At 36.4% G+C, this 72,089-nt stretch overlaps 2 protein-coding genes across 3 annotated transcripts; one reads left to right on the plus strand and one right to left on the minus strand.

The window, feature by feature from the left end:
- The first annotated feature begins 11,962 nt into the window (after positions 1-11,962).
- On the plus strand, positions 11,963-45,256 carry LOC131148240 (uncharacterized). The gene is made up of 3 exons (XM_058097965.1): positions 11,963-12,036; positions 44,533-44,695; positions 44,858-45,256. Exons 1-3 carry the CDS (start codon positions 11,963-11,965, stop codon positions 45,254-45,256), a joined length of 636 nt encoding a protein of 211 aa, XP_057953948.1.
- Positions 45,257-55,072: 9,816 nt separating this feature from the next.
- On the minus strand, positions 55,073-58,272 carry LOC131149388 (uncharacterized). Of its 2 annotated transcripts, XR_009135209.1 has the most exons (5): positions 56,440-58,266; positions 56,035-56,298; positions 55,811-55,930; positions 55,380-55,724; positions 55,073-55,274 (listed from the first exon to the last, which is right to left on the minus strand). XR_009135209.1 is itself a non-coding variant. In XM_058099794.1 (4 exons), exons 1-4 carry the CDS (start codon positions 57,586-57,588, stop codon positions 55,659-55,661), a joined length of 1,599 nt encoding a protein of 532 aa, XP_057955777.1. In that variant the 5' UTR covers positions 57,589-58,272; the 3' UTR covers positions 55,350-55,658. The 2 variants fall into 2 exon arrangements, 1 of the variants encoding a protein (XP_057955777.1); XM_058099794.1 differs by lacking the exon at positions 55,073-55,274 and having other exon boundaries at positions 55,350-55,724; positions 56,440-58,272.
- Between the last annotated feature and the right edge of the window lie 13,817 nt (positions 58,273-72,089).

Raw genomic sequence — 72,089 nt, forward strand, 5'->3', positions numbered from 1 at the left:
ACAGGTCATTGTATATACTACCATAATAATAATCTACCACAATACTTAATGAACTACCATAATGGCACACTACTTTTCTACATAATATGGTATCCTAATGATAAATTACCATAATAAATAATAATAATAATAATATATTAATAAGGACTACTAAATATAAGCATAATAACAAAGTCATAATATTATATACACTAAAATACTAACAATACCATATAAAGCCAAATATAAGCAATACAATAATATAAGTACTTAATAATAATATAATAACAATATCTCATAAATATATACATTATAACAACATAAAAATAACAATAAATAAAAACATATACAACAGTTAATCTATATAACAACAATGATAACATATAGTAAATAAATAAATAATAATAATAAAATAAATAAATAAAATAAATAAAAAAAATCTGGAACTCTTAAATTTTAAACACAACCAATATATGTATATGTACGTAAATCGTGAGTGTGTGTGTGTGTGGGTGAGAGTAGGGACTTACAAGGGGGGTTGCTTGGCTGCTGTGCGTGGCCGGGAGTCTGGAGAAGAGGAGTGCTGTCTGCTGGTCGCTGTGTGACGAGGAGGAGTGGCCGGTGGCCGGAGTGTTGCAGCAGCGGCCGGAGATGACTGCGGAAGGGTCTGGTGTTGCAGGGATGGCAGGGAGCCAGGCTGGCTGGAACGGCTGGAGGAGGACTGCTGCAGAGCTCGCTGAGTTCGATGGTTCTGTGAAGAGTTGCAGAGGGCTGAGTGCTCGGGTTTGCTGGCGGCTGAGATAGAACCAGGTTGCTAGAGTTAGGATGAGGCTGTGGAGGCTCCGGGCGCTGTTGTGGAAGCTGGTGTTCGGGCCTGTTCTTGCGGCTATGGCGATCTGGTGTGACGGTGGAGATGAGGTGCTGGCAAGAAGAAGAAGAAGAAGAAGAAGATGAAGAAGAAGCCGGAGAAGCAGAATCAAAAGGAGGCCTCTTCTTCTTTTTTTTTTGGCTTTGGCCTCTGCTGCGCCCTCGTTTTTTTTTTTTTGCTGTGGCTGCCTTGTGCAGCGCCTTTTATAACAAAAACTCCCCAAAACCCTAGCTTAATAATAATAATAATAATAATAATAATAAGGTAAAAATAATAAAAATAATAATAATAGCAGAATAATAATAATAGTAATAACAATAATAAATAATAATAAAAATACTAAAAATGATAACAAAATAATATTAATAATAAAAATAATAATAATAATAATAATAATAAAAATACTAAAAATGATAACAAAATAATAATAATAATAATAATAATAATAGTAACAAAAATAAATATTAATATTAATAATAATGGAGATAACAATAATAGTAATAATAGTAAAATAAGAATAATAATAATAATAATACTAAAACAAAATAATAATAATAATAATAATAATAACAGAATAAATAATAATAATAGTACTAATAATAAATAAAAATAATATTAACATTAATGAAAATAATAAATAATAATAACAATAATAAATATTATAAATAGAAGTAAAAATAAATAAAAATAAAAGTGATAATAATGCACTAATAAAATAATAATAATAATAATAAATAAATAAAATAATAATAATAATGAGACTAATGAAAATTAATAATAATAATAAGAATAATAAAAATACTAATAATAATAAAATAATAATAATGATAATAAATATATTGGGCTTGGGTAAAAATGGGGTGTCTACAGCTGCCCCTCTTTGTAGGCTTAGTCGCTTCAAAGTAAAAGTAGGAATTCGCCTACGTTATTTGTAGCAACAAGTCTGCAAAGATAAAAGACGCTAATTTTGGACCGGGCCCAATGTAACAAAAGAGACCAAAATGATTTGTGAAAACCAATTTACATGAATGCTTGAGAGCACATGAGAATGACTTGCGTCGAGTGTAGGAACCCGAGCTATAGTTCATGAGAAATGACTCGCACTGGGTGTAGGAACCCGAGCTATAGTTCTTGAAGGATCAATAAGGTGGGACCGTGAATGGTCAATAAGGTGAGACTGCGAATGGTCAATAAGAGTGGGACTGCAAAGGGTCAATAAAGTGGGACTGCAAAGGGTCAATAAAGTGGGACTGTGAAGGGTCAATAAGAATGAGACCACGATAGGTCAATAAGGTGGGACCGCGAAGGGTCAATAAGGTGGGACCACGATAGGTCAATAAGGTGGCGACTGTGATAGGTCAATAAGAGTTGGACCACGAAGGGTCAATAAGGTGGGACCGCGAAGGGTCAATAAGAGTGGGACCGCAAAGGGTTAATAAGGTGGGACCGCGATGGGTCAATAAGGTGGGACCGCGATGGGTCAATAAGAATGGGACCGTGATAGGTCAATAAGGTAGGACCGCGATTGGTCAATAAGAATGGGACCGTGATAGGTCAATAAGGTGGGACCGTGAAGGGTCAATAAGATGAGACCGTGATAGGTCAATAAGGTGGGACCGCGAAGGGTCAATAAGATGAGACCACAATGGGTCAATAAAAATGGGACCATGATAGGTCAATAAGTTGGGACCGCGAAGGGTCAATAAGATGAGACCACGATGGGTCAATAAGAATGGGATCGTGATAGGTCAATAAGGTGGGACCGCGATGGGTCAATAAAATGGGACCGCGATGGGTCAATAAGAATGGGACCGTGATAGGTCAATAAGGTGGGACCACGAAAGGTCAATAAGGTGGGACCACGATGGGTCAATAAGGTGGGGCCACGATGGGTTAATAAGAATGGGACCACGACTGGTCAATAAGAATGGGACCGTGATAGGTCAATAAGGTGGGACCATGAAGGGTCAATAAGGTGGGACCGCGATGGGTCAATAAGAATGGGACTGCGATGGGTCAATAAGAATGAGATCGTGATAGGTCAATAAGGTGGGACCACGATGGGTCAATAAGAGAGGACCGCGAAGGGTCAATAAGAGTGGACCGCGATGGGTCAATAAAAGTGGGACCGCGAAGGGTCAATAAGAGTGGACCGCGATGGGTCAATAAAAGTGGGACCGCGAAGAGTCAATAAAGTGGGACCGTGAATGGTCAATAAAAGTGAATAAGATAATCAAAATAATTTGGATGAAATTGCTCGCATGAATGAGATAGTCAAGAAAGCTTTGAGGTGATCCAATATCTCGGTGTTATCATGAACAACACCATTTCTGGATATGAGGACTGATGCCTTAATTTCAATGTAGATGGCTCAATTAGGACCAAGGAAATGGTTACTCTGTATGGGGGATGATGAATCGAGTATGAAATCTTGAGAACTTTTTGGAATATATCCTCAGGTGTAGGGCTCAGAATTATTCCACTGGGGATCATCAATCGGGAATGAAAACCCGAGTTTCTTTGGCTGTCTTTAGATTACCCTCTTTGAGACTCAACAACTAAGGGGTCAACTGCCACAGTTTCAAAGTATGTTAATCTGTGCATTGGGGCCAGCTGCCCCAATTTCAAAATACGTCTAGATTAGAATGGCTCGGTCAAGGATGCAAACAGATTATTCTGAAGTTTATTCAACCGGGTAAGTATGAATGAATGGTGCTCTATTGCTGTATGTATGCATGTTGCTACCTAAGATGCAAAAATGCAGTGATATGTTGCTATGTGTGCATAATGATGCATGAATGCAAAGATGTATGCATGCTGAATGAGATGCCCTTTGTATTTTCTTTCTTATGCAATGCATGGAATGTGTGGTAATGCATGAAATATATGGTAACACATGAAATGTATGGTAATGCATGAATCTTTTTCTCCTTCCAACGTGCTTATAATCGACAACCCAATCTCTAATCTTGGGTGTGCCTGCTGATTCTAACCATGTCTTGAATTCCAAAAGGCAATCAAAATCTGCCCCTGTGTTTACATGCCACTGGTCATGACCCTGTTTTTGACTTTGATTTTGTCCTGAAAGCTCTTGAATTTGCTCCAATGAACTTAAAAATTGCCTAGTTTCGATCCTCATCCACTGATCTTGGCTATGTTTTCATCATGCACTCTGATATGACGGCATCAGAATTAGTCCAAACAAAACTCAACCCAAAATCTGCCCCAGTTACCATCGTTTGTTACTGATATTGGCTTCAAATTTGACTTTGTTACGAAGGCACCCCAAATCAACATCAGTAGAACTCAACACGGATTTTGCATCATTTTGGTGCATTTGTAGCCATTCTTGACCATTTTACCTGTCTTTCACAAGGATCCTCTTTTGGCGAATGTGTCAGTGATTAAGCTCTTTTGACCATCCATCCTCCTTTTGGAGATTTTGAAGAATGAAAAAATTTATTTATTTATTTTTTATTTTTTATTTTTTATTTTTTTTTTATGGAGGAATGAATGATGAATGATCATGCATTTAGGACATCAACTTGCTAGATCAAAAGGTCATATGCACAAAATAGATGTTTTACTGAGTTCACCTGCTATTTCAATGGAAAAAATTCATACCAGTATTCGAGAGCCCAAATGATGATGGTGCTAACTTTTCGAACTGAATAACTGATTTTCTTCTTTCACCAATTGCCCCAGTTTCATTGGGGGACTATTCTTCTACCTTGTTCTGCCGTGAAACCATTGAGAACCTCTTGTTTAATGGTTGCCCCTAGTTCAGCCAAGTCCGACCAATGTTTTGATCTCAAGATGGTCTTTAAGACTCGGGACGAAACGTAGGCTGAGGGATACAGGTTTTCAGAATAAAAGGGAAACTAAGGCTCAAAAATCCCATCCCATAATGATGTTTTATGCTCCCAGTTTGAATTGAGGTACTTGCAAGATATTGACCGAACTTGTCATTTGGACAAGTTGCCTACGTACCCTTTCAGGATCAGGTCATTACGTAGTTCAGACACAATATTGCGTCTGACAAATCATTTGATACAACAATGTATACCAATCTGGTCAGGACTTTCATTTGGACTATAATGCAGGCTAGGGTTTGGGTTAAAGAAGAAAAGAGTTAAATAAGGCTCAAAATCGTCGAGTTTATCAAGGGTAATTTGGTCAAAGATCACATGTGTAGTATGTCCCTTATTTTTCTTTCTTCTTCCTTTTCTTCTTCCTTCTCTTTTATCGCAACTTTTGCTTTTCCTTTTATGAAGGAATCTTAACTTCATTTTCATTTGAATTCCATTTGGGACTGATTTTTTTTTTAAACTGCCCCAGTGTGGGGTGTGATCCTTTGACGGGTTAATCAATAAATGAATTTTTCAAGCTCAACAGGGCTTGTAAGAGATTTCTTCTTTGAATTTCTTTTAGGTAGTAGAAAAAGGGCATGCCATCATTTCGATAGCCCATTGTTGTCTCATATGACTTGCCAAACACTAGGAGACCCAACCCAGGTTAACTTTTTGGTGAACTGGCTTTTAAGAAAAGACTAGTTTATCAATCGAGCTCAAGTGGGTTAACAAATGGTAAATCAATATTGGGTTCTTTTTAGGGATAACTGATCGGGCCAAAGATGGCCATCTATCATTCGATCAAACTTGATTAGCGGACTGACATGAGATTCATGAAACCAACACATATTTTACTGAGGCTTTCAGAACTTATTCGCAATATTTGAACTCATGGAGTGACGAACATTGTTTCATCTTGCTTTATTTTCATCTCGTAGCTTGAATTTTTCATAACTAACACCTGCTTTTGGTTCATGAATACTGGTATTTTATTTTCCTTATCTTAGCAAAGAAACATGAGTAAACAAAATTTTGGACATTGAACTCCCGATGCAAGTGAGATACGAAAATGCATAATTTCATTTCTTTGATAGAAAAGGAAACTTCGGAGACAAAACCGTTAATAAATTGCAACAAAAGAAAGAGGAAAACAAAAGAAAACAAAAGCATCCCTGTAGGGGGCGAACAATCAAAAGCTTGCCACTTGTATTTCTCTGTTTCCATGGTCAAAAAGTAAACCCGTTTATTCCGACTATATGCGGAATATCTCTGGTTCAAAACTTGTTGTACTTCTCTGACTGTTCTGATCTTCGAAACATTCCTTCAATGTTGCACAACAGGCTCCTCCATGTCAATTGCCAATAGACCCAAATCTCTTAAGGTTTGTACTTTATGCTTGAAATGCCAACATTTCTCGATTAAATGACCTATTGCCCCAGAATGATACTCGCATCGAGCATGTGGGTCCTTGGGAAAGGGGATTGTAGCAACAATCCTGGTATTGGCGCAACCATTTTAATTTCCACTAATTGCGGGAACAATTCTGCATATGTCATCGGAATAGGTTGAACTTCTTTTCTCTTTCTTTCCATTAGGGAGCTCCCTCCCGTGTCCTGAACATTCAGCTGCCTTGAAAAAGGTTTAGGTCCGAAGGAAACTGCTTGGGGTTGCGCACCTGAATACGCTATCTGATGGACTATGGGCTTGTAGGCAAAATTCTTATTTGTCCACCGGGTTTTACCCTCTTGGTAATGATGCCCCTGAATCATCTGTGCTTCTTCGTCTTTCTTCCTCTTACTCGGGTCAGTTTCTGCATTACCACTTTTGGTTCTTCCGACTTTGATGGCCGTTTCAATTCTCTCTCCAGTAGCAACAATATCCATAAAGTCATGTGGGGTTGCCCCTAGGAGATGTCCGAAGTAGGGATCTTTCAATATATTCACGAATAGGGAGATAGCCTCCCTATCTTCCACTGGAGGGCTTACTTGGATGGACATGTCCCTCCATCTATATGCATATTCTCTGAATGTTTCATTAGGTTTCATTTGCATGCTTTGTAAGGTCATGCGATCAGGTGCCATTTCTATCACGTGGCGGTACTGAGCTATGAAGGAATTTGCCAGATCTTTCCAAGTACGAATTCGAGCTTGATCCTGCTGAATGTACCATCTGATAGCTGCTCCAGTCAAACTATCTTGAAAGCAATGCATCATCAACCTTTCATCATCAGTATGTGCAGCCATTTTTTGGCAATACAGGCGCAGGTGGGTCCGAGGACAGTGGGTCCCATCGAATTTTTCAAAATCCGGCAACTTGAATTTTGGCGGCAGAGTGACCTTTGGTACTAGGCAAAGGTCATTAGGGTCAACGGAGTGAAATGTATTATACCCTTCAATTGCTTTCAAGCGTTCCTCCAATACATCACAACGACGCTCAGACTCAGATCTATTTATCCCCATATCAAGAGTTGCTAAAGGGGAAGTCCCTACCACTGGAAACCCTTGTGCTGGCACAGTTGGGATAAATGGAGGCATATTTGTCATTGGATCCCCCATGACGCCCGGTGGTGGAGCTGATGTTTGTCCATGATTTAGGGTGAACCCTGGAGGATGAGTAGGGTCTATATCTGTTTTAGAATCATTTTGTACCGCTTTTCCTTTGTTCATCAATAATTCCATAATTTTACTCATTTTTTCAATCAATTCTTCCTGTCCTTGTTCTATGCCTAGGACTCTACCTTCCAATTGTTCACTCATTTCTTTTACCCTTCTCCTGGTATTGTATTGATGCGTGACAGTCTCAATGTTGCTTGCTCAGACGAATTCTGTGGCTAGGCACTGCAAACCAAAACCTTCCCTTTTTAGAATCGTGAATGCATGATTATGTAAGGCATGAATGTGTGAGTATCTAATGCATGACCATAAGATGTAATAAATGTTGGTGCATGGATGTAACTAGTGCAATCACACATACAAATAGAGATATGAACATGCATGTGACCTATCGTGCATGATTATGTGTGAAATTACGCATGAATGCATGGATGCAATGAATGTTTGTGCATGGATGTAACTAGTGCAATTACTCATACAAATAGAGATATGAACATGCATGTGACCTATCGGGCATGATTATGTGTGGAATTATGCATGAATGCATTAATGCAATGAATGTTTGTGCATGGATGCAACTAGTGCAATTACACAAACAAATAGAGATATGACCATGCATGTGACCTATCGTGCATGATTGTGCGTGAAATTATGCATGAATGCATGGATGCAATGAATGTTTGTGCATGGATGTAACTAGTGCAATTACTCATACAAATAGAGATATGAACATGCATGTGACCTATCGGGCATGATTATGTGTGGAATTATGCATGAATGCATTAATCCAATGAATGTTTGTGCATGGATGCAACTAGTGCAATTACACAAACAAATAGAGATATGACCATGCATGTGACCTATCGTGCATGATTGTGCGTGAAATTATGCATGAATGCATGGATGCAATGAATGTTTGTGCATGGATGTAACTAGTGCAATTACTCATACAAATAGAGATATGAACATGCATGTGACCTATCGGGCATGATTATGTGTGGAATTATGCATGAATGCATTAATGCAATGAATGTTTGTGCATGGATGCAACTAGTGCAATTACACAAACAAATAGAGATATGACCATGCATGTGACCTATCGTGCATGATTGTGCGTGAAATTATGCATGAATGCATGGATGCAATGAATGTTTGTGCATGGATGTAACTAGTGCAATTACTCATACAAATAGAGATATGAACATGCATGTGACCTATCGGGCATGATTATGTGTGGAATTATGCATGAATGCATTAATGCAATGAATGTTTGTGCATGGATGCAACTAGTGCAATTACACATACAAATAGAGATATGACCATGCATGTGACCTATCATGCATGATTATGTGTGAAATTATGCATGAATGCATGGATGCAATGTAACCTAACTAACTACTTTGTCAGCATTCTAGGAAAAGTCCCACTAATGAGAGATTTCAAGATTAAGACAATCACAATTTCAATTCAATTCTTCCCTCAATCATTCTTCTCCTTGATGACGGTCAATGTTCCTCAGATTTTATGAATGGTCAAATTATGATCTGAGGTTGGGGTTGACCCAGGTTGGTCAACCCATGGGATTTGTTCAATACGGGCTTGTGGACTTTAATGTGCACTTGGGCCTCAAGTATATTAAAATATGAGCTTCAATATATTTCGTGATGGGATCAAGCCCTAGTTTTAAAAGGATTTGGGCTTGGATTGTTTAGAAAATATTGGCCCAGATTTTTAGGGTAATAGGGCCAAAGACCATTTTTGAAAATTAGGTTTGACCCATTTTGGAAAATTAGGTCTGGGCCGAATTTTTACTTAGGAAATGGTTGGGCCTATACTTGTTATTTCTAAAAAAATTGGGCCCGAGTTATTTGAAAAGGGTTGGGCCGACCCATATTTTAAAATAGTTGGGCCAAGTGCTTCATTTTGAAAGGATGGGCCTTTGTCTCATTACTGGGCTTTTTCTGAATACTGGCTAAGTAGTATGTATGTCTAAATGTATGTCAAATGTATGATATAATACAAAGTATTCCACAACATATATACAACACACTATTCATGGAGAAGGATGTGGCTCCTGTCCCAACCTAGGGTAGGTACGTATATATAGCGTTCTTCATGGCTCTATCCTAGTTAGGGAAGACTATAGACAAGTATGTGTGGGTAAGCTCTAATCCCTATATACAAAGGTTCCCAATCTAACCTCCATCCTCACCCAAAAGGGGTTTGGACAAAGTTAAAACTGAGTGGAGTGGTTCGCGGGTCCCCACAAGCCCTGCCACGTGGGGACAAACGCTATTACACTCCTATCTAATCCTAGTAAGGAAAGCTCGGGTATAGAGCGTGAGAGTGTGTGAATTTAAATTTAACCTAATCCCGCTATCCCCACATTTATTCATATGCTATAAACAATATGGAAACAAGATATCTACTATCTACAAATAATGAAACACAATATATGCAATTAATATGTTTATTCAAAAAAAAAAAAGAAATTTGGAAACAAAATATTGTTAGTTAATATACTTACTTAAAAAAATTATGGAAGCAAAATATTTACGATTTGTATACAAAATATCTACTTATTCAAAATATCTTACAATTAATATGCTCAATTTAGAATATTTAGAAACAAAATATCTACAATTAATATTCACACAATTAGGAAACAAAATATTTTTAATTAAGTAGAGTTATTTGTAAATTATGGAAGCAAAATATTTACAATTAAGTAAAGTTATTTACAAATTACAATATTTACAAAATATGGAGTAATTAACAGATTTATCAAATTAGAACTTGGGATAATTTCTAATTAATTAATGGCTCGACTCTCTAGGTCCCCAGCGGAGTCGCCAAGCTGTCGCGGCGTCCCGGGAGCGCGTGTGCCCCGGGTGGCGAAATTAAAATTAATTTAATATTTTCAAGAAAAACATGGTGTAGGAGTCGCCACTAACCTTTAGTGCGGTTAGAACACATGATTACCACCCCGTTAGGGGTAGAATCGGTCTACATTACCAGAGTTGGGGTCGGGAGTTCGGTTACGCGAGGGGAAGGTATGAGCACCCCCTACGCGCCCGTTCTTACAAACGGTACCTAATTAATTTGAAATTATCCCTAAGTTAATCTAATAATTCTTTAAATTACTCCTTTTTATGAATTTATAAATACACGTAAAAGAAATAAATAAATAAAATAATAAATAAATAAAGATAATATATACATATATATATTCCCTCAGAGCTTAGGGTACGTGATGCCCGAAGGCTCATACCCCCGCAATAAAATCATAGGGATTAAAATCGAAAATAGTTTACAAAATATCCTCCCAAATTTTGAAAATTTTCTAGAGTCTTTCTAAGTATTAAAATACTAGTTGGGAGGTTTTTGGAATTTTTAAAAAAATAAAAAATAAAATGGTTTTTAAGTTTCAAAGTATTTTTCTTGCCTCTTTTATTTTTTTATTTTTTTATACATATATATATTTATATTTTTACTGTATATTGAAATAATCAATAAATTAAAAAAATAAAAATAAAATTTTTTCTTAATTTTCTATTTTTATAATTTTTCATATTTTTCTGAAATTTCAAATAACTAAATAAAAAAGGAAAAATGTACTTCTAATACTATAAACCATAACACGTAAAAATTATATATCATAATAATCGAAATCTCAATGCTAAATCCTAAATGTTAATAATCAACCTAACTTTAATACTGTAATCTAGTATGGAAATAATCAATCCCTAGAAATTATGCACTTTTATTGACACGTAAGGAGAAAGAACGTGATTATGGGAACTACTCAAATAATAAATCTGCCGTAGAATATGCACATAAATAATAAATACACAGGTCATTGTATATACTACCATAATAATAATCTACCACAATACTTAATGAACTACCATAATGGCACACTACTTTTCTACATAATATGGTATCCTAATGATAAATTACCATAATAAATAATAATAATAATATATTAATAAGGACTACTAAATATAAGCATAATAACAAAGTCATAATATTATATACACTAAAATACTAACAATACCATATAAAGCCAAATATAAGCAATACAATAATATAAGTACTTAATAATAATATAATAACAATATCTCATAAATATATACATTATAACAACATAAAAATAACAATAAATAAAAACATATACAACAGTTAATCTATATAACAACAATGATAACATATAGTAAATAAATAAATAATAATAATAAAATAAATAAATAAAATAAATAAAAAAAATCTGGAACTCTTAAATTTTAAACACAACCAATATATGTATATGTACGTAAATCGTGAGTGTGTGTGTGTGTGGGTGAGAGTAGGGACTTACAGGGCGGGTTGCTTGGCTGCTGTGCGTGGCCGGGAGTCTGGAGAAGAGGAGTGCTGTCTGCGGGTCGCTGTGTGACGAGGAGGAGTGGCCGGTGGCCGGAGTGTTGCAGCAGCGGCCGGAGATGATTGCGGAAGGGTCTGGTGTTGCAGGGATGGCAGGGAGCCAGGCTGGCTGGAACGGCTGGAGGAGGACTGCTGCAGAGCTCGCTGAGTTCGGTGGTTCTGTGAAGAGTTGCAGAGGGCTGAGTGCTCGGGTTTGCTGGCGGCTGAGATAGAACCAGGTTGCTAGAGTTAGGATGACGCTGTGGAGGCTCCGGACGCTGTTGTGGAAGCTGGTGTTCGGGCCTGTTCTTGCGGCTATGGCGATCTGGTGTGACGGTGGAGATGAGGTGCTGGCAAGAAGAAGAAGAAGAAGAAGATGAAGAAGAAGCCGGAGAAGCAAAATCAAAAGGAGGCCTCTTCTTCTTTTTTTTTTGGCTTTGGCCTCTGCTGCGCCCCCGTTTTTTTTTTTTTGCTGTGGCTGCCTTGTGCAGCGCCTTTTATAACAAAAACTCTCCAAAACCCTAGCTTAATAATAATAATAATAATAATAAGGTAAAAATAATAAAAATAATAATAATAGCAGAATAATAATAATAGTAATAACAATAATAAATAATAATAAAAATACTAAAAATGATAACAAAATAATATTAATAATAAAAATAATAATAATAATAATAAAAATACTAAAAATGATAACAAAATAATAATAATAATAATAATAATAATAATAGTAACAAAAATAAATATTAATATTAATAATAATGGAGATAACAATAATAGTAATAATAGTAAAATAAGAATAATAATAATAATAATACTAAAAAAAATAATAATAATAATAATAATAACAGAAATAAATAATAATAATAATAGTACTAATAATAAATAAAAATAATATTAACATTAATGAAAATAATAAATAATAATAACAATAATAAATATTATAAATAGAAGTAAAAATAAATAAAAATAAAAGTGATAATAATGCACTAATAAAATAATAATAATAATAATAATAAATAAATAAAATAATAATAATAATGAGACTAATGAAAATTAATAATAATAATAAGAATAATAAAAATACTAATAATAATAAAATAATAATAATGATAATAAATATATTGGGCTTGGGTAAAAATGGGGTGTCTACACATTGTTGGCCAAAATCATAGTATAATTCATACAAACCTTAAATTAGAAAGTATTAAGGTATACGAAGCTTGGGAACTCATATGAAATCAAAGAAAATCTGAGCTTATTGCATAAGTTTTTTATTAAGAAAAGATATTTGAGAATGAGAAACAATTTGAGCGATATTGTAGTACAATGCACATGATAATGATATGCTTCCTGCTTACATAGTATGTTGATATGCTATATATGATATACATGCTTACATGCTAAAATGCTGACTTGTAATGTATCTTGATAATGTCAAAGACATGATAATGACTTGACTCATATTGGTGATTTATGGCTCACTATATATTGAAAATTTGAGCATGATTTTGAAGCATAAATTTTTAAATGATATTGATATATGAATAATGAATTAATTCTTGACTATACATGCTAATGATGGTTCACATTATATATCTCTTGCATAATTGACTCATGGATAAACTTAAGCATGTTATGACATAAATAATATTTGATATGATATTAGTATTATTCTTAATATCGGTATCCATGAGCACTTGCGTGAAATAAATTAATATTTGAAGAATGGAATGATAATTTTAAAAAACCAATTGGTAATCTTGACACTTTCATGAATACATATAATTCACGATTGGTATCTGAATTTATTGAAGATAAGATACATTTAATTCAGGAGGAGTTAAATTTGATAAATAATCATGATCTATGTTTATTAGAAATCATTGAAAATTATAATATTCAATCCTTTGTATCTTCTCATGTTACTTTGGAACTTGTTGTCTATTATTTCATGCATAAAGAATGCAAACTTTTGATTATGATTGTTCTTTGCCTTAGTAGTGAGGAGTCTTTTTAAGGCTTACTCAAATTTTAGCTCCTTATTTTTCATCATCAAAAAGGAGGAGATTGCTGGCCTTACAAGGCTTAAAATCTTATTTTGATGATAACAAATAAGATAAAGTTAACATATTTTTTAAAGTGATGATGTTTCAAAATTGCTTGTAGTGCAAAGTTCAAAAGCTTCAATAGTTATAAAGGATCAAGACCATTAAAGCTATATTCATACTTAAAGAGATCCAAAGGAAGTTCAAAGCAACACCAAAATGATCATAGGATGAGGAATCTAAAGCTGACTCAAGCTAAAGTCCAAGGAAACTCAAAGCGACCATATCACGGAAAACTTCAAGCTTAGAGTGTAGGGCTTTAGGATATGCAATGTAAGTACTTCATATTAAAATACCATGAGAAAATATTTTGAAGCTCATTAGGGGTATTATAAACTTAGAGACCTAATTTTCAAAACCCCAAAAAATATTTTAATACGTAATTAAAGCAAGAGAGTAAGGAGTGTTTGAAAAATAAACTGAAAAATCATATTTTTGTCTGTCCAGACGATTGAAGGTTCACTTCAAACGTCTGAAGAATTTCATCAGACGGCTGAAGAATTTCCATAATAGATTCTAAAGAAGCAGTATACCCTCAGATGTCTGAACTAGATCATCAGACGACTGAAGTGTCACCTCAGACGTCTGAACAGGATCTTCAGACGACTGACCCTATATCAGTTCAAATTCTTCAGTGTTTTTGAACTGTTCAAATGACTAAACCCGAAGGCCCAGACGAAAGAAGACTGTTAACAGCCAAATTTTTTAAATATTCTGATTTCAAATTTAAACTTCTTGCGCCCCAATCTTTCTAAAACCTTGGGGGACACTCCAAGTAAACTTGGGCAACACGAATGAGAGTTTTTCTAAGCCTATAAATACATGGTTTATGAAAATCAAACTTACCAAGAGTTGAATAATCTCTTAGAGCTCTCTCTCTCTCTCTCTCTCTCTCTCTCTCTCTCTCTCTCCCTCTCTCTCTCTCAAAGCTCTCTTGCTGCTGTTTTGTGCTCTGAATTGCTGCGAATTAACTGAGTGACTTCTGAGTTTATCACAACTTCTCTGAGGCAAACAAATCGAGTTCTTGATTCTATTCAAGAGAAGGAAATCGGCGATAAATTTCTTGAGTTTCAATCTAAATTCTTTTTATATTTTATATTGAAGTATATAGTGCTTAAATTGTACTAACTTGCTCTTTTTGAGAATGTTTTTTGTACACAGAAATTCTTTTTGATTCTATTGTAGATTGTGACGAGTCCAAGGTATTTGGATCGTTGAACCAAGCTAGTGGATATCGCTTGGAGAGGTAACTACTCTAATCTATTAAAGGAATGTTAAGCGTGGGGTATTACTTGTAACAGTGTTATTCCACCTGGAAAGGAACTGATTTAATTGAATCCTTTGGTGGTTTACCAAAGGGAGGACATAGGCTAGGGATAAGCCGAACCTCATAAAAATCGTGGTGTCACTCTCTTTCCTTTTACTCTCTTTAATTTCCAGCATACATATAAACTGTATGGATGTTTTAAATTCTTAATCATAAATACTACGAAGTTCGGAAATTAAAAAAACTGAAATTTAAATTGTTTTTGGGCTTACGGAAACTGCAAGAGAGTACATTGGTTGATCCATACTTTGTGGATACCGTAAGGAAATACGTTGATTGGTTAATACCCAAAGACTCTTTAACTAAAAGTTTATTTAAAGGTTAAACTTTTGGAAAGAATGTTGCACTTCATTTTGAGAAAGCAAATACATTAATATAGGGCTTTATATAAGCAAACTTCCATTATCAATCTTTACTTTAAGAGATTGAATCAAAATCATATACACAGGGCTGCAAACAAATAAAAACTGAATTCTTATAAAAAAAAGCTGAATCTTATATCTTGGTTTGGATATTGTGGTTGATTGGATAATTGATTGGTTTGACTGGTTGATTAAGTTTTATTTTATTGTGTGGTTGTGGATTGAATAAAAATTTAAAGCTTTTGTTGTAAGGTTGATAAATAAACAAAAGGTAAAGATCCAACTGCATTCAGATGTGTTATTTCCCAATCCAATCACAATCATATTACATTAATTAAAAAGTATTTACATTCAAATTTAACTACTCCTTTTTTTTTTTTTTTTTATCAAAAAATCAAATTAATCCCTTATAATTATCCATAATTATCCTAAAATACCCCTATAACTAATAATTGTCTCAAAATATATTTGTAATTATGTCAAATACATTCCTATAACTATTCATAATTATACCAAAATAAACCTATAACTATTCAAATTTATCTCAAAATATCCTTGTATTTTGAGAGTGTCATAAAACACGCTCATAGCATGACCCATGACTACTCTGCGCAAAATGCATTGATCCATGCATTTGAAATAGAGAAGTCCCCTTTCCATGAAAATTTGGAAATTCTACCTTTCACGCATGAACAACAATACAAACACGAGCAGTATGGCAAGGCAACATCAATGGTCAAAAACAAAGCCTTCAGCTTTGCGCAATTCAAGTTCCAGACAGAGCAAATTAACAGTATGTTTGCTTGTCTGGTGCGAACTCGGAGAACCATATTCCGTCAAGCCCCTTCTTGGCTTCTTAAGCAACAGCCTGCCAGCTATTCGATCTTGCACGCAAAGCATGAAGGCATGTCATTAATGAACTTCAAAGGAAAAAGTTCCTGTTGGCGTTAACTATTACATCCCAACATGCATGAAAAACATGCATGCTTTTGATAACAGCATGCTTTTGAGATATATATATATATATATATATATATATATATATATATATATGTTGCATACGTATTCTTTTGTACCTTCCATTTCAACAATCAATGCCCAGAGCCCAAAAAAAGCTCACATGTGCACTCAGTACAAAAGATTGAAATTGTTTTTGGTATACATGTTCTTCATTCCCACATTTATGTAATGACGGAAGTAGAAAACTTGTATGTGTATGAAATTGTTTCAAAGATTGAAAGAGGCTGTTACCTCTCAAAAAAAAAAAAGGATTGAAAGACGCAGTTTCGTTACTGTAGAAATCTGTTTTTGGACACGGACACAGACGCGGCTGTCCGACATGATAAGTGTTCAACATTTTGACATATAATGTCCTTAAAAAAAGGGACACAATACGGTATAGACATAGGGGATTAATACTAATTATATATTTTAAATATAATATTATGTTATTAAGAGTCTTTTATCCAATTGTAACCCATTTAAGAAAAAATAAATAAATAATTTAGGATTACGCTAGATAGGTAAGTAGATAATTACAGTTTGAATTTTAAACTTGAAAGAACAACTTCAAAAACTTTACTTTGATAAGTTCAGAATTTCAAGTTTTAAACTGAAAGAAAAATCTCAGTCATGATGCTTCATTGCCTCCACTGGAAGCCTAAGTTAAACTTCTAACTAGTGATTAATTATGAATTAAGACAATGGCATATATACTTGCTTTGCTTAAGGCATTGTATCTTAATTAGCGAATGGATATATGGGACGTCCTGGTAATTTATAATGTCTCTTTCATTGTGAAAAATAATGTTCATTTTTAATTTTAGTTTTTTTTTTTAAATTATTGGCGTTTCATTCAACTCGAATACGCGTAGCGGAGGCATACAATCATAGATGAACACCAACAATCACTAATGCAATCACTCGATGATGAAATGCACTCAAGAAGCAAACAAACAATAATAAGAATAATCAAGAATACAACTAGAACGCACAAGATTTACGTGGTTCGGAAATAACCTACATCCACGGGGGCAGCGCTTCGGGTTTTCACTATGATCAATGAAGCTTACAAGCTTTGAAGCTTACTTGAAGTTTAATCCCATCTAGGGTTACATTATATTATTTATATAACAATCTAATGCATACAAAAGACCTATAGTTGATCTAAAACACTTATGTAGGTTTCTCCCGGAAGAAATCCCTCCAATTAGCCCAATCTACTGATCTCGAATTCAAATTCCGTTACTTGCGCCGATTGAAATCGTCGACGGTTTGGAGCAGAATAAAACACCTTGCAGCTACTGCCTGAAACCATCAACGGTTAGGCCCCAAACCGTCGAGGGTTCGCCCTCCTCCATGGTTGCACCTTGCTTCTCCCCATTGGTCCATCGTGTCATGATGCTTTCCCCGGTACATGCGTTCCACTCAGAATCTCTGCCCCGAGTCTGAAACTCCACCTACATCACAATCTCCTTTCTGCTCCAGTGTACCCCGTGATACTGCAAGTCTCCTGAGTTAGAACCCCCTACACTTCTACCCTGAGTCTCCAAATCCACCTGCATAACATGTTCATTGCAACTACTGCAACTTTCTAACATTTGTTTCTCTTCATCTACCTAAGTACGATGTCACATGGCTTTAACACCTAAATTCATGTCTCCACCAATCGCAACCCTGTTTGTCATTGGATCACCCAACTTGAATCCATCTTTCTTATATACTAGAAAGATGCACCGTCTAGACATCACACCAAGCCTAGATCCCAACTCACTAAAAGCTTGCATAGTTGGACCTCCAAAGTCTACCGCATATGTAACGACCGCAAAATTACTACAATATATATTCTTTTTGCAACAATACTTATTACTATGATACCCATAATGATTTTCACTATAACATCCTAGAGCCAAAGTAGTACCAAGGATACTTGCTTATAAAACATACCATCTATGCAGCAGAAAACATAAAAATATTTTAACCTTATTTACAATACCAGAGTTTCAGTATTTCCCAAAATATACATATACATCTCCCAAAAGAAGCACAATGTCCTAGGGGCATACCCAAAAATACAACTCCCAACTCAAAAACTTACCCTGCAGGGGAACTCGCTCTGCATGTCGGTCTAGATTTCCTGAAATGGTTGAATTTCTAGGGTGAAACACCTCTCAGTAAGACGAAATATGTTATTACCATTGTGTGAAAAATGAGTTTACATGAATAATGCATTTACTAATCAAGTTATAACTGAGATAACATTTTAGGGTAAGGCATATCATAACTCACACTTATGTTACTTAAAATACAAGTGTTTCTGAATTTTCTATTTAATCATACTTTTAGCTATAATAGATAAATCTTGATTTTTGTAAATCTACATACATATATAACTGTGAAAACTTTCCTAGATGGATAATTGTATACATGAATTGACCCCGCATGCTCTGGTTGTGTGGCCCGTGGGCTAAACCAAAATAAAGTTTGCTTGCTTGCATGATCTTTAATAGTTTTTTTGGCAAGCATCACCTTCAGCACTTCATTGATAATATTAAAAAGAGAATTTTATTTTAATACTTTATGGCAAGATCTAATTTCAAAATTAAAATTCCTTATCTCTTGCCTTATTATTATTATTATTATTATTATTATTATTATTATTATTATTATTATTATTATTATTATTATTATTATTATTATTATTATTATTATTATTATATGCATATATGCTTTTAAATTGCATAACTGGTTCGCTAACTATACGTGAAAATGCATGCAAACTAGTTAGATCATGTTTATGCTCAAACCTATTTTTTATATTTGCCACATGTCTTCAAATTCCAATTTTCTACGAGTCTTATGAAATGCTTAAATTACAATGGTTTGACTATGTTTTTCATGTCATTTAAATCTTTTAATGACCATTTATACTGTTTTGTGTATTCAATTGTTATGCTTTTCAAAAACAGTTATATTTTTTTTACATGCCCTTTTGCTAATGACAAAACAGGGGTACGTTTTATAAGAGCAAAATTAGTCCTTTCTCCTTAAACTTTTTTTATTCAAAATAAAAATGATAACTGTACTTAAATGCATAACTTGAAAAACTCTGAAGTCTTCATGCTTGTTTATGAAAGTTATTGAAATATCATTCTTTTAATGCATATTGTAAGGGGAAGCCTTATCAAGCGAACCCAAATTTTGCTCATGTGTTTGTCATCATCAAAAAGGAGAGATTGTTGACTTTTTGAGTCTGTCCCCTGTTTTGATTATAACAAACCACAAGTATCTCATCTATGTGCTAAGTGTATGAACAGTTTTATTTTTTTAAGCATGGATGACAAGTGAGAAACGGAAGCCGAGAAGAAATAAAAGGACCACATCTTTCGGCGCATTTCATGAAATTATAGAGGAGCAAAGCATGGAGCTTTTCGTTTATTTTAAGTCTTATTTTTATATTTATCATTCAAGTCTGTAATAATAATCCAAGGTCTGTAATAATTAATGCATGACATGCATGGTAGGAACTATAAACTCAAAGACCTTAGATAAGACTTTGGAAGACCAACACCAGGTTTTTAGGTCAAATTAAAAACCCTAAGTCGTAGACAGACCATAGGTCCCTTCACATTCACTTAGGAAAATCCCCTACATCTTACAATCCATAACTATGCAAACAGGGGTAAACCATACTCAAAAACATGACCAAATTCCTAAGTTTAAAAGGGCTTTAGGCGACCGAATTGTGCGCGTTAAAAGCGCCTCAGTCGACCGAATAGTTAAAAATTCAAATCATTGACCATGGCTTGGGCGACCGAACAAATTTGAACTGAATGTCTATGGTCGATCGAACCTTCGAGCAGTTACTTTTCACCTTTCACGGGCGCCCAAAGTTTGAGTTCATTTTTACTCTAGGAGATCGAATCCTTAAGTTTGGCAGACCTAACTATTTGTCAGGCGATCGAACCTCAAGCAATTTGGAAATCGCTTAAACTCAGCCACTTGAACAGCTCACCAGGCACCCAAAACAAAAATTCAAATTTTCTGTGTGTTTATTCAAGTGATCCAACCTAAGGTCCGGGCGACCGAAACTCTTAGGTTGCTTAATTTTTAACTGCGGTAACTCAGTATTGTATAACTTAAAGTTTTAGCCTTTAATTTAGCATATTTTTGCAACACAGTATAGGGTCAGTCGCCTGAACAGGTTCTGTTTGCTTGTTAGTCACCTAAATAGACAAGGGTCAGCTGCATGACAGCTTCAACCACACTTCAATATTTTGATCATAACTCTTTCTATATAACTCCAAATTAAATGCTCTTGGTATGCTAAAAGAAAATTTCACAACTTTCATGTTGAACACATTTTACAATAAAGAGTGTTTGATAGAGAAAAATGCACATCAATGCGGATATGGAAAAAATAACAAAATTTGGAAAATCCTGTTTTGGTGCTTTTCATTCCAAAATTAATTTTAACCTTTTTGAAATAACTTTTGACCTTATAAAAATATTTTTCAAGTATTTTAAAAGGTATTTAGGTCCAATTATTTCACCTAAGAGCTTCATGCATCCATATTGAAATTGCTTGAAGTACTTACATAAAGACTTCTTAAGACTTTGACATTCTGAGCACTCAAGTCTTCATGTTTTTCCATCTTGAATCCATGCTTTAATAATATGAGCTATATGAGATCTTCTTTCTTTGGAGTATAAGCTTTCAATAATCCTTGTGTGCACTTGACCTTGTATTCACATACTTGAGTCTTGAAATATCATCACTTAACCAAATATGTTAAGTTCCTCTGATTTTTTATCATCAAAACAATATTTTTAAGTCTTGTAAAGACAACAACCTTTGTAATGACCCAAAGAATGATGGTGTTTAAAAAATAGAGAAAGGGGAAAATATAAACAATAATAAAAGGACGCAGCAGACTTCGTCGACGAGAGTGTGTCTCGTCGACGAGAAGATACCGAGATGATATTTGGGCAACTCTGAATTTCATTGACGAGGGGGAAAGTTCATTGACGAGTAGCCTTCTTGACCTCGTCGACGAGGTGACGTGGTTCGACGACAAAGCCCATAGTATAAATAGCCCAAACCTCGAATTTTTATGCAAGAAATCAGAAAATTTCCCTCTCTCTCTCTCTCTCTCTCTCTCTCTCTCTCTCTCTCTCTCTCTCTCTCTACAGTTTCTCTCTCCTATCTCTTCGATTTCAGCTCCGACATTCGCCAGATCGACGATTCGAGGCCACCATGACGCTCTTGGGAAAGTTCTCTACAAGTCTGCCGGAGCGGAGCGTTGGTGGGGTAGAGTTAGATTTCATCCCTGGGTTAAGGTAAGGTTTTTTGTGCAAAATTTGGTCTTCCCATAGTTATAGGAAATGTTATTCACAGAAAAATACTAAAGTTTAATTTTGAGAGTTGTCGTTTCTAGGGTATTGAACGGGGAACCCTGCGGGTGTAGGACAAGTGTATTTTAGGGAGGGTTTCTTCTCATAAATCAGGTAAGGGAATAAACTAAAGTAGTTATTTTTCATGCAAATTATTATTATTTATCAGCAAATTAATTTTCAGGAAAGCATATATTATATTTTTATATTATGGAGATAATGCATTTTTGGGAAAATATTGTTATTATGTTGAAATATATATATATATATATATATGTATGAAATGTCAGAAATTATGATTTTAGAATATAATGTATGGTTTTATACAGTAATGTGTAGCATGAATATTATTTTACGTGAGAGGTATTATGATATGGCAATTCTACGAAGAAAGCATGTTTTTAGAGATTATGAAATAATGCAGTACATTATGATTTTTAAATACATGATAAATGAATTATTTATTCAGAACTATATGTATGAAATATTTGGTGCAAGGCTGTCATTGAGAGCCGGCGCAAGGCCATGTTTTTTCGTATGATTCTGGCGCAAGGTCGTATTTATGAATATTCGGCGCAAGGCTGCAGATATGAAAGAAACTGGCGCAAGGCCATATATATGTATGTTATTTAAGAAAATACTATCAATCTATTTATGTTAGACAAGTATATTATCATGTATTATATGTTATCAGAACCCGGATGATAGTTCAGTTCAATTACAAGAGCACGGTACTGTAGCTTCACCGATCAGATTACTATGTTCAAACTTGTGCTAACCGCCCCACAAGGGGGTGGGAGATGGATAGTCGATGTGGCTTTTAGTGTAGTGTTATAGACGTCCACCTGAAAGTTTGGACTAGGGTGTGACGGGCCCATCATACTTACAGACATTTTTTACTCGGCAGTGGTTGGCCAACCATTGTCGGGTTCCGCCTTCGGGTTGCACAACCCGTCATGGGGGTAATACATGACATCAGTCAGTTATACATCCTAGGTAAATTTCAATATTATCAGTTATATTAGACATTTCATGACCAGTATAAATTAATAGAAATTATGAAAATTATGATTATTCAGATATGTTATCATGAATGTTTTCTAGTATATAAAATGTATTGTATATGTATTATAGTATTAAATGTTCATGTTGTCACACAGCTGTATTTAGTTTATTTTCCCTTACTGAGAAGTGTCTCACCCCCAAACTTAAATAATTTTCAGGAAACCCAGACAGACCGACGGATTGAGGCCGCCGTTGAGTTAGTTGGGCTGCCGAGTTAGGAGGATAAGTTTGAAATAGGATCAAAAGATTTTGATGTGGAATCCTAGAGATATTTTTTGTATTTTTGGGAATTTGTATATAAACACCGTGTTTTGGATTATATTTGACTCTGGTATTATGTACCTTGTGGTTATGAGATTGCGATTTACATTTACTGCTGCCTAAGTTCCGCTGTGATTAACAGGTATCCCCGTTACCCACGGGTTTCGGGTTGAATATTTTATTAATTATGCTTTAGTATATGATAAGATAAGTAGGTTGTTACAGCCTTGGTATCTGAAAAAGAATCTGGTAATTGATTTGTAACTCCTTGCGAATGTATAATCTTTTGAACTTCAAGTTCACTATATGATTTGTGCAAGAATCTAAATAGGATAAATTCATGACATTCCATGTGATTTCATGTTGTGCTTCAGGCACTGATTTTTCTCCCCCTAATGTAGGGTATACCGCTTTATTAAAATGACAATTAATTTCCCTTGAGAGTAAGCAGTACATATGAAATTATTTAATTAAAGAATCTTCTTGTTCTTTAGTTGACGACCATATGAATTCTTAATGATTCTATGCATCATTACATCTCCAAGATGTCCAAGTCGATTATGCCAAAGTGTAAATAACTTTGGGTCATTACACTTCTAGTGGAAGACATTATACGATTCAATTGTTTTAATCTTTTTATAATACAATCCAAAAGATAAAGTTGGCAATTTTTATAAAATTTGTTTCTTCCCAGAAACAATAGAAGTAATATAAAGAAATTATTTACTATCTTCATTTGTAGCTTCAATGTGATAACCATTAAATCTTTAAAACTTAACAGATTTCTTTTAGATATGTTGGAATATAAAGTTTCATCAATTTTTAATAAAGTGTCATTAGGTAACTTTATATTAGCTCTTCCAAAGCCTTCAATCAAATTTGTAAAACCAAATATTGTATGAAAATTTGTTGAAGATATATTCAAATAATGGAAATATTTTCTATCTCAAAGAATTGTGTGTGTTGTAGCACTGTCAGCTAAACGAACTTCTTCCAAAACCATCTTAGAATCGATCAAAACTTTAAGACAATTCACGCTGCAATACATATTTTAAAAACTCATTATCATAATTGAGTATAGCGATAATAAATACGATAATAAATCCAAATATAATATTACTTACTTTATATCTTAAAATATTACATCATTAGTTTCATCTGGATTTACAAGGAAATCAGTTACATCAAGATAAACGGAGTTTGATGGTCTAGCATTAAAATTTATTGGAACAACATTATCAACAAAATATGTTTCAACTTCTTTAATCCTTTCCTTTTATTTTATAGATGCTTGGTATAGATCTAACAAGTGCCTGGGCATACAACAGGTACACAACCAATGACAATTTTACTCTGCATCTATAGCATTCATTTTCATGATGCGTATCATTGATTATCCCGCTTCTAGGGATTATCCTACTTCTAGGGATCATCCCTCTTCTGGGGGTTATCCCTTTTCTAGGGGATCGTAGCCTCACATCTCGATGCCAGTAATTATTTCAATCACAACCACAACCATGCCCATGACCATACCTTTGTCCTCGTCTTAGACCACAAAATGTGTTCGTATTCACTTTAGGGAATAGGGTCAAACTAGTTGGACGAGTTTGGTCAGAAAATTTACTAAATTTTCTAACCCTATATTGCAACTGCTGGCGCATATTAGTGGGATGGAAAGTAGTAACAGTCTTTTAAAGCATGTCTTTGTCAAAAATATTTTCACCTCATAATTTTAACTTTGAACTAATTTTATGTATAACTCAGTTTTATGAGTCGCCATTTTTATAATTTAATAGAAACATACACATTTGCTACCGTTGGTGTTGCCAAAAAGGAGAAGCCCGCCCATAATTATCATGACCATGGTCCAATTAATCTCTAATTAGCTCAATAAATGTGGCTTAGCTTCTTAATTTTTTCATTCCCCATGCGCCATGTACTTCCTAAAACTTCATATATAAACACTCCACAAGGCTACTAATTAATTAACTCTTGTCATTAGTTGTCTACTATAGAAAATAAAATTAGTAACCACACAAAAAACAAATTTGATTTTTTATTGAGTTGGAAAAAATTAATATAATTTTGTATTGAATTGTGTTCAAATCTATCAAAATTTAAATTCAAAACTCAAAATCTATGCCCCAAACACTTGCCCTATGTTTGGGGAGGTATTGAATTTGAATTTGTATTGGATTTGAATAATATGTTATATAAAATTGTATTGAAATTTATCCAGACCCACCCAAATTCTAATCTAAGGTCTAAAATTCATGTTTCTAAACACAACATTAGTGTAAGATTATATAAATAGTTGTCCAAATTTACAAGAAACTAAATTCAAATTCTGGATTATGTACTACCAAAAGCAGAGTTGTTTTTGGATGTGTGTTATTTCACTTCTAATAACTTAAAGTTTTAGCCTTTAATTTAGCGTATTTCTGCAAGACAGTATAGGGTCAGTCGCCTGACCATGAGAGGTCAGTCACCTAACCAGGTTCTATCTGCTTGTTAGTCGCCTAAACAAACAAGGGTCAGCGGCCTAAAAGCTTCGACCACCCTTCAATATTTTGATCATAACTCTTTCTATAAAACTCCAAATTAACGTTCTTGGTATACTAAGAGAAAATCTCACAACTTTCATGTTGAACACCTTTTACGATAAGGAGTGTTTGATAGAGAAAAATGCACATCAATGCGGATATAGAAAAAATAACAGAATTTGGAAAATTCTATTTTGGTGCTTTTCATTCCAAAAAAAGTTTTAACCTTTTTGAAATAACTTTTGACCTTATAAAAATATTTTCCAAGTATTTTAAAAGGTATTTAGGTCCAAGTATTTCACCTAAGAGCTTCATGCATCCATATTGAAATCGCTTGAACTACTTACATAAAAACTTCTTAAGACTTTGACATTTTAAGCACTTTAGTCTTTATATATTTTCCATCTTGAATCCATGCTTTAATAATATGAGCTTTATGAGATCTTCTTTCTTTGGAGTAAGCTTTCAATAATCCTTGTGTGCACTTGACCTTGTATTCAAATACTTAAGTCTTGAAATATCATCACTTAACTAAATATGTTAAGTTCCTCTGATTTGTTATCATCAAAACAAGATTTTAAACCTTGTAAGGCCAACAACCTTGGTATCTGCAAAAGAATCTGGTAATTAATTTGTAACTCCTTGTAAATGTATAATCTTTTGAACTTCAAGTTCACTATATGATTTGTGCAAGAATCTAAATAAGATAAATTCATGGCATTCCATGTGATTTCATGTTGTGCTTTAGCCATTGATTTTTCTCCCCCTAATGTAGGGAATACCGCTTTATTAAAATGACAATTAATTTCCCTTGAGAGCAAGCAGTACATGTGAAATTATTCGATAAAAGAATCTTATCGTTCTTTAGTTGACGACCATATGAATTCTTAATGATTCTACGCATCATTACATCTCCAAGATGTCCAAGTCGATCATGCCAAAGTGTAAATAACTTTGGGACATTGCACTTCTAGTGGAAGACATTATATGATTCAGCTATTTTAATCTTTGTATAATACAATCCAAAAGATAAAGTTGGCAATTTTTCTAAAATTTGTTTCTTCCTAGAAACAATAGAAGTAATATAAAGAAATTATTTACTATCTTCATTTGTAGCTTCAATGTGATAACCATTAAATCTTTAAAACTTAACAGATTTCTTTTAGATATGTTGGAATATAAAGTGTCATCAATTTTTAATAAAGTGTCATTAGGTAACTTTATATTAGCTCTTCCAAAGCCTTCAATCAAATTTGTAAAACCAAATATTGTATGAAAATTTGTTGAAGATATATTCAAATAATGGAATTATTTTCTATCTGAAAGAATTGTGTGTGTTGTAGCACTGTCAGCTAAACGAACTTCTTCCAAAACCATCTTAGAATCGATCAAAACTTTAAGACAATTCACGCTGCAATACATATTTTAAAAACTCATTATCATAATTGAGTATAGCAATAATAAATACGATAATAAATCCAAATATAATATTACTTACTTTATATCTTAAAATATTACATCATTATTTTCATCTGGATTTACAAGGAAATCAGTTACATCAAGATAAATGGAGTTTGATGGTCTAGCATTAAAATTTATTGGAACAACATTATCAGCAAAATATGTTTCAACTTCTTTAATCCTTTCCTTTTATTTTATAGATGCTTGGTATAGATCTACCAAGTGCCTGGGCATACGACAGGTACGTGACCAATGACAATTTTATTCCGCATCTGTAGCATTCATTTTCATGATGCGTATCATTGATTATCCCGCTTCTAACGATCATCCCTCTTCTGGGGGTTATCCCTTTTCTGGGGGATCGTAACCTCACATCTCGATGCTAGTAATTATTTCAATCACGCCACAACCATGCCCACGAGCATACCTTTGTCCTCATCTTAGACTGCAAAATGTGTTCATATTCACTTCAAGGAATAGGGTCAAACCAGTTGGACGAGTTTGGTCAGAAAATTTACTAAATTTTCTAACCCTATGTTGCAGTAGCTGGAGCATATTAATGGGATAGAAAGTAGTAATAGTCTTTTAAAGCATTTCTTTGTCAAAAATATTTTCACCACATAATTTTAGCTTCGAACTAATTTTATGTAGAGCTGAACTATATTTACTGATTGTTTTAAAATCTTGCAACTTCAGGTGCAACTATTCATATCAAACTTTTGGTAAAATCTGATGGTCAAATAAAATTTTTTTTCATAGGATAAGTGTAATGACCCGAAGAATAATAGTATTTGAATAATAAAGAAAAGAGGTAAATGGGAAACAGACGACGTTGCATACTGGGCTTGTTGACGAAGGTGTGTCTCGTCGACGAGAATATACTAAGAGGATTTTTTGGGCAACTCTGAATTTCATTGACGAAGGGGAGAGTTCATCAACAAATTGCCTCTTGACCTTGTCTATGACGTGACGTGGCTCATCGACGAATCCCATAGTATAAATAGTGCTAAACACGGATTTTTACGCAGAAATTTTAGCGAAAGCCTTTCCTCTCTCTCTCTCTCCTAGGGTTCCTCCCTCCTCTCTCTTCGATTTCTATTCCATCGTTCGCTGGATTGATTATCTATGGCCACGAAGAAACTCTTGGGGAAGTTCTCTCCAAGTCCGCTGGAGCTAATCGTCGGTGGGGCTGAGTTGAATTTCATCCCAGATTCAGGGTAAGGACTTTTATTCAAAATTAGGTTTTCCAGCAGTTGTAGGAAATGTAGTAGACGTAGAGATAGTGATATTTTGTTTTGAGAAATGTTGCTTTCAGGGTGTTGAGTGGGGATCCCTGTGGGTGAAGGACCCATCATAGTATGGGACTTTAGCGGGAATCGGGTAAGGGAAATATGCTATGCTAGTCAACCTTAGTATGATTTCCAAATAAATTATATGTTTTTACCAGTTGATTATTCGGAGCATGAATTTATACAGATTATAAATTATGTTTAAGATGTTTAAAACTACTGTGCGGCATGAGAATATGAATATAGTACAGAAACATGTTGTACAATATTTTCAAGAACATATTTCCAGAATATACAGACAGGGAAATGTAATTTCAGTTTACATGATACCATGATTATATATGTCACGCCCTAACCCTAGAAATGGGACCCAGGGGTGAAAATGTAATCTAACATGTCATTCCATACATACATGGTACCATACCAGCGTCTATACAAAGGAGTCAAACTCCACAAAAATAGCACAAACCTAGGTGGCAGCCAAAACTCCCAAAAGACCACACAGCACAAGCTTAGTACTTACCCAAGTACCTCACGCAATACACCGACCACTACTCTCCTACACCCAGAAGCTAGCTCCGGTTACCTGAAGGACCTGAAAAATATGTATGTACAGCAGGGGTGAGACACCTCTCAGTAAGGAAGAATGTAGGTTATATTGGTGTGTGGCATATGAGTGTTATCATGACATACCAACATGCATAGTTCAATAGTCAAAACCAATTCCAGTATTTTCACAAAACAAGCAATACAATCTGGTGTCGTCACACCCTTCAGCTCGAAGCCGAAATGTCTAGTGGTATTTCACACCCTTTGGTAAAGATCGGCAATCTGGTGATATTTCACACCCTTCGGCAAACGCCGACAATCTGGTGATATTTCACACCCTTCAGCAAACGCTGGTGCCCCCGGTAACCTAACATTGCATCAGCATTGAACCGGTACAAATCTGGTGTTCGCACACCCTTCGGCTCGAAAGCCGGCTAATCTAGTGGTATTGTGCACTCTTTTGCAAAAGCCGAATTTTCAAACCTAGAACAATTTGGAACCCCTTTCCTATTTCACCAAAATACACTCATTCATGCTCACATAACCAACAAAACCACATACATTTGGTAATCCAAAATCATGATTTTCCAAACACATACAGTTTAAATAAATTCAAGGTACGGTTATCCCTATTACATAGTATAAATCACCATATACATACAGGTTTCCAACAAAACCAGGGATGCAGCCCGCCGCCCCCTTTTTCCCAAAACTGTAACATGAAAAACCCATAATTTTGCCCGTCAGAGTCTCCCAAATGAGTAATCAAAACACACACAGGACCGTGGACCACAACTCCACCGAGTTCGATTTCAAAAATAACCGATATAAACACAATTCCCCTTACCTTCCCTCAAACTGTAAATCCCAAACTCCAAAGCCCCTAAACAACGAACCGAGTTCCAAAACCTACATACCACAACCCAGAATATACTCATGACTCCGTTCTCTATCAAACTACTAATTAGAAAAGAAAACCGAACCTTACCTCGATTTTGGGCTAAAACTCGAAAACACCCAGAACAAAGATCTGATCCATAGATATTGTAGAGAATCCTTCCACAATCCTCGTGGTAACTTCGGATCAACCATTCTCGTGACAAACGGCGAAGAAATCTAGAGAGATGGAGAGTAGGTTAAGTTTCTAAAGAGATAGATAGAGAAAATGAGATTTCTTAACTGAGAAGTAATGAAAATATCATTTTATAACCCTTTGACTCAACCATCCTCGTCGACAAATGGCGTCCTCGTCGACGAGGTCATATAAATAGCTCCTCAATGAGACGATGGCCTCGTCGATGAGCCTGGGATTTCTGATTTTTCAAAACTCCTCGGCTTCTCCTCGTTGACGAGCCTCTAAACTTCGTCGACGAGAAATGTAAGGCCTTCGTCGACGAACTCTAGCTTCGTCGACGAAGCCTGTTTAATTACCATCTCACCCCTCTCTTAATTAATTAAACCCACCTATCACAGTTCGGGTTCTTACAACCTCCCCTCCTTACAAAAATTTCGTCCTCGAAATTTGACATCTCTCATTCATAAACTCATACACGTAACTCTTAGAAAGAAACTGGAAATTTCTACGACGCAACCCCATTACAATACATATATATACCCTCACTTATGGCGGAGGAACGCCGTGGTTACAAACATAAATTGTCTTAGGAGTTCACAATACACACTCCCCAAGACCAACCACTTATTCCAATACAAGTAGGGTAACATACATAACTCAAAATAACTATGGATACTTCCTGCATATTTCCGTTTCCAGTTCCCAAGAAGCTTCCTTGACCTTGTGGTTCTGCCACAATACCTTCACTAACGGTATGTCTTTGGTACGAAGCTTCTAAACTTTACGGTCCAGAATCTGAACTGGTATCTCCTCATACGCTAAAGTATCCCCAATCTCCAAGTCTTCATAACTAATAACATGTGAAGGATCCAACACGTACCTTCTCAACATGGATACGTGAAACACATCGTGGATCCTCAAGAGTGCTGGGGGTTAGTGCAATCCTATAAGCTATCGAACCCACTCGCTCAAGAACCTCGAATGGTCCGATATACCTCGAGCTCATCTTGCCCTTCTTCCCAAATCTCATCACCCCTTTCATCGGAGCGATTCTCAAAAATACCTTACCCCCCACCTCAAACTCTAACTCATGGTGGCAAATATCTACGTAGCTCTTCTGTCGACTCTGAGCTGATTTATTCCTCTCCCAGATCAAACCCACCTTCTCAAACTCCTGTTGCACAAGTTTAAGTCCTAACACCTGACGTTCACCAACCTCACTCCAATACAAAGGAGATCGACATCTCTGACCATATAAAGCTTCGAACAGTGCCATCCCGATACTAGCGTGGAAGCTATTGTTATAGGCGAACTCCACTAGTGGCATAAATTGTATCCAGCTACCACCGAAGTCTAGCACACAAGCCCGCAACATATCCTCCAAAATCTGTATAATCCTCCCCGACTGTCCATCAGTCTGGGGGTCGAACGTTGTACTGAAAGTAAGCTTCGTCCCCAGTGCTTCCTGCAAGCTCGTCCAGAATCGAGAAGTAAACCTCAGGTCCCGATCTGACACAATGGACACCGGTACCCCATGCATCCTAACTATCTCATGCACGTACATGTCTTCTAGCCTACTCAAAGGATAGCTAACCTTCATCGATATGAAATGAACAGATTTTGTCAATCTGTCCATGATCACCAAGATAGCATTTTGTCCGTGAAGAGCTAGTAGCAATCCGGTCACAAAATCCAAGAAAATATGCTCCCATTTCCACACCGAGATAGGTAAAGGCTGCAACGACCCTTCCAGCCTCTGATGTTCAGCTTTCACCTGCTAACATGATAGATATTGCTCCACGAACTGAGCAATATGCCTCTTCATACCACTCCACGAGAAGGTCTCACGCAAGTCTTGATACATCTTTGTATTATCAGGATATACTAAGCGATACGCTTCCTCTAGAATCTTCCTTCTGATTTCATCATCGTTCGAAACACATAGCATGTTCCCAAACCCTAGTACACCTCCCTCAGAGATGTTAAACTCTAAAGTCAATCCCTGTTGTACCTTTTCCATAACCTCTGCCAACTCCGCATCACTAGCCTGCGTGGCTTTTATATGATTAAACAAAGTCGACTGGATTACCAAGCTAGCAAGGAAAGTCTGATGATCACCACGCACCAACTCTATACCTGAGCTCTCCACATCACATCTGATGTGATACTAATCATAACTGCAGATACTGCCACATGATTCGACTTCCGACTCAACGCATCGGCTACCACATTAGCTTTTCCCAGGTGATAACTGATGGTGCAATCATAGTCCTTAATCAAATCAAGCCACCGTATCTGCATCATGTTCAACTCCTTTTACGTGATAAAGTACCTGAGGCTTTTGTGGTTAGTGAAAATCCCGCACTACACACCATACAAATAGTGTCGCTAGATCTTTAGTGCATAAACAACAGCAGCCAACTCCAGATCATGTGTAGGGTAATTCTTCTCATATTCTTTCAGTTACCGAGAAGCATAAGCTACCACCTTACCTTGCTGTATAAGCACACATCATAGACCCTTCAGAGACGCGTCGCTATAGATCACAAAACCGCCATCCCCTGAAGGAATGGTAAAAATTGGAGTAGTAACCAGCCGGTGCTTCAACTCAAGAAAGCACTGCTCGCAATCACTCATCCATTCAAACTTTACCCCTTTCCTGGTCAAACGTGTCAAAGGCTCGGACAGTTTGGAGAAACCTTCCATGAATCGACGATAATAACCCGTCAGTCCCAGAAAACTCCGAACCTCTTCCACATTCTTCGGCTTTACCTAGTCAATCATAGCTTCAATCTTGCTAAGATCAACTGATATACCATCACCAGTTACTACATGGCCTAAGAACGCAACCTGATTCAACCAGAATGCACACTTCTTCAGTTTAGCATACAACTTCTTCTCTCGCAAAATCTGTAATACTAACCTCAGATGGTTCTCATGCTCTTTTGTACTACTTGAGTATACCAGAATATCATCAATAAACACCACCACAAACCGGTCCAGGTACTCATGGAAAACTCTGTTCATAAGATTCATGAACACTGTCGGAGCACTCGTCAACCCAAAAAGCATGACTAAGAATTCGTAGTGGCCATATCTGGTTCTAAAAGCAGTCTTCGCTAGATCCTTAGACCTGACCCTCACCTGATGATATCCTGACCGTAAGTCAATTTTTGAAAAGACCTGCGTCCCCTGCAACTGGTCAAAAAAGTCATTGATACGAGGCAAAAAGTAGCGATTCTTCACAATCACCTTGTTAATCTCAGGGTAATCAATGCACATGCGCATCGACCTGTCATTCTTCTTCACAAATAGTACTGAAGCTCCCCAAGGTGAAATACTATGTCGAATGAAACCCCTATCCAGTAATTCCTGCAACTGCTCCTTCAACTCCTAAAGTTCCGCTGGAGCCATCTAGTATGGAGCTTTAGAGATTGGTACCTTGCTAGGTAGCAACTCTATTGCGAACTCCACCTCACAATCCGAAGGTAAACTGGGTAAAATCATTTGGAAACACATCCGGGAACTCACTGACTACCCGAATATCCTCGAGTCTCATCTTATCCCGTGGCGGTTCCTTCACACAAGCTAGGTACCCTTAACATCCGTCCAAGAGTAATCTCCTCTCCTGCAGTGCTGATAGAATCTATGGCGTCGAACGCACACACGATCCCACAAACTCATACTCCTGCTCTCCAAGAGGTCTGAACACCACCATCTTCTTATGAAAGTCGATCACAACATAACTAGAGAATAGTCAATCCATCCCCAGTATGACATCAAACCCTGACATGTCGTATACTACAAGGTTCGCCGGTAGCAGCTTCCCCTAGATTACCACTGGGCAGTCTTTCAACATCCTCCTATAGAATGATATATTCCCAGATAGTGTGGCTACAGACAGTACTTCATCCATGACTTGGGTCTCCACCCCACACAGTTTCACAAAATTAACAGAGATAAAGGACTGGGTTGCACCCGAATCAAATAAAACCACAGCTCTATTTAAAAGCAACATCATAGTACCTGTCACCACATTCCACGCACGTTTCGATGCTGTGTTCACCTAATAAGTCCTCTAGGACACCTAATTACTTCCCCGATTTTGACTCGAAGAAGGCGTGCCCCTTTTTGGCACGTGACAATCCCCAACCATATGCCCTGATTGGCCACAGTTATAACAGTTACCCCCAAACGGCTAGCATGCACTGTCATACCACTTGTGGCATCTGACACAATGATCACGCAACTGATCCACCTGAGAACTCTAGCGCTCAATATTCTAATGACAACCTGAGCCCCTATTCCTCTTCCTCCATGATCCCTGCCGAGATCCAGACTAAGAACCAGAAGGTACTGGCCTCTTCTTCGGCTCCTGATCCACCTCCTCCTCTCGGATACCAATCTCAATCACAGTGGCTTTGTCCACCAATACTGAGAATTCACAAATCTTAAGCATACCCACTAATCTACGGATGTCCTTCCTCAGGCCCTTCTCAAACCTCTGAGTCTTCTTATACTCGTTCGAGATCAAGCATGATGCAAATCGGGATAGCTCTATATACCAAGCAGTGTACCCCTGCACTGACATACTCCCCTGAGTTAGAACAAAAAACTCATCCGCCTTCGCATCAGGTACAGAAGCCGGGAAGTATCTGTCGAAGAACACCTCCTTGAACCGGCTCCATGTTATCTCCTCAGGACCGCCCCTCTGCTTCTCCAGCAGATTCACTATAGTCCACCATCAACCTGCCTCCCCAGATAGCTAGACGGTAGCATAGAGGACTTGCTGCCTATCCGTGCAGTGTAAGACTTCCAAGATCCTCTCAGTCTTTTCAACCCAATCCTCAGCTATCATCGGGTCATGTCCCCCAGAGAACGTCAGAGGATGCATACGTGTGAACCTCTCAATGGTGCACCCCATAGATGTAGGGGAGCGTTCGTGTCTCCTGACACTCCACTCGATCTCTCGTAGGACCTGTCTCATCATTCTTCGAGGCACAGTAGGAAACTCATCACTCGCCGTCTCCTCGGAGCCACTTCCCATGTCATTATTCTTGGGCTCCATTTTGAAAACACAACAGAGTTCTATCAAAACTCCTACAACACGTACATTTAACATAATTATCTAACCCTAATCATGTTAATTACTCCCTGCTAGTTCCAGGTCTGTCCTATCACACCGATACGAAAGTCAACAATGGTCTGCCCTACTTTTACTGAAATTGTCATTCCAGGAAAAACACGAAATACTGCCGACAAGTCCCGATCTAGCAACGGAACAACCCTCAACCAACTTTACCCACATCCAACATCCTATACTTTGGTATGTACTTACAGCTAAGCCTAACTAAGTCTACAAGACCTAACAACCTAGTTAGATCTGATACTAAGCTGTCACGCCCCGACCCTGGAAATGGGACCCAGGGGTGAAAATGTAATCTAACATGTCCCTGTATCCAACAAATCATCCAAAGATACAGAACAATAAATAAGGGTCCAACCCTGTGGGGTTCTAAGGTACCCCATACATATCCATAAATAACTACGCAACGGAAAAAGCTCATTCTATACATACATGGTACCATACTAGAATTAATACAAAGGACTCAAACTCCATAAAAATAGCACAAACCCAGGTGGTAGCCAAAACTCCCAAAAGACCACCCAGCACAAGCTTAGGGCTTACCCAGGTACCTCCCACAATACACTGACCACTACGCTCCTACACCCAAAAGCAAGCTCCGGTTACCTGAAAGATCTGAAAAATATATACGTACAGCAAGGGTGAGACACCTCTCAGTAAGGAAGAATATAGGTTATATCGGTGTGTGACATATGAGTGTTATCATGACATACCAACATGCATAGTTCAACAGTCAAAACAATCAAAACCAGTTCCAGTATTTTCACAAAACAAGCAATACAATTTGGTGTCGTCACACCCTTCGGCTAGAAGCCGAACTGTCAGGTGGTATTTCACACCCATCGATAAAAACCGGCAATTTGGTGATATTTCATACCCTTCGGCAAACGCAAACAATCTGGTGATATTTCACACCCTACGATAAACGCTAGTGCCCCCGGTAATCTGACATAGCATCAGCGTTGAACCGGTGCAAATCTGGTGTTCGCACACCCTTCGGCTCAAAAGCCGGCCGATCTAGTGGTATTGCGCACTCTTCTATAAAAACCAGATTTTCAAACATGGAAACATTCGGAACCCTGTTCCAATTTCACCAAAATACACTCATGCATGCTCACATAACCAATAAAAGCCCCACTCATTTGGTAATCCAAAATCATTATTTCCAAACATATACAGTTTAAATAAAGTCAAGGCACGGCCATCCCTATTACACAGTATAAATCATCATATACATACGGTTTTCCAACAAAACCAGGGATGCAGCCCGTCGCCCTCTTTTTCCTAAAACTGTAACATGAAAAACCCATAATTTTGCGTGTCATATTCCCACAAATAAGTAATCAAAACACACATAGGACCGTGGACCACAACTCCACTGAGTCCAATTTCAAAAATTACCGATATAAACACAATTCCCCTTACCTTCCCCCAAACGGTAAATCCAAAACTCCAGGGCCCCTAAATAACAAATCGAGTTCCAAAACCTACATACCAGAACACAGAATATCTCATCACTCCGTTCTCTATCAAACTACAGGATCAGAAAAGAAAATCGAGCCTTACCTCCATTTTGGGCTAAAACCCGAAAATACCTGGAACGAAGATTCTAATCATAGATATTGTAGAGCCTTACCTTGTGGTAACTTCGAATCAACGATTCTCATGACAAACAGCGAAGAAATCTAGAGAAATAGAGAGTAGGTTAAGTTTCTAGAGAGATAGAGAGAGAGAAAATGAGATTTCTTATTTGAGAAGTAATGAAAATATCATTTTATAGCCCTTTGATTTGGCCATCCTCGTCAACGAATGGACCTCGTCAACGAGGTCATATAGATAGCTCGTCGACGACACGATGGCCTCGTCGAGGAGCCTGGGATTTTCGACTTTTCAAAACCCCTCGGCTTCTCCTCGTCAACAAGCCTTTGAACTTCATCAATGAGAAATGTAAGGCCTTCATCAACGAACTCTGGCTTCGTCGATGAAGCCTGTTTAATTACCCTCTCACCCCTCTCTTAATTAATTAAACCTACCTATCACGGTTCGGGTTCTTACAATATTGTTTTTTAGTACCATGACATATAGATTTACAGTTGACTTCAAAAAATACAGACGATACAGATACAGTTTATTTTAGTGTCATGATTAATACAGTTAATACAAAATCATGGTAAAAACATTATTTTAGATATATCAGTTACCTATATAGTATCAGAGCCTGATAGACCAGATTCAGTCAACAAAGCTTGGTACCGTAGCTATATTCAGTTCAGAGTGCAACCATTACTCAGATAGTATGTGGTATTCAGAAGTCGATCGTGCCTGTTGTGGAAAGGCTCCCCATCAGATATGGTTGAGGGGGCCGATCTGATTGTCGGAGTTCAATTGACTTACCCTAGTTGGCCAGCCAAGTTACGTCCCGCCTTCAGGCCGCACAACCCTGTCATGAGGGGTTAAATCATGATTTTCAGTTATCCATCCAAGGAATCTTTTCAGTTATTACATATATGTATGATCATATTTACATAAAATAGACATACCTATAGATATTAGCAGTATTATGAATAAATATTCAGGAAAATCATTTTATGTTAAGCAACCTAGGTATGATTTATTTTGCAACAGGTATACAGGTTTTATTCAGATATGTTATTTATGGTATTTTTCTAAATCAGATTTTACAAGCATGTAGCTCACTTGCCGCACACTAGTAATAGCATATTTCGTCTTACTGAGCGTCGACTCAACCCATTGTTTTAACATTTTTCAGGTGAGCCAGTTATGCGAGTGGATCAAGATCCCAGGTAAAGGGGCTACTATATTGCCCTATCAGTAGGGTGAGTATTTTTAGGAGATTATTTTGTACAGTCCCAGTTTCAGTTGAGGGTATGTTTGAGAATAGTGTATATGTATATTATAGGGATAATCTGGCACTCTGGTATTGTATATATATATATATATATATATATATATATATATATATATATATATGGTTTTAGTCGTATGAATTCAACTTCTCGCTGCTTAGGTTGATAATTTCGTTTGAATTAAACAGTATTAGAGTAGTATAAATTTCAGTATACATATATATATATATATATATATATATATATATAACAGTAGGAAGCAGGTCGTTACAATAAGTGGGTCTTTAACAGTAAGGTATTCAATTTTTATTTTTTCCTCTAATTAGAGAGATAGCAATTATGAGAGAGAAGAATTATTAATTACATAGGGAGCTAAATATAAAATAAATGAGGAAAATACGTTTGAGCCCATGCATGATTATATATATAATAATATATAATATTTTCTTAATAAGTTGCTCAATTCATGCACCTTCCACACACCATCATACATGTGATACCCCATGGATGAAAAGCTTAAAAGACTAGATGTTACTACCCATATCAATAAGGTGCACCTTTCTTTTCGGGAGCCTTCTCATAAGAACTCCATAGTTAAGCGTGCTTGGCTTGGAGCAATCTTGGGATGGGTGACCACTTGGGAAGTTTTCTCAGGAAGTGTGTGAATGAGGACAAAAACATACTAAAAAGGACACGTATTGGTTTGTGGGGCCAGTCATTAGTCCGATAAGGCCTACCCCCTATTGTTTGGTCCAAGTGGAGGAGGAGAGACGCAATGCTCCCTGACAGACCCAGGTTGGGGCGTTACAATACATACATGCGTGAGGAAGATCATGGCTTTTACGCGAACCTACAGGAATGCGATATTTCCATCTAAAATAGTATTTTCTAAATTCAATGCATTTAGATGGATTTTGACGTCAAGAATATACGATATATAATTATTGCCTTTCGATGTCAAGTAAAAAAAAATTAATTCTACTTATGTTTGACATGTAAATAAATTAACAATAATAATAAGGCAATTTGTAAAAATAGAATGGAAAAGTTGAAATAAAACTACGACAATAATATAATATTATTTTCACCCTTTCCAAAATACTTAAATATGTTTCTTCAGGAACATTATTTTATTTTTTTCAATTTGTACTCTTCGGGAGTATGATCCTAATTTATAATATTAAATTGAATGATAATTTAACACCTCTTACAGAGGTTAAATATACGATTTCATATGGAGAATAAATGTTTTACCTCTTCAGGAGATCAATTTGAATATCTCTTCGGGAGTCAGGAGGCAAATATTTAATATTTCTTCTAGAGATTAAATATATAAAAGGGAAATTTAAATATATAGCATCTCTTCTAGAGATTAGATATATAGCCTCTTCAGGAGGACTATATTACCATCCCTTTTGGAGATTGGTACTTTAAATATATATATATATATATATATATATATATATATAGGCAGTACAGAAATAAAATTGGTCATTAAGACTATATAAATATATAAAAATATGTCAGTCAGTTATAGTATCGTACTGATAACGTGTTATAAAATGATGCAGAAATTATAAATAAAGATGACCAGAAAAATAAATGGAGACAAGACCAAGTTTTACATGGTTCAGATATACCTACTCCATAGATGGATAAGATCAAAACTTCAATATCACTAACAGAATTACAAGATGATTTGGGATCGGCCTTGTACAAAATATTACTCCTTTTCACTTTATCTCTCCTCTTCTCTTATCCTCACTATACATATACTTACATGGAAGCATCAAATGTGTGTCCCAAATGAGAAAGGGAGGGTGCCCTTTTATAGGGCAATATGGATAGTTAAGCATTTATTGAGGTAAAAATTTAAAAGGTGGAAGATGGGGTGGTGGAAGATGGATGACATCCACATTTCCCATAAGCTTATATCTATATATATATAAAGCAAGGGCTCCACTTGTTCTGTTTTTCTTTGTTATGTCTTCTACTACTCTTCAACCTTTTTTGTTTGAAAGCACAATGCAACCCTCTTGTTAGTCCCATAGACACAATCTAGCATCGACATTTCTAAATTACTTATTCTTAGACACTTTTTATTACATTTTCATTTTATTTTATACTATTCTTACAAATAAACATTCCGCAACTCAAATGCAACCTAAATTAATGAAGTTATAGGGCTGTGAGTAAAAAATAATGAGCATGCATGTAGAGACCCGGAAAATAGAAATAATAAGAAAAATAGAGAAAAGAAGGAATTTGGTTTTGTGTAGACCAAACCGTCAACGATTTGGTGGGGGCGCAGAAAACCGTCAACCGTTTTGTAATTACTGCAGCTCGGTTAAGGGTGAAATGGTGAAAAGGTTTAGTTAAAAGCCAAACCGTCAACGATTTTAGGAAAATCGTCAATGATTTTGTCTGGCTGTAGCTTATATGTAAATCTTGTAGCTTATTTTTTGTTAGAGGAAATTTAATCTTCCTCTTTGTCTCTCTCTTAGGGCTGCGACTCTCCCTCCTTCTCTCTTCAATTTCTTGTCTGATTTCATCCCGAATCAGCTGATAAACGTGATTTTGGGATCCCGATGGCGATTCTCTACAGTTTAACTGGAGTAATTTTGTGAATTGGGCATTTTAGGCACCACTCCAAAACCAGGGTAAGGAGGTTATTTTTAAAAGTTTAGCTAGTTATTAGTAATATGTGGGCGTAGGTATGTTGAATGGTTGTTATTCTAGTGTTAAGTTCAATGAATTAGGGTTTATGGATATAGGCTTTGTGCGGGCGCCATAGGCATAATATTGGATTCCCTACAAGCATAGTTCTAAGAAACAGGTTTGGGGAATTAAGTTATGCCAGATAATTTTAGCAATTTTACCAGTTAAAGTATAGTAAAAGATTATGAGATATCATTTTATGATTTTCTAGATATTAGAAGATATGAAATTATGGGCATGAAAATTTACGATTCTTTTCAAATGATATGCATATTCAAGAAAATTCAGAAATTTAGGTTGCATAAAAAACCTTATAGATGATATATTATTTTCATACAGCGAGGAATATAATTTTCCCATATAGTAATAAAATATGGTTTTCCCATACAAAATATAGTATTATGAGCATTACTCAAATTGTGTGGCATGAGAAATACTAGTTTTAGTACAGAATTTTATAACTTTTACAGAACCATGATATTATAGCTTTTACAGAACCATGATTTTATAACTTTTACAGAACCATGATATTATAACTTTTATAGAACCATGATATTATAGTTATTACAGAACCATAATATTACAGTTATTACGGAATCATGGTATTACAGTTCTTACAGAATCATAGTATTACAGTTATTACAAAATCATGGTAGTTCAGTTTATACAGAATCATGGTAAAACAGTAATATACAGAAATAGTATTATTTAGTATCAGAACCCTGATGGACCAGAACAGAACACAAAACACGGTACCATAGCTAATACAATATAAATAGTGCAACCACACATCTTAGATAGAGTAAGGTGATGGTAGTTGATTATGCCTCAGAGGAGAGTCAAGGAGCTCCCTAACAATCCGAACCAAGTTAAGCAGGCCAATCGCACTATAGACGAGTTATAGTTTGACTTAACCTAGAAGGCTAGCCATGGTTAAGTCCATCCCACAAGTCACACAACCCGATCATGCGGGGTTAATTCATTGTTGACTCTATGAGTCTGATCCTGTTTTGATTATGACAAACCAATATTTCTCACCTGTGCACTAAGTTTCTTCAACAGGCTTGTCCTTAGCATGAATTTTTGGTGTAGTGATCCTAAAAAAAATTAAATTAAATTAAATTAAAATTAAAATCAAAATCAAAATTAAAAAAATTAAATTAAATTAAAAATAAAATTAATAAATAATAATAATATTAATATTAATAATAATAATAATAATAATATATAGTATATATGGGATAAGGTTCCTAAGAATGAAATCTCAGGATCAACTCAAACAGAGAGCCGCCGCCACCCCCCTCGTGTTTGCTGCGCAGCCTCTTTCCCCTCTCTCCCACTCTCCTCCATCTCGTCTCAGTTATTCAGCCAATCAAAAATCCAAAACTATCGTTGGGTTCTGCTCGCCGCCACCGACATTTCTACTAGAGCGGATCTGTTGTGGGAGCGGCGTAGGCATATCTCCTGGGATAAGGCCAAATCTCAAACTTACCTCAATTTCTCTTAAACTATAAGCCCCATTAACGAACAGAAATTTCAAGGAGACTCGTGGGGAGATTCTCTACAATCTAGGCGGAGTGGGTTTTCGAATTAGAGTTCCGAGGTGCCAATCCTAAATCGGGGGTAAGTTTGATAACTTAGGCTTTTATTAGGCTATTTAAGGTATTCAAAACTTAGGGAAATTTTAGAAAAAGTTACTCTAAGAATTATGACGAATAATATGGTGAAATTTGAATTTCAGGGTTCAGGGATTTTTGAACTCCTGAGGCGTAGGTCGGGGTGTTAGCGGGCTTTTTCAGGAATCAAGTAAGGGGATTAAGTTAAGTCAAGAATTTTATTTAATTTTAATTGATTTCATTAATATATATATATATATATATATATATTTATTTAAAAATTTGAAGGTTATTTTGAAAACCAACCGTTCGAAATGGATTTTTACAAACCTAAGATATATGGTATGGTATTTTTGAATAAAATGAACAGTGGAAAGTTTGCTTATTTATATGGATATGTTAAAATGTGGAAAATTGTGTGGCAGATGATTTAATTTGTATGGATTATTTTATATCTGGATTCGGGATTTTGAAATACTGAATTGTTTGAGAAATACGGGAATTGTTGTGAAAAATACTGGAAATGCTTGTGAAAATACTAGAACTGTTTATGAAATGTAGGGGTTTGAACTAACGGCCAATGGTTGGGTATTGTTTGATTGGCCAAGGGCCAAGATTATTACTTGATGGCCGAGGGTCGAGTTTAAATTGATGGCTATATGCCGGATTGTATTTTGTGGTCAGGGGCTAGGTTTTTGGAATAACAGGAAATATATGTGAATGATGATTTTTATTATCTAAATTGTTTGATATGCTTTAGGAACCCTGGGGACCAGTGTAATGTGAGCATAGTATCGTTGCTAGTTCCAACCGACTGCCTGCGTGAGGTTGAAGTAAGGGCGTCGAACCTGCAGCTTTTCTGTGGATGCCTGTAGATGTGTTTGCAAAGGATGTTGTTTTTGACTTTATTTGGGCTGATCACCCAAGCTTAGTCTAGCCTTCGGGCCGCACAACCCGTGCCATGGGGATGTAAATGGCGTGTTTGTCACAGGGAGTGTCTTATATGCATATCTATTAATTTATGTGAATACGGTTAATTAATAAGATAACTTCGAGGGCTTACTGAGAAAGGTGAGTGATCTGGTAGCAGTAAAGGTACTTGAACAGAGGGAAGCTACTTGTATGGGCGGGTAATCTTCCCTATCCTCAACTAATTGTGTGTATGAGTGTAAAATAAGAATGTTTTCATTAATAAATTTATCTGCTTAGTGAACTTGTTATTTTCTGTACACTAAATGCATGCTCGCCACACACTGACATTAACTTAGTCTTTTCCTTACTGAGTTGTGCCTCACCCCTACTTTAAGAACGGTTTTTTTTTCAGGGAATCCTAGAGATCGAATCTAGCAGGCTAAAGGAGTCAGGCTAGTGGTGTAAATTTTATGTAGGTAGTGTGTTGATAGAGATATTATTTTTGTTTAGTTTTATGGGATGTAATTATGTGGAAATGGATATACTTGTGTATAAAGATAGTTAGAACTCTGGTAATGCAATTTGAGGATTTTATATTTTTTTTTTACACTGCATATATGTGTTTTATATTTGATGAATAAGGTATTAGGTACACTGACGTCACTAAAGTAGCACTCCGAGCCCACATGGCGGGTCGAGGTAATTATAGGTGGTATCAAAGCCTAGGTTTGTTAGGTTCTGCAGACTTCGAGGATTGATAATTACCAGAGTATAGGTTGAGATAGGATAGGGTTAAGAGTGGGTAGATTAACATGGGTTTGGTCTGGAAGCTTGGAGGGAGAAATCTATTGACGGACTTCTGTGATTTTCTGAATCAGTCGCGAGAAAACCATGGTAAATCCATCAATGGTTTCATTTCTAGGTTAAGGGACTTGAACTCAGGAAATTTAGGGTGGAATGTTAGGATGAGTGAGTATGTGTGTGAAGTTAATGTTGGGATGGGGATTTTTCCTTAATGGTTTAGTGATAGAATTGGAATATGAATTATTAAATTAGAACCCGTACATTATATCAATTCCATTATTCCATATTTGCATTAATTTTGTTAATTGTGAAATTACTAAATCAGGTTATATCCTATTTACAGGATGGATTCCAAGGGAAAAGATGTTGTGATTAGAGGAGATACCTCTAGTGAGGATGATGCTGATGCTTCAGCAATGTTGCGAAATATAGCGCGGCAGGCTAGAAAGGAAAATAGGAGGGACTCTAGAGAGCGGGATCAGTCAGTGGTTGATAGGGGTTGCACATTTTAGCAATTCACCCAGGTGAACCCACCGACATTTATAGGTGGACCGAACCCGATCGTAGCTGAAGATTGGATTCAAGAAATAGAGGAGCTGCTAGGGGTGTTGGAGTGTACTGAGGAGCAAAAGGTGAAGTATGCCACTTAGAAACTAGTGGGAGACGCAAAGAGATGGTGGAGATCGGTAAAACTAGTGGAGGAGCATCGCCTAGAGCCGGCGGCTATCACTTGGAGCCAGTTCAGGGAGGTTTTCTTCGACAAGTATTTCCTCGCTGTCACCCGCGTAGCTAAGGTAGAGGAATTCCTGCAACTGACTCAGGGGCCCATAACTATGCAGCAGTATGCGGCCAAGTTTGTGGAGTTATCCTGTTTCGCGCCACATATGATTCCGAACGAGCTGCTAAAGGCACGGATTTTTGAGAGAGGACTGAAACAGAGCATACGTGCGCAAGTGGTGGCATTGTTAACCCAGAGCTTTTTTGAGTTAGTGGATTGGGCCATGGCAGTTGAGGCCAGCATTCAGGAGGGGGAGAGTGTCGTGAACTAGAAGAAGAGGCCCTTGTCTCAGGGGTTTCAGACTAACACTAGTCAGGGCTCTTGCAAGCGGCCTAGTAATTTCTCGGGCCAGCGTCAGGAGATGGGGTATTGAGGCCATCAGGGGGGTTCCCAACGCCCTATATGTTCTAGATGCCATCAGAGGCATTGGGGCAAGTGCAAGGGAGGACCAGTTTTTTGCTACCAATGTGGAGAGGCAGGACATTAGATGCGAGATTGTCGTGCGGCGGTGAACTATGCGCCGCCACAACCAAAGCCGTAGTATTGAGGACGTCCACAAGCACCTCGAGGTGGTCACCAACAGGGTGCGGCTCAGGCACGAGTATACTCACTTACGCCGGGTGATGCGAAGAACGCCGGTGATGTGGTGACAAGTACTATTTCCATATTGTCAGATAGTGCCATTGTATTATTTGATTCAGGTGCAACCCACTCGTTTGTGCCTCGGGGATTTGTTAAACTATGTGGGTTAAAGGCTCAATTGTTAGAGACTGAGTTAAGAGTGGGCACATCGATAGGGTCAGTGTTAATATGTAGCAGGGAGATCAGGGATTATCCGGTAGAGATTCAGGGGAGAGTGCTGCCTGCTAGTTTGATAGTCCTTTATATGCATGGTTTTGACATTATTATGGGCATGGACTGGCTAGCATCCAGTTACGTGAGCATTGACTGTTGCAGGAAGGAGGTGGTATTCAGACCTCCTAGGGAACTGGAGTTTGTATTTGTCGGGTCGTGTGTGCGTTAGGCACCACAGATCCTCTCGGCTATTTAGGCAAAGAGGTTACTTTTGGGGGGGATGCCAGGGTTAGCTTGCAATGGTGAAGGAAGTGCCGAAAGAGGAACTCAAGTTGGAAGATATCCCAGTGATAAGAGAGTTCTCTGATATTTTTTCAGAGGATTTACCGGGGTTGCCTCCTAATCGGAAGGTGGAATTTACAATTAATTTGATCCCAGAGACAGCACCAATCTCCAAAGCCCCATATAGAATGGCTCTAGCTGAATTAAAGGAGTTAAAGGAGCAACTACAAGAGCTTCTAGATAGGGGGTTTATCAGACCCAGTGTATCGCTCTGAGGTGCACCAGTGTTGTTTGTGAAGAAGAAGGATGGGTCGATGAGGATATGCGTCGACTACCGGGAGATTAATAAAGTAACAGTGAAGAACAAGTATCCATTACCCCGGATTGACGACCTGTTTGATCAGCTTCAGGGTACGCAGATTTTTTTTCTAAAATCGATCTGCAATATGGATATCATCAGATGAAGGTTAGATCAGATGATGTATCGAAGACTGCTTTTCGGACTCGGTACGGCCATTACGAGTTCTTGGTTATGCCGTTCAGGTTGACGAATGCTTTAGTGGTATTTATGGATCTGATGAAAAGGGTATTCCATTAATACTTAGACCAATTTGTTATTGTTTTCATAGATGATATTTTGGTCTATTCAAGGAGCCCTAGGGAGGATGAATCTCATCTGAGACTAGTATTTCAGGTGCTCAGGGAAAAGAAGTTATTTGCTAAACTTAAGAAATATGAATTCTAGTTAGAGCAGGTTGCATTTCTGGGTCATATGGTATCCAAGGAAGGGGTTTCAGTGGATCCAAGTAAAGTAGAGGGTGTGGTTGATTGGGCAAGGCCGAAGAATGTGCAGGAGGTCAAAGTTTTCTAGGTCTTGCAGGATACTACCGCTGATTTGTCGAGGGGTTCTCCAGATTATCAAGGTCTTTGACATAACTACAAGGAAGAATCTAAAGTTTGACTGGACCAACGAATGTGAGCAGAGCTTTCAGGAATTGAAGCAGCGTCTAGTCACTGCCCCAGTGTTGGCCCTTCCATCAGGTGAGGGTGGATTTGTAATTTACAGTGACGCATCACAGAAGGGACTTGGTTGTGTTCTAATGCAGCAGGGGAAAGTCATTGCGTATGCATCTCTCCAGTTGAAAGAGTATGAAAAGACCTATCCTATGCACGACATAGAGCTGGTAGCAATTGTGTTTGCATTAAAGATCTGGCCTCACTATCTTTATGGTGTAAGGTGTGAGATCTTTACTGACCATAAGAGTCTCAAGTACTTCTTCACTTAGAAGGAGTTGAATATGAGGTAGCGCAGATGGTTCGAGTTGATAAAGGATTATGAATGCACCATTAGCTATCACCCAGGAAAGGCGAATGTGGTAGCCGATGCATTGAGCAGGAAATCTGGGGGTACGTTAGCCTCGGCAGTTATGGCTTCGCACCAGATCAAGATGGACCTAGAGAGGTTAGGTGTAGAATTGGTACAAAGGAATCATCAGGTATTCATTTATAGTCTGGTGGTTCAACTGACTTTACGGGAGAGAATCATAATAGCTCAGTTGAAAGATGTAGAGTTGATGGAGATTGTAGAGAAGATACAGGATGAGCAGCACACAGACTTTAATGTTGCTAAGGATGGAGTTCTCAGATTTCACACTCGATTGTGTGTGCTAGATGACACAGAGATAAAGAGGAAGATTCTAGAGGAAGCTCATCGTTCTCTCTATACTGTTCATCCAGGTAGTACAAAGATGTATAGAGACTTGCGAGAATCATTATGGTGGAGTAACATAAAGAAGGAAATTGCTAAATTTGTGGGTGAGTGCTTGACTTGTCAGCAAGTGAAAGCACAACACCAGAGACCAGCAGGACCACTTCAACCATTGGATATCCCTACGTAGAAGTGGGAGCATATCTCGATGGACTTTGTATCGGGATTGCCTTCAGCGTTGCATGGGCAGAATGCCATATGGGTAGTGGTTGATAGATTGAAGAAGATTGCCCATTTTATTCTGGTTAGAACTAGTTATTCTATGGATAAGCTGGCAGAACTCTATGTTCAGGAGATAAACTATATACATGGCGTGTCCGTGTCCATCATTTCAGTTCGAGATCCGCGGTTCACTTCTCGTTTCTGGAAGAGTTTGCAGGGAGTGTTGGGTTCTCAACTCACTTTCAGTACTGCATTTCACCCACAGACGGATGGACAATCCGAACGAACCATTCAGATTCTTGAGGATATGTTATGAGCATGTGTGTTAGATTTTGGGGGCAGTTGGATCCGATATCTGTCATTGGTTGAGTTTGCATACAATAACAGTCACCAGACCAGCAATGGAATGGCACCATATAAGGCTTTGTATGGTCGCCGATGCAGATCTCCGTTGTACTGGGATGAAGTAGGCGAGCGATAGATTTTGAGACCAAAACTTGTTCAACAAGCTTCTACAAAAGTCGAGCTTATAAGGGAAAGGGTCAAGGCAGCCCAGAGTTAGTAGAAGAGTTATGCGGATACTCGCTGATTGGAGCTAGAATTCAAAGTAGATGATATGATATTCCTGAGGATTGCTCCGATGAAGGGGGTGATGAGGTATGGAAAGAAAGGCAAGCTAAGCCCTAAATACATTAGGTCGTTCAAGATTCTAGAGAGAATTAGTTCGGCGACATACAAGATAGCACTACCCCAGTGCTGTCTAGGATACATGATGTGTTTCACGTGTCCATGTTGAGGAAGTACATTCTAGAAACCCCGCATGTGATCAGTTATGAATTGTTGGAGATCGGGGATACTCTGGCATCTGAGGAGGTACCAGTTCAGATTTTGGATCAAAAAATACAGGAACTGCGTACTAAGGATATACCGTTAGTGAAGGTGCTGTGGTGAAATCATGTAGTTGAGGAGGCTTCTTGGGAGTTAGAAACAGAAATACATCAAAAGTACCCACAGCTGTTCAACAAGGGTTAGTGCCAAACGGGTAACGGTATGGTTGTATATAGAGGGATTGGAGTAGGTTGTGTGGTTAGTTGTGTATAGTTTTAATTACAGTTAGTCTTTGGGAAACTTTGTTATGGTTATTGTAATTTTCCAAAGACAGTATTGTAACCACGGTATTCCTCCGCCACAAGTATGGGTAATTAATAAACGTAGGAGAAGGCCACTATGTGGGTGGCTACCGACTCTTTTGTAGACAGGGGTAGTGAGTTAAGAATGTGATTGGTAATAGTTAACAAATTTCGAGGATGAAATTTTTGTAAGAGAGAATGTAGTGATCCTAAAAAAAAAAATTAAAATTAAAATTAAAAAAAATTAAATTATATTAAATTAAAATTTAAAATAAAATTTAAAAATTAATAAAAATAAATAATATAAAAATAATAATAATAATATTAAAATAATATATATATATATATATATATATATATATATATATATATATATATAGTATATATGGGATAAAATTCCTGAGATTGAAATCTCAGGAACAACTCAAACAGAGAGCCACCGCCACCCCCCTCCTGTTTGCTACGCAGCTTCCGTCCCCTCTCCCACTCTCCTCCATCTCGTCTCAGTTATTCAGCCAATCAAAAATCCGAAAATAGCGTTGGGTTTTGCTCGCCGCCACCGACATTTCTACTAGAGCGGATCTATTGTGGGAGCGGCGTAGGCATATCTCCTGGGGTAAGGTCAAATCTCAAACTTACCTCAATTTCTCTTAAACTATAAGCTCCATTAATGAACGGAAATTTTCAGGAGAGTCGTGGGGAGATTCTCTATAATCTAGCCGGAGTGGGTTTTCGAATTGAATTTTCGGGGTACCAATCCTAAATCGGGGGTAAGTTTGATAACTTAGACTTTTATTAGGCTATTTAGGGTATTCAAAATTTAGGAAAATTTTAGGGAAAGTTACTCTAGGAATTATGATGAATAATATGATGAAATTTGAATTTCAGGGTTCAGGGGTTTTTGAACACCTGGGGTGTAGGCCGGGGTGTTAGCGGGCTTTTTCAGGAATCAGGTAAGGAGATTAAGTTAAGTCAGAAATTTTATTTAATTTTAACTGATTTAATCAATATATATATATATATATATATATATATATATATATATTTAAGAATTTGAAGGTTATTTTGAAAACCAACCGTTCGAAATGGATTTTACAAACTTAGGATATATGGTACGGTATTTTTGAATAAAATGAACGGTGGAAAGTTTGCTTATTTATATGGATATGTTAACATGTGAAAAATTGTGTGGCAGATGATTTAATTTGTATGGATTATTTTATATCTTGATTTGGGATTTTGAAATACTAAATTGTTTGAGAAATATGGTAATTGTTGTGAAAAATACTGAAAATGCTTGTGAAAATACTGAAACTATTTATGAAATGCAGGGGTTTAAACTAACGGCCAATGGCTAGATATTGTTTGATTGGCCAAGGGCCAGGATTATTATTTGATGGTCAAGGGTCGAGTTTGAATTGATGGCTATATATCGGATTGTATTTTGTGGCCAGGGGCTAGGTTTTTGGAATAACAGGAAATATATGTGAATTGATATTTTAAATGGTGATTTCTATTATCTAAATTCGTGATATTTTTTAGGAACCCTAGGGACCAATGTAATGTGAGCACGATACCGTTGCTAGTTAGACCATGTGCACCCACACTATTCTGGATAGAAGTGTAGGGAGTCCAGCCGACTGCCTGCGTTAGGTTGAAGTAAGAGCATTGGACTTGCAGCTTTGCTATGGATGCCTGCAAATGTGTTTGTAGAGGATGTTGTTTTTTACTTTGTTTGGACTGATCGCTCAGGCTTAGTCCATCCTTCGAGCCGCTCAACTCGTGCCATGGGGATGTAAATGGCGTGTTTGTCACAGGGAGTGTCTTCTATGCATATCTGTTAATTTATGTGAATACGGTTAATTAATGTGATAACTTCAAGGGCTTACGGAGAAAGGTGAGTGCTCTAGCAGCAGTAAAGGTACTAGAGCAAAGGGAAGCTACTTGTATGGGCGGGTAATCTTCCCTATCCTCGACTAACTGTGTGTGTGAGTGTAAAATAAGAATGTTTTCATAAATAAGTTTATCTGCTTAGTGAACTAATTATTTTCTGTACACTAAATGCATGCTGGCCACACACTGACATTAACTTAGTCTTTCCCTTGTTGAGTTGTGCCTCACCCCTACTTTACGAACTATTTTTTTTTTTCAGGGAATCCTAAAGATAGAATCTAGCAGGCTAGAGGAGCCAGGCTAGTGGTGTAAATTTTATGTAGGTAGTGTATAGATAGAGATTTTATTTTTGTTTAATTTTATGGGATGTAATTATGTGGAAATGGATATACTTGTGTATAAAGATAGTTAGAACTCTGGTAATGTAATTTGAGGATTTTATATTTTTTTTTCGCTACGTGTATGTGTTTTATATTTGATGAACATGGTATCAGGTACAATGACGTCACTAAAGTAGCACTCCAGGCTCACATGGCAGGTTGGGGTTGTTACAAGTAGTAGGAACATTAGCAAGTCATACGGACTTTGAAGATTAAGCTTCATTTATGGTGTCTGAAGAATCGAAAGAATGAAAACCTATTTTCTATGCATTCATTTTTATATTGGTCTATAATAATTTATATCGGTCTGTAATAATCTATGCATGTTATGCATGTTGGTAATTGTAAGCCCAACAGGACCGTAGATTGACTATAGGGACCAAAAGATCTTAGGAATTACCCTTCAGTCGACCGACGCTAGATTTTTGGGCTTTGTTTAAAAGCTCAAAAATGACCTTAGAAAGACCCTAAGTCCCAACACTAACACTTAGGAAAGTCCTCATTATCACATATATTATCTGGGGAATATTATGTTTTAAAATTGGACTTTAAATGCAAAATCATATGACTTCGGGCGACCGAACCTGGCAATTCAAACTGCCTCGGTTGACCGAACCCTGGATAGGTCAAAGTGTTGACTTGAGTTCGGCAAACCAAACCTTTTTGAATGTATCTTCCACGGGTGACCAAACAGCTAATCTGACCTTTTCCAACTACTCAACAGCCCGAATCTCAGCGTTCAAATCATGCTCGAGCGACCGAACTTCTGAGTTCGACAAACCGAACTTTAGACTGGGCACTCGAACCACGGACCTACTGATGAATCACCTCATTCAACTAACCAACCCTATACTCGGGCACCCAAACTTCAAAAAATAGCTTTTTTCATTGAGTCTGTTCGGGTGACCGAACCATGGTTCAGCCACCCAAAACTCTCAGGTTGGCCAAAATATTACCATAGTTAATTAGGATAAAACTAGGTTAAATGACTTAAACTCATTTTAAAATAAATTTAATTATTACGCTTGTGTCCCAAACGGTTATTTTTTGAGTGTGCCTATATATATATATATATATATATATATATATATATATATATATATATATATATATGTTCATTTGCTCAAATTAAAGAGAGATTAGCAATTTGATTAGTGGAAAAATTCTCTGAATATTAAGAGATCCTTAAGTTCTTTCAAGCCAAAAATACTCTTCCACTTAGCATTCCTTTGAAAGATAATCTTGTATGATAGTGTTCTACTTCATCCTACATTGATTATACTTGCCTAAACTCTCATTTGTTTAATTGACTGAATGATTTTATTTGAGAGTTTTAGCACAAGTTTTCCCCCGATTTAAATTGATAAATCTTTTGTGTGGGAAACTTGAAAGCTTGTGGGTCTTAGCATCTAGATTGCAAGACACCTTAGCTTATAATTTTTGTGTGCACAAAAATCTTTTTACAAACTAAGTTTTGAATATCTCTTGTGCTTGAATATTGAGTAAATATTTGTTGAGATATTTTGATTTATCTTGATGCAAATCTTTGAACCCTAGGTTGTGATTGAGATACACTTTCATATATATTTTCAAAGATTAATTTGTTCATACACTCTTATGCTTGATTAAGTATAGACATTATCTTGAGTGTTGATTGCACACATTTAGCACTAAGCTTATAATTCTTATATCATTGATGTGCATTGATTGATTGTAATTGGTACATTTCTGCTTGACTGAGAAGCATAATCATTGTACCCTATTATATTGAGAAATCTTTTATATTCCAGGCGTGGCCTGAGGGGGAGGTAATCCAGTCCGGTAAGGATTGGTTGTAAAGGTTGGAGTCAGCCCTGTGAATTTGACATAGGGTCTTCTCCGCCCCACAAGGAGAATTTGTAAAGGTTGAAGTCAGCTCTATGTTAATTTGACTTAGTTGTAAACGGTGTCGCGTCACCCGTTAAGTGAGCTTATAGTGTAATCCTTGTGCAGGTGTGCCAAGGCAGGGACGTAGCAGTATTGGCCAAACCCCGATAACATATCGTGCGTGTACTTTATATTTCCACAATTTATTTTCTGCACTTTCATTTTCAGCACATGTATGTTTTACGTTTAATTCATTATATATTGTACATGTGTTGATTGGGTTTATGATTATATCGAAAGACCCTAGATTTGTGTAATACTGATGCTGGTTAATTAGACCTATGAGATAAATTTTTAAATGCCCAATTCACCCCCTCCCCCCCCCCCCCGCCTTCTTGGGAATACACCAAGTCTAACATTCATGATTATAGTTATCCATCCAGGGAAATTTTCACAGTTATATATATACACACACATAGATTTACATAGATAGAAACTATGAATTACGGCTAGAAGTATATTCAAAGAGAAAATGCGTATTTTAAATGGTATGGGTGTGGGTTATGATACGTATATACATTAAATTGTTATCTTAGTTACAGTTTAAATTAACAGTTATGTTAATTGTGTAAAACTCATCTGCCACACACCAGTATAACCTATTCCGTCTTATTGAGAGGTGTCTCACCCCAGAAATCTTAAACATTTCAAGTAATCCAGGTAGCCACACGGAGCGAGCTCCGAGATAGTGGAGGTGTAGTTTCAGGAATACAGGGCAAGTGTTTATTTTGGGGTTTGGGGTTATGTTTGAAAATCTCTGGGATTTCTAATGGATTTTTGGGAAGTTTGTATGTATATTTTAGAGACTCTAACACTCTAATATTGTACATGAAGTTTTGGAGTATTATGTTTTTCGCTGTGTAGTTAGAATATATTTATAAATAGGTATATTTTCAGTACCCTACTTATAGCCTGAATTTTCGGGGCGTTACAATACGTGCTCAATCAACAATGAGGCATCTCTCATCAAAAAACCATTAGCCGCAATGGAACTATTCAATGACCCACTCAAGTAGATATAACTCTTTTAAGGCTCTTTAATCAAAAGTGATTTTCTCTTTTCTGTAGGTTCTATAGCAATAATTATAAAGTCAATTATACTACCAGCCACTGAACTTTCATTGAATTAGTTACAGCAATTACCATTCTTTAAATTGTCATGACTAAAACTTTGTAGATGGTGAAGTACAATTTAATGAAACTTCCAGTATAATTTATCTTAATAATAACAGCAAAAAATCATACCTTGATAATAACAAAAAATTAAACCTTAACAACAATAGTTAGCCTTTTAGTTCTTCATATTTGAAGATTTTTTATGTCACTCAATACCTCATAATTCTTAATATTGTAACACTAAGTTCGATTCTTAATATAATTTGATAATTTGACAAACTCGAGACAATTCGACTAACATACCTCAACATCGAAACATTTGGCATTAAATGTTCCAATCAAAAAATTGAGAATTAAATTTATATCGCAAATGAGGCCTAAAAATGTAATTCCCTTTCGATAACAAGTGTATATAGGATAATACACTAAAGATGCAATAAACAAGAAGTCGAGCTTGACCATGCCTTCCTGAACTTGCAACAGGGTAGAACATCCGGCTTTAGGAATAACATTTGTACAATAACCATCCTCTAAAGGAGGGGCAGGGAATAGAAGAAAATGTTTTAAGTACCCCTTATGGTAGAAGAAGGAAATTAACCGAATGTTTAATATACTAAAACAGAATGAACAAGAGGTGAATTGAATTGAAATTTTTATTGCAAGGTAGAACTATAAAAGACCAATTCCATTTCTTTCCTACATAACAAACAACTCAAAAGATTTCCTCTTGCTTCTGTACTTCAATAGAACATTTAAAAAGAAAAAAGGATTGCTAACCACCTTCTTCATTTCCATCCATTCGCCTTCTTCAAACTCCATAGAGAATACACCAGATTCCTGGCAGATTTGTCCAACTGAGGACTTAGTAACAATTTCCTTCAATTGATCAGGAGGGCAGTAAATAGAATAAACTTCAACAGAAAGGAGATTTTTTCTACTTACAATGATATAATAAAATGTTTTAGAACCAATCCAACATTAGCAACCAATCTAGTACAACGCAGACAAATCCTACAAGTGTACATTGACCTATCCATCCCAGTTAGACATCAGGTATACACATTCAAAAGTAGGGAAGCTATCCACAGGCAAAACGCCCCACAAGGCACCTTATTTCTATCCCAGCTACTATTTGAGGTTTTAATGAGAACTGTGCCACTTGCTATACATCAGATTTACAGACTCTTGACATCAGAATACAGTTTTGCTTGCATGGTTCGATCAACCCTTTTTCCACCAACCATCCGCGCTATAAAAATGCAATAACTTTAGCGGTGACACCTTTTCCTATAACCAAAACAATTGTACACAGAAATTAGTGATCATGATCTCCATTTCCACAGAAAATGGCTATTAAGCATAGATTTCCATACCTGAACTGTTTCTTTGGATTGGGAAGCGAAATTGAAACCCGTCGAGCAATTCTGCAACACTTCAGGGCTTTTCATCCATGCCCTATGTGCATCACTCACTTTTATTTTGAATTTGAACATCTGAAACAGCATCAGAAGCCTTTAGCATTGAGGAAATAATGTTTCAATCAATTTGGCTTACAGATAAAATGCACAAAGGTTGGGTGAAAGGGAAAACAAGAAACCTCAGAAAGAGGAATTGTTGGTTTCTCCATATCATCTCCATCAATGCTTAAACCAGTGCCTTGGCACTCTGGACAGAACACAGAACAAATTTGCACTTCTGTAGCTTTTGTCTCACTATTCTTTCCCATATCTTTGCATTTGGCTTCATTCTTTCTCCTAGATCTTCGCCTTGCTTTGGGTTGAACTAACTGATATCTAAACATCTCAGACTCACAAAAAAGAATCCAGTGTATGAGGCAGGAGGTATGAAATACATGAAATGCCTGCATGTGAGAAAAATTTACTCCATTGTAAGCATTTCTACGTGTCATTGTCCATAGTTGCGTGCAAATAAAGGGATCATGAATAAGAAAAGTCCTGAAATTGCAACAAAGCAAAGCGGAAAGTTGCTCAGAAAACCTTACCCCACTGACGTTTCTACTACTGCAAGCAAATCTTTCTGTCTTCATGTTCAGGAGAGTTGCCACATCTTTCCCTGGAAGCATCTTGTGCTGACATATATCACACATTCTTTCAGCAGCTACACGCTGTTGCCGTCTTAATTCTCTTCTTAAGGCCTTGCTTGATGTAGATCTTTTATGCAGGAGGAGCTGATCATCATATTGATCTAGCAGCAATCGTGGGGAACTATTAGCAGACAAGGAATCTTCCCCAGATGAATCATACTGGTTACTTAAAGACTTGCTAATATCCTCTGGGTCAGAAAACGATTTCCTCTTCTTCCTAGGTAGCTCATCACTCTCAATTTCTGTTGGAGAATTGGATGGCAGCAAGAACTTTACATCATCAAACAAACTCTTTCTGCCTAAATCATAACTATAACTAAAAATAACAACAGCGTATTCATGCTCTGGAATTATGAACAAATCCTGATCAGCAAGATCCTTTTTACCCAACCATTCACACCATATTCTACTCATCCCCTTTAAAATCCCATCCTTCTCACAGAGCTTTGCACTAATTTGCCCAAAACCAACAAACCTTGCTCCCAAATCAGAAATTTCATCCCTAAACAAAACACCAGGAATCAGTACATCAGAATCGCCTCCATTTTCCATAACACAACCAGAAAGATCCTCCTCATAGTCTAAATTATTTTTACAAGCATATCCATAGCACCTACCATCTTGATTCAGACTTGGTTTCACATTTCCATTATGACTAACAATAGCAAGGCTATTATCATTGTGTCCACTCTCTAACAACTTGATCTGATCATTTGAAATAGCCAACTGAGTCTCGTTCTCACTTGAATTGTTAAAGAAATGAACACCATCATTAAATGGCCACGGATTTGCTCCTAAGAGAGTAACCTTAGCAGCAGCGTACCTTTCACTGTGAAGATTACCCTTCAAATGATCAAACAGCACAGAATCGCTATAACACGGTGCGAGACAGAGCGTGCAGAAAAAAACAAACCGCTTCCCATCTTCACGGAGCTCAACATACGTGTGCCCTTGCATTCTAACATTCTGAAGAGTAGTTCTTGCTGCTTGCTCTCTTAAACTACAAACACTTGGCTTCAGAAACCCTAATTCTCTTTTCCCCGCCATTCAAATTTCGCGCCCCAATTTCAATTACAAATTCAAACACAAATAACTTTCAAAGAACGTTGAAAACCCAAGAACGCTCAAATTTCACAAGAAAATTCCAGGAAACCCACACATGAACATCATGAGCAGCAAAAGCATTGAATTATCCTTCATATGTTACCCAAAGAACCTCAAATCTCACGAGAACCTTAGAGAAGTCCTGAGAGTCAAATCTTCAGTTCAATTCACCATACAAACTCCAAATCACCAACATTTCCCTGGATTTGACTTTCCAAAGCAAGAAATTTAACAAGAAATTCAAATAAACCCTAGACACCCCAACTTCGATTCTTTGAAATTCAAGTGCAAAAACGAAATACAAAGCATATGAAAGATGACAAAGAATATGAAAAGACCTTCAAACCCTAAATTTACAACTTCGTATCGGACTGGGTATACATTTTCCCGGAAACCGTCGGGACCGCTGATCCCCAGAAAACACCCTCCGAACCGAATGGAAAGCGACGCTCAAGTGAGAATCCTCCATTGCCATCTCCATTTACTGCAGAGAAGAGAACTTCCACGCTACGTCTATAGAGAAGAGGGAGAGAGGGGTAGAGGAAGGGAGGGAGAATCGGCGAGAGAAGGCCAGAGCCCAGAGGAGGGGAGGGAGTGGAACTGAAACGACGCTTACCAGAAATTTGCGAGGATAAGTTTGGTATTTAATTCATTAAATGGAACTCGAACGACGTGGACTCAAGGAGGGACGTTGATTTAAAATTAAACGTTGACCATTTGCTATGAACGGCGTGGAAAGGTGGTACGTTATTTCGGGAGAGAAGGAAGGTGCGGAGTGCTTTTTTATGGAATATTAATATTTAAATATAAAAAGCACAAATGTACATCGTTATAATAAAGTGAAATTGACTTTTTGTTTTGTTTTTTTTTTTTAAGAACTAGAAGTCACCCACATAGAAGTTTCGTCATAAGTTTATTAATAACTCTCACTTATAACGAAAGAATACCGTATAAATAAATGAACACTTGAGACTTATATAATAATCAATAAAACAGTTCATGCATCAAGCCAAATAAAAAATAGTAATAAACCTATACCAAAATCGAAAGAAAACCAACTAAACATATCTCATATAAGTTATTCCCATTTTATACAATTTATACAAACATTTGATAATGTTAGGAAGTTGACTAATATTTGTAAACAAACTATTTCTCCTCATAAATTATGATATTCCTAAAATAAAAATCGACTTTTAAAGGAAAATAAGCATGAATAACCTGAAATAAATTAACAACAAAATATGAACATATAAAAATGAAATAAGCATGAGTATTAAATTATAGAAAACATCTTATACAACAATAACATTTAATAAATAAACATTAAAATATGAACATATAACATTAGATAAAATTAGCATGGGTATTCAATTATAAAAAAGCATTAAATACAACAATAACTTTAAATAAATAAACAACAAAATATGAACATAGAAAAAAATAAAATAAGCATGAGTATTCAATTATAAAAAACATTAAATACAACAATAACCTTAAATAAATAAACAAAATATGAACATATAAAAAAAAAAAAATAAGCATGCGTATTCAATTATAAAAAACATTAAATACAACAATAACCTTAAATAAATAAACAACAAAATATGAACATATAAAAATGAAATAAGCATGAGTATTCAATTATAAAATACATCATATACAACAATAACATTAAATAAATAAACATTAAAATATGAACATATAACATTAGATAAAATAAGCATGCGTATTCAATTATAAAAAACATTAAATTCTATTAGTGTATTTTAATATTATTATTTTATCCTGGAAAAGAAGATGTATATTATTATTTTATCTTGGAAAAAATGAAGATGTATCTTGGATTGGGTTATGGAAATTTATTCATATATCTCTTAAATGCACAAGGTTAGTTAGATGAATGTACCTTGAACTTAGGGTTGTATCTACTTAATATATACATAACTTATTTATTAAGTACATGGAAAATGAAATGTCATTTTGTGCCTATAAATAGACCCTTGATGCATTAGCACAAAAATTAATTATTTTTATTCTCATCTTATCATTCTTCTTTTGAATCTAGAGAGTTTGACAAACAAAGAAAGGTGTTTTTTTTTTTTTTGTTGAGTTTTGGACTCCTCTGTTTGTGCAAAATTGGAGAGAGTCATACAATTCAGATTGGACTGTTGTATCTTGGGGGAGACAAGTCTTGAGGAAATATGATGCACCGGTTTGTGGGCTAAACTAAATAATCGCAGAGGGCTTGAATCTTCTTAAAGAGAGCGAGATATCTGTGTCTCGGCCTATTTGTGAATCGTGATTTATTTTTTTTATTTATTTTGTAAATTTATCATTTTATATTAAGGGATATGTTGTATGAAATCTCATTTTGGGAAAAATCAATACCACATATCCTAATTAACTGTGATAGTACTGCTGCAGTTGGTAGAGTGAACAGCCGTTATTATAACGGTAAATCTAAACCTATAAGAAGAAAACACAGTACTATGAGATCATGTTTGAGTAGTGACATCATTAATGTGAATTATATAAAATCTTCTAAAAATCTTGCGGATCCATTAACTAAGGCCTTAGCAAGAGAAAGGGTCTAGAATACATCGAGAGGGATGGGATTAAAGCTCGTATAATCATGAACCACATATGAGGATACCCAACCCAAGGAGTAGAGATCCTGTAATTGGGTTCAATGGGAAGAACAAATCATATGGTGGTCGTAAGAAATGCACTATTATTTTTAAAACTCATCCCTATGGTGTAAGTGCATTTATCCTATAACGAAGGAGGTTGAGTTTTTTAAAACTCTTAATGATAATTTGTATCTCTTATGAGTGGGGTGTCAAAGTTACAGGAGCTCCCTTGACAGATTTCACCTATGTGAGCATGGGAGTGGGGCCGCTCTCTATGAGAATTGGGCTTATTCTCAAATATGCTCATGAAATTGGGATAAGCACAAGGCAGAAACGTGCTGGCTATTAAAGTGCATGTCAACACCTGAGTGATTATGTGTGAGTAGTAATACTTTATTTCCCTTAAACAGTCATAGTTCAAGTCTGAGACCACTACTGACTCTGGAGTAAAGATTATTGTTCGCTAAGTGAAGATTCAATGCAGAGCACACCTTCATTATACATAATTGTTCATCTTTGTTTGTTAAACTCTCTACATGCATGATACATACATAATATTAAAATGAGGGGGAATTGTTAGTGTATTTTAATATTATTATTATTTTATCTTGGAAAAGAAGATGTATATTATTATTTTATCTTCAAAAAAATGAAGATGTATCTTGGATTGGGTTATGGTCATTTATTCATATATCTGTTATATGCACAAGGTTAATTAGATGAATGTACCTTGAATCTAGGGTTGTATCTACTTAATATATACATAACTTATTTATTAAGTACACGGAAAATGAAAGGTCATTTTGTGCCTATAAATAGACCCTTGAGGCATTAGCACAAAAACCAATTATCTTCATTCTCATATTATCATTCTTCTTTTGTGTCTAGAGAGTTTGACAAGCAAAGAAATATCTTTTTTTTGTGGAACTTTGGACTCCTTTATTTGTGTAGAATTGGAGAGAGTCATTCGATTCAGATTGGACTGTTGCATCCTAGGGGAGGCAAATCTTGAGGAAATCTGCTGCATTGGTTCGTGGGCTAAATCAAATAACAGCAGAGGGCTTGAATCTCCTTAAAGAGAGCGAGATATCCGTGCCACAGCCTATTTGTGAATCATGATTTTTTTTTTTTTTTTACTTGTAAATTTATCATTTTATATTATTAGTATTTCTAACAAATTCAACAATAACCTTAAATAAATAAACAACAAAATATGAACATATGACAATAAAGAAAATAATATTAACAATAAATATGGATTTTTCAACCGTAAATAATATAACAACGATAAATATAAAAAACTAAAAACATTAATACAACACAACTAGAATAAATAAATAATCCATATAAATGAAAAACTCAAAACAAAACCATACAAACCCATACAAACAGCACATGTTTACAACATACCAACAATAATATAACCACATATATATGACAACAACATCAATAAACACCAAGAAATGGTACCTTTGGGAGGAAGGGAAAGGGTGAGGAATAAAGAGAGAGAAGTAGAGGGGTGAGGAGCTGCAGTCGTGGGTGGTGGAGCTGCTGTCATGACTGGTGTGGCTGAGCCGTGACTAGTGGAGCTGCTGGCCATAGGCTATGTGGTGCTGCTATAATGTGAGGATGAAGGAGCTGCTAGAGGTTGGTGTTGCGTAGGCTGCTACCAATTATGGTTGTGGCTGTTGCAGAAAATAAGGATGGTTGTGCTATGGTTGAGGGGGTTGCACGGGAAGGAAAGAGTAAGGGAAAGTTGCAACTGTGCTGTGAGAACAACAAGTCGTGCGTGAGGGTGTTTGAGAGAGAGAGAGAGAGAGAGAAAGTTACGACTGTGAGAGGATAAGGGATGATGATGATGGTGGTCGGCTGTTAGCAGGGAAGAAAGGTAGTGGTGGTTGCTGTAGAGTGTGCTACAGGAGGTCATGCGTGAGGGTGAGCGAGAGAGAGAGAGTTGCGGCAACCCTGGTCTGCCTTTTCCTCCTCTCTTAGCTTTGCTTTTAAAAGCCACAACTCACCCCCTAAACCCTAAGACAACCCTAAAAAGAGTGTTATGGTAGCTTTGATGTCCATTTTGCATGGGCTGCATGACCCATGCAAAAAACCCCTTTTTATATTTAATTCCTCCAAAAATAAAGCCTATTTAGGAACCCGACCTTTAAATTAAAACGACTCAATTAAAAGAATAAAAAGGACTCAAACTTCAGGACTCAAAAAATTTCTTCAAAAAAGAAAAGACTCAAATTCAAAATAACCAGGACCCAAAATAACTGAGACTCCAAAATATCTAGGACTCGATTTAAAATAACCAAGACTCAAAAATAAATAATCGAGACTCAAAAATAAATAACTGAGACTTAAAAATAACTGGGACTCAATTTAACAATAATCGAGACTTAAAATAACTAGGACTCAAATTTAAAAACAACCAGGACTCAATTTAAAATAATCGGGACATCAAAATAACCAGAACTCAATTTAAAAATAACCGAGACTCTAAAAAATAATCGGGACTTAATTTAAAAATAATCGAGACTCCAAAAATAACCGGGACTCAATTTAAAAATAATCGGGGCTCATTCTTAGGGGTTTATTGACAAGAATTTGATTTCACACTCACACCAGAACTCGAAAACTGACTTTCCAAAAGTTGGTTTTATTTGAAATGACAAGTCGTTATGGCTTAAGCAAAACTAACTTCTCATTGTAAGAACCAAACAAACTTTCATAAGTTAGTTCTGCTCCTATGTATGCAACATACTAGTTTACGTAAACTGAAACTGACTATCCAAAAAAGAGATTTTGATGTGTATGCATAAACTTCGCACCCTTACTTAAAGGGTGTCAATCGTCTCGACTTCATTGGTCTGCTGCCAAACGCGTTCTGCGTTACTTGAAGGGCACTCTTAATCATGCCATTCTCCTCAAGCGCACTAAGAATATCACTATTCATGGGCTCTCTCAAGCAGATTGGGTAGGTTGTAGAGACCCGAATAATTATCATAATTTAATAATAGGAGGAGAAGAGGAAAAAGTAATTAAAGAAGGAAATTATGCAGGGTCTCGTTGACGAACACAGGGGATTCGTTGACGAGAACACATAAGGGGCTCGTCAACGGGGACGTGTCTCGTCAAACCGAGAGAATGTTTAGCAGTTCTAAATTTCATCAATAAAGGGTGAGCATTTTTTGACGAATTTTCTTTTGACCTCGTCGACGAAGTGACGTGGCTCATCGACGAAGGCTAGTGTATAAATAGCCTAAACTTGATTTTTCAGCTGAATTTCATGCGCAAATCACTCTCTCTCTCTCCTCAATTCGTCCCTTCTCCCTTCTCTTTAAGATTTCGGACCAGATTTTCGCCGGTTCAATGATCTGAAGCCACCACGACACTCCTGGGAAGTTCTCTACAAATCTGCTAGAGTGGATCATCGATGGGGCTACGTTGGAATTCATCCCAAATTCAAGGTAAGGCTTTTTACTCAATATTTGTCTTTCCTATAGTTATATAAAATGTAGTACTCGAAGGAATACCGAAATTTTGTCCTGAGAAATATTGTTTTCAGGGTGTTGAACGGGGAACGTTGCGGGTGCAAGACTAAAATTTCATAGGGGCTTTTTCAGTTGTCAAGTAAGGGAATAAACTAAAATAGTAATTTTTCATGAAAATTATTATTACAGTATTAGCAAATTTATGTTCAGAAAGCATGTATTATACCTGAGTATTTTTTAGTAAATGCATATTTGAGAAAATACTGTTGTTACACTGGAATGTATGTTTTTAGTATAAAATGCCAGAAAATATAATTTCAAAGTAGAATGTATGATTTTATTCAACATTGTGTGGCATGAATATTATTTTTCACAAATTATATCATGTTAAGGTAATTTTACAAATAAAGTATATTTCATTGATTTTCAGGAATTATGGAATAATGCAGTACATTATGATTGTAGAATACATGATAAATAATATATTTATTCAGAACAATATGTATAAAATGTTCGACGTAAAGCCGTATTTATGAATGATTTCAACGCAAGGTTGCAGATATGAAAGTAATCGGCGCAATGCCGCATTTATTTAAATTATTACAGAAAATGCTATCAATCTATTTACGTTAAACAGTATATTATCATGTATTATATGTTATCAGAATCCGGATGATAGTTCAGATCAGTTACAGAAACACGGTACTGTAGCTATATATGAAAGTTCAGTTCAATTCAGACTTGTGCTAACCGCCCCTATTAGTATAGGGGTTGGGGGATGGAAAGTCAATGTGGCTTTCAATGTAGAGTTGTAGACGTCCACCTGGCACTTCGGATCAGGGTGTGGCGGGTCCATCGTATTTACAGAAATTTTTTACTCGACAGTGGTCGACCAGCCATTGTCAGGTCTCGCCTTCGGACTGCACAACCCGTCATGGGGGGTAATACATGACATTAGCTAGCTATACATCCTAAGTAAATTTCAGTATTAATAGTTATATCAGACAATTCATGAATGGTATGATTTATTAGAATTATAAAATTATATGTTTACTCAGCTATGTTAGATTAATGTTTTCTAGTATGTGAAATATACTATATATCTATTATAGTATTAAATATTCATATTGCCATACAATTGCATTTAGTTTATTTTTCCTTACTGAGAGATGTCTCACCCCAGTTTAAATAATTTTTAGGAAACACAGAAAGACCGGCGGATCGAGGCCGCTGTTGAGTTAGTTGTGCTACCCCCTAGGATGGTAAGTTTTGAACTAGGATTAGGAGATTTTTGTTGTGGGATCCTAGATATATATTTGGATGTCTTGAGGGTTGTATATAAACACAGTACTATTGTGGATTGTAGTTAACTCTTGTATTATGCACTATATGGTTTGGTGAATGTAATTTATTTTACTGCTGCTTAGATTTCCGCTGTATATGACAGGTGTGTCCCCGTCACCCATGGGTTCGAGTTGACTATATTATATGTCATTTATTATGTAATAAGTTAAGCTGGTCATTACATAGGTGATAGGGATACCAGATCCTCCACCTCTGCCTATCTTATTTTTCTAAGTGATTTTTTCATTTCCCGGAGCACGCGGAAGCAACGTTTTGTGGCTCGTTCCTCCACCAAGGTGGAATACCATGTAACGACCCAAACCCGTTTGGGTTCCTATATATAATTTTTCAACGGAAACAAATAAAACTCAATTATTTTTATTACCAAAGCACTAATTAGTTTTGTTACAAATATATCTCAAATATTTAAAAATTCTCATTATCTAAAATTCTAAATATAGAAATGTAATCCAAATGGTATTACACTAATTCCTATTTTACTTTACTCTTTCTATTCCCATCCATGCACTTGGTACGTTAGATTTTTGGTCCACTCTTTAAAATAATGATTCGGGTGAGACGACGCTCAATAAGTAAATAAGATAATTATTAGTGTGTGGCTAAAATGAGCTTTCATAGTATTATAATTTTTGTAAAATAACATTTAATACTATAATTTCAAAACTGATATATATACATATACATACGTATTTTCATATACTATAAAAATCTCTCTTAGGCCTGTTAACTGTAAATCATGTTTACCCCCATGATAAAGTTGTGCAGTCCGAAGACTGGACTTAACTGGCTGCCCAGCCAAACTAAATCAAACTGTAATTTATAAGTATGATTTTTCCTATTAAGTTTTGGTCAAACCTAGGTGTGCACTCAAGAGAAATCCACTGTCATATAAAATCACTTTGTAAACAATGTGAGTGCACTCTAATCTCTGTAAACTTTAAACTACGGTACCGAGCATTTGTAACTTTGAACTTTCTTTGTCATAAGGGTTTTTAAAACATATTATTATATAATTTGTACATATCAAAGCACTCACTGAAGTGGTCGTCCCAAACTCATTTGTGCAATAAAATGAACAATACCATAAAGACTTTACTATAACTTAATTGTTTTGAAAAACATGTAACATAATTTAACAAACTCATGCCACACGATTTTCATGCTAAAAATATTTTTATTGAATAGAAAATAATAATGTTTTAAATTGTCCGAGTGGTTTAGAACATTTTTCTTAACCCAAAAATTAACGCAACTATAATAAAACAAATTTGATATAATTAAATATATATAAAAATAAACTTGGGTAAAATTTAAATAAAAACCTAACATAATCAAATTTATTTACCCTGATTTATCCCTATGAAATATTTACAATAAACTTTTAACTCCTAAAATGAGATTTAGAAAAAATGGAAGAGTGAGAATTTTACGTGTAAAAATTTTCTTTCTACCACTAATTTTTTCACTCACTTTTCCTTCTCTTTCTTTGAAAATATTTTTCACGTAAAAGTTGTGAGATTTCAGTAGAGAGAACTCTTCTATTTATAGGCAGTGGAAAGGGGGTTACATAGAAAACTTATTTGAAGAGGACTCAATTAGGGAAGGGGAGACAGAAGAAGAAAGTAATGGGGAAGGGATCTTTTAGGGGAGTGGAGACGAGAAAGAAGTAAATTAAAAATAATTAGGTATCTTGCATGGCGGGTGTTTGTCTTGATGCATATAAGGTTAAATAATGCATGGGGGGATACAATTGAAATTAAAAATGTGTTAGGGGTGGGGGAATGTGGGAAAGGGGAAAAGAAAGAAAGAAGGAAGAAAAGAAGATAAGAAAGAAAGAAGATGAAAGAAAGAGGGAAAAGAGAGAGAAGGAGAGGGGTGCTTCGTCGTCAACTTGCTGTCAACACCTTTTATTTATATATATTATATTTTATTTTGTTATTAATAAATTATATTTTATTATTTATTATGAAGGAAAAAATAGGTTCAAGTCCAAAACCCTTGTGGACCCCACATAATCTTTGTGGGCCCCGCACCGCTTCAAGACCCATGTGGACCCTACACAACCATAATAGACCTCTCATGATGTTTTGGGCCCCACACAGCTTCGAGACCCCATACGCACAAGATATAGAAAAGATCACTTATATTGCGAAATTTATGAAATGTATACAAGAACACCTCTATTATTATTATTATTATTATTATTATTATTATTATTATTATTATTATTATTATATCGTATATTTCTACAATGTATGTCAGTTAAAAATATCATTATATTTATATATATATATATATATATATATATATGTACTTATATATGTATACTAACTGTGTCTACTTTGTTTATCCTATAAAATTTCACTTTGATTAGGCCGACCTTCAGGGAGCGACTGGGCTGCAATAGTCTTTGAGCACTCGCTTAGACAAGATATTTCTTAAGCATCAAACATGGAATCAAGGATTCTAATAGAGACACCTTCATATTGATACTAACTTAATGACCATCTTTATTTTATTATTATTATTATTATTATTATTATTATTATTATTATTATTATTATTATTATTATTATTATTATTATTATTATTATTATTATGCTCTACTCGAATATATATTTTTGGGGTCATCACATCCTCATAAAATTTCATCCTCGAAATTTGTTAATTTAAAATGAGTAGTGTATAATAGGTTGCGCTTGACTCGTTCTGAGTTGTGCTTCCAAGTGCAAAAGCGTCAAGTTGTATCAAGGATGAGTCCAGGATCGTATTCCACAAGGACCACTGAGTATCAAAGTATTTCATAAAGTTTAGTAAAAAAAACTGTTGCTGTAAAATGTGGTGTGAAAATCTTTTTGGTTTTTATGTTTTTGAAAGCAATAAACAAAGTGGAAAGTGCTTAAGCAAAATGTTAAAATGAGACTGAACTTTTATCAAATTTCCAAACATATAAATCTAATAACGCATCCAAAACTAAACAGATTTACTGAAATAATTTACCAAACACTTGGGTTACGGGTTCAACATCTTTTTGCTTCCATCGTTTACTAATTCCCTAGGTCTTACTCCTCTTCTTGTTAATCCAATCAAGACATTAATAAGATGAAATTTTCAGACTAAAGCTCGAGTAAATTTGCCACATCCAAACGGAAGGAAATAAAAACTCTCATTAAGCATCAACCGAATTTCATGTAAAAATTAATTAACGAAAATCGTATATTAAATCAAGGTTTTGATGTGCCTAGCGTCAACACCAAAACAAGAAATAAGAGCCAGCGATTTATCAACAATAACTTCAATTTTCGGTTTTAGCCAAATAAAAGTTTACCAATAATATCGTAAGAAAACTAATAAAGCATGGAAAGCAATCGACATTAACCCACAACCCAAGTTATAGAACTCAGCCACTCATGCTTACAATCCGAAATTTCTGAATCAAATTGATTCCACAATAGCTCATTGCAATAATAAAATAAAAGACAACAAAGTAAAACAACAAATTGCTTCAACCTTGAAGCATTTAAAATAACAAACCTAAAGACGAGAAATTAATAACAAAGTAAAAATGATATTTAAATCCAACATTAACTACTCAAACAATGGATTTAAACAATATTACAATAAAGAGACAAAATAAAAGAGAAAGAGAGAGAGAGAGAGAGAGAGAGAGAGAGAGAGAGAGAGAGAGAGAGAGAGAGAGAGATAAACCCATCAATACTTTGAAGATAAATATTCAATGCAATAAATAACTCAAACTACACATTAAAATATCTATGGAAAATGACAAAGAAAAATAAATAATAACTTAATAAAACTATTTAAATAAACAAGAAGAGAGAGAGAGAAAGAGAGAGAGAGAGAGAGAAATCCCTCGGGTTAAGCTCCACATAGTAGTAATAGCTGTTGTGTTATTTTTTTTGCTGCGGCGCAAGGACCAAGAAGAGCCCCCAATATTCACTGCTGCCTTTCTTTTTACGTAACACAAAAGAAAACCCTACAAAAACCCCCAAAAGCCCTACTTTCACTTTCCCCTAAATGCCCTCATTTTTGTTTGAGAATTCAGCTGCCCCAAAGAGAGGGACCCAACGCCCACACTCCCTTCCATGCATAGGTGGGTTAACGTGGTCACATCATGCACGACCCAACCCATTCTCCATTGCTCCTTCTCTCCAATTCGACCTCCAGCACACTAGCTCCTTCACGCATGAGCGTATGGCCCATTCACATGGTCCTTTCACCTTTGCATGGACCATTTATTCCCTTCACATATGAGAACCATGGAAGCTCCTCCAAAGCCTGCGCACACAGCCCACTTCACGACCAGCCCAGCTCCATTAAACTGTAAGAACCCGAACTGTGATATAAGGATTAATTATTGTAAAAGAAGGGTAAATTGGTAAATTGGGCTGAGTTCGTCGACGAGGCCAGAATTCATCGACGAAGTCCCTTCTGTTCTCGACAACGAAATTCAGAGGCTCGTCGACAAGGAGAAGCCGAGAGATTTCAGGAAACGGGGAATCTCAGGCTTGTTGACGAGGTCACCGTCTCGTCAACAAGGCGTCTTCAGTGGCTCATCAACAAGGGTGCCATTTCGTCGAAGAGGGTGGCTGAGTCAAGGGCTATAAATATAACTTTCCTTTGCTTAATCACTAAGTTATCTCAAGAATATCCTCTCTTTCTCTCTCTATAACTTGAAGAACCCTCTCTCTCTCTCTCTCTAGGTTTCTTTGTCATTCATCGCCTGATTCGTAAATCCGACATCACCACGTAGATGAGGGGAGGATTCTCTACGTTTTTAGCGGATCAAAATCTCATTTTGAGTAGTTTCAAGTTTCAGGCTAAAATCGAGGTAAGGCTCAGTTTTCTTTTTTGATTCGAAATATGTATAGTAGTATGAGTTGTAAGCTTGTATTGTACTTATATTGTACTGCGGTTTATAGGTTTTGGAGTCTCGGTACGTAGTTTTGGGGACCGTAGAGTTTGTAGTTGGAATTCGAGTTAAGGTAAGGGGATTCAGTTTATATTAGTCACTTTTTGAAATCGGGATCGGTAAACCTGTAGGTTACGATCGTATATATATTTTGGTAACTTATTTAGGGAAATCTATCGGGTAAAATACAGGATTTTCGAGTTACAATTTTTGGGAAAATTGGGGATTTCAATGATCATCTCTACTTTGTTTGGAAAATCGTTTGGTATGTTTAAATGATATTATTGAGATGACTGTAATCCATATTTGTATAAAACTGTATGCTTGAATTGGAAAAAGATATGATTTTTCGTAAACCAAATAAGTGTGGAATGTATGGTTGTATGTAATTGTTCCAAGTATTTTGTAAAACAGCTATGTGGCGGCTAATTACCGTACACTGATGAGTATAGGAACGTGAGTTCCAAAATGATTCCAGGTTTTGTGAAATCAGCTAATGGCGGCTAATTACCATACGCTGAAACAGCTACGTGGCGGCTAATTACCGTACGCTACACCATGTACTGGTTCATTACCGTGGGCGAGAGTGTCCGGCTCTATATCCGAGGGTGTGAAATATCACCAGTGTGTTCTGGCTGGTCACCGAGGGGTGTGAGCTACACCGTATTGGCAACATAATCGTTGTGAGGCTTCGGTCTTCGCAGGGTAGTTGTGTATTAGTGTGACGACACTGACCGTATGTTTGGGTATCGTATGTACTGGAATGGATTTGTGAAAACACTGGAACTATATGGAAATGTTTTTGGACTGTACCGTATTGTATGGTGTTATGTTTTACGTAAAATAACACTGGTATGCCACACACTAATATAACCTGCTTTCTTCCTTATTAAGAGGTGTCTCTCCCCTAATGTATATACAAATGTTTTCAGGTACTTCGGGTAGCCGAAACTAGCATCCTAGCATCCGGAAGCGGGGGTGTCGTTTAACTACATTTAGTGCTTGAGTAGGTATGAGTTTTGTAACCGGGTTGTCATGATGGTTTTTTTTGTAGACACCCGGAGTATGTATTGTAATTATGGGATTATGTATCTTAGTGTTGTATGGGTTTGTATATCCTAGTATTGTATAGACTCTGGTATGGTATGTTATATGGATAGAAGAAACATTTCTGCTACGTATTTGATGAATATGGATGTATATGTGTATGTGTATAGGGCATCCGTATACCCCACGGGGTCTGACCCCCTTATTGTATTGTATCATGTATGTTTTAATTGATACAGAGATAGGTTAGATTACTATTTTCACACGTGGGACCCAACTGCGAGTTCGGTGTATGACAACTTGGTATCAGAGCTAACCAGGTTGTTAGGTCTTGTAGACTTGGTTTGGTGTATTGATGCATACATACTAGAGTATAGGATGTAGGAAATGGGTAATATAGGTCCAGGATTGTGCTGTTTCTAAATGAGGACTCATTGGCAGTGTTCTGTATCCTTCCTAGAATGACGATTTCAAAAAGATCACGGCAAACCATTGATGGATTCGTGTCAGTGTGACGGGACAGGCCTAGACCCATGGGATTGGTAGTTAACATGATTAGGTGATTGATTGTGTTAATTGTGTACGATATAGGAATTCTAACCGATTCCTATTCTATTTTCAGAATGGAGCCCAAGGATAATAACTTGGAAAGTGGTTCCGAGGGAACTACGAGTGATGAGACTCCTTCTGTGCCTCGTGGGTTGATGAGGCAGGTTACGCGAGAGATTGGGCGGAGTGTTAGGAGACGCGAGAGCTCTCCTACAGATGCAGGGTGTACCATCAAGAGGTTCACACACATGCACCCTCCAACATTTGCAGGAGGACCCAATCCGATTATAGCTAAGGTGTCACGTACCGAACCCGCAGGTGGGTCCCAGGTGTGAAAATAGTAACCTAACTTGTCTCAGTATGAATTAAAACATACATGATACAATACAATAAGAGGGTCCAACCCCGTGGGGTATACGGATGCCCTAT

This window comes from Malania oleifera, chromosome 2 (assembly GCF_029873635.1).
Source record: "Malania oleifera isolate guangnan ecotype guangnan chromosome 2, ASM2987363v1, whole genome shotgun sequence".
Lineage (NCBI taxonomy): Eukaryota > Viridiplantae > Streptophyta > Magnoliopsida > Santalales > Ximeniaceae > Malania > Malania oleifera.

What these genes read in the sequence shown, in the direction of transcription:
- LOC131148240 (XM_058097965.1), top strand. Translation starts at nt 11,963, where the DNA reads ATGACGCTGTGGAGGCTCCGGACGCTGTTGTGGAAGCTGGTGTTCGGG. An exon ending in CTTGCGGCTATGGCGATCTG is followed by an intron (nt 12,037 to 44,532) that starts GTGTGACGGTGG and finishes TTACTAAATCAG; the next exon opens with GTTATATCCTATTTACAGGA. An exon ending in GAGAGCGGGATCAGTCAGTG is followed by an intron (nt 44,696 to 44,857) that starts GTTGATAGGGGT and finishes TATGCCACTTAG; the next exon opens with AAACTAGTGGGAGACGCAAA.
- LOC131149388 (XM_058099794.1), bottom strand. Translation starts at nt 57,588, where the DNA reads ATGGCGGGGAAAAGAGAATTAGGGTTTCTGAAGCCAAGTGTTTGTAGT. An exon ending in GTAGTAGAAACGTCAGTGGG is followed by an intron (nt 56,299 to 56,439) that starts GTAAGGTTTTCT and finishes TCTCACATGCAG; the next exon opens with GCATTTCATGTATTTCATAC. An exon ending in CAACAATTCCTCTTTCTGAG is followed by an intron (nt 55,931 to 56,034) that starts GTTTCTTGTTTT and finishes ATGCTGTTTCAG; the next exon opens with ATGTTCAAATTCAAAATAAA.